General features: G+C 35.9%; 3 protein-coding genes across 4 annotated transcripts; 1 reads left to right on the top strand and 2 right to left on the bottom strand.

Annotated features, from left to right (window-relative positions):
* The first annotated feature begins 8,203 nt into the window (after positions 1 to 8,203).
* Positions 8,204 to 27,238, top strand: LOC129253827 (thymocyte selection-associated high mobility group box protein TOX-like). 2 transcript variants are annotated; one of them, XM_054892253.2, is made up of 7 exons: positions 8,204 to 8,314; positions 11,386 to 12,351; positions 13,044 to 13,274; positions 13,781 to 13,861; positions 20,482 to 20,760; positions 22,105 to 22,235; positions 24,083 to 27,238. In XM_054892253.2, exons 1-7 carry the CDS (start codon positions 8,306 to 8,308, stop codon positions 24,150 to 24,152), a joined length of 1,767 nt encoding a protein of 588 aa, XP_054748228.1. In that variant the 5' UTR covers positions 8,204 to 8,305; the 3' UTR covers positions 24,153 to 27,238. The 2 variants fall into 2 exon arrangements, with proteins under 2 accessions (XP_054748228.1, XP_054748229.1); XM_054892254.2 differs by lacking the exon at positions 22,105 to 22,235 and having other exon boundaries at positions 8,205 to 8,314.
* A 1,447-nt stretch (positions 27,239 to 28,685) lies between these two features.
* On the bottom strand, positions 28,686 to 37,926 carry LOC135153251 (prostatic spermine-binding protein-like). The gene is made up of 3 exons (XM_064095713.1): positions 37,915 to 37,926; positions 37,187 to 37,365; positions 28,686 to 28,959 (listed from the first exon to the last, which is right to left on the bottom strand). Exons 1-3 carry the CDS (start codon positions 37,924 to 37,926, stop codon positions 28,686 to 28,688), a joined length of 465 nt encoding a protein of 154 aa, XP_063951783.1.
* LOC129269934 (uncharacterized) lies at positions 35,161 to 43,432 on the bottom strand. Its single transcript, XM_064095873.1, has 6 exons — positions 42,804 to 43,432; positions 42,590 to 42,617; positions 40,430 to 41,201; positions 38,153 to 38,219; positions 37,187 to 37,365; positions 35,161 to 36,298 (listed from the first exon to the last, which is right to left on the bottom strand). The coding sequence occupies exons 1-3, from the start codon at positions 43,245 to 43,247 to the stop codon at positions 40,585 to 40,587; spliced, it is 1,089 nt and encodes a 362-aa protein (XP_063951943.1). The 5' UTR covers positions 43,248 to 43,432; the 3' UTR covers positions 35,161 to 36,298; positions 37,187 to 37,365; positions 38,153 to 38,219; positions 40,430 to 40,584.
* Positions 43,433 to 72,089: the final 28,657 nt, after the last annotated feature.

Here is a 72,089-nt window from a genome sequence, read left to right on the forward strand (position 1 = left end):
ACGGGGTGGTGATTGTACGCAAACACTCCACCCTAATTTATGCCATATTTTTAACAAACTTTGCCTTTGTGTTTTCTCTTCATTTATTTCTTTTCTCCCTCCTTTTTTTTATTTGAGCTATGAGGAGAGGATAGAGTGAGGTGTCAAAATGTCATCGTTATGTAAATAGAAACTATAGGAAGTAAGATTTTTGTCTGAGGTTATTTCAGAGTGTCTGCATAAGATGAACATGGATTCTCACAGTTAGATTATGTACAGTCTTCTTGGTCCCTCTCCATTTCATCACTGTTTCACTCAATTGTGTTTTTAAATGCTCTTTCACTCTTTAACCCGTTTTTTATTTTCTGTCCTCAATAAATTATTAATTTCTGGTATTATTCTCTTTTTAAGTACATTATTCATTTCATTTTCCTTTTCTTTCTCTCCTCATCCTTTTATTTTTTTTTACTTTGAATATTACAATGGTTACTTGCAGTATGATCTAGCACTGTGGTTAAATTGATTGAACAGACCTACAAAGACCTGACCCCTCCCCATCAACATGACAATGCCCTTTCACCTTTCACTCCATTTCCATTGGGACAATTTATCACCGCTCCCCCTCCCCAGCCATGTTGTCTGGAACCATTTTGAATGGAGGATTATGGGTAATTAATGAGTGTTTACACAGTGATTGAGTCATTGGGACTGACAGAAGGATGAAATGCCATTTCGAGCTAGTGGAGGATCAGATTTCATCCGTTAATTGGGCCATGTGTATTTTTTCACCATTAACAGTCAGTGTTGAGTTGTCGTGGTGACCATTATTATTATTTTTTTGGTTTGGTCAGACCAACTTCCTGTTTTTGATTAATAGAAGTTTGGGATGATTATATTAGCAATGGAAGTGCAAAAAGAATGATTAAAGAAAATCATGCAAAGAAGTTGATAGGTAGGATCACAAGAAAGGAGACAAAAAGTTGTTAGAAATTCTGAACAGTATCATTCCTTTTGGGACATTATCCATTACATTTTTAGTGACATGAAAGTAAACAAAATAATGAAAGGATCAAGAAAAATACAAGATGGCTTTTCGACAGAAACATTTTTTGAATTGGCAGAACTTATGAGATAACATGTATGTAAAAGGTTTAATATGCATCACGGTCCCTGCACTTGTACAACCAATCTCTTCCAATTTGAGTAATTAAACTGCATTAACAAGTTGGTTTATTAAGGTGCAAATCAAACTAGTCTTGTGTCCCCCGATGCCGCCATCGTCGGAAACTCCAAGCCCTCCAACGATCGCTATCCAACGTGGCTCTCAACCAAAACAAGAGGATCATTCCTCGAGGTGAGGAGAAAGGAAAGGGGTTTCCCTCGTTCTTTCTCCTTTCTTGGACCGTAGAAAATGGACAGATGGCATGGGTTTTTGTTGCTAAGTAGGTCCCCAAGTCGTGTCATATCGCCTTGTCACTCACACTGTCGTTAATGCTTGTTTCATTGTTTGCCCACAGTACCCTTTTCACAACATAAGGACAAGGGTGCTCAACAGAAATGCTACAAACTAAAAGGGAAAAAACTCTGAGCTTAATGATTCTAAATAAGTCTTCATCAGACATTTATGAACCTTCAGAATTGCCTATTATATTCTCATCTTTGATGTAATCTCTTGAGATTGACATTGATGCTGTAGAGATTTCTAAGTGCTCCTCTTTCTATTGTTGATTAACCCTATAAATATCAAAAACATAAGCTAGCTCTACAACTTTTAAGTCTATTATTTTAATAATTCTGGCACTGTATACATACATAATCTAGTTCATGATTTACACCAAGAAATATATTATGATTACATACACAAATAATACTTAGAAGATGATCATTAATCTATTTCTGCATTAAAAAAAATAATTCTCTGATCACTTGAAAAACAACTTGATTACTTTTAATTTATACATCCATAAAGAAAATATTGAATATGATTTTCATAATGATTTAGTGTTTACTATTTTTGAGGGGCTGAACCCGGGACATAATATTTGTTTGATTTAGCATTTAAATTCAAGTTTTTAGATATTGTGTCTCTGTTATAAATCTTTTAGTTCACCTATTTAGAAATATATTGTATTCATAATATTTTTTGTGTGTGCACTGTGTAGCCCCTTATAATGATGTATGTGTTACATTTGATGTAGTTTACCATTGATAGCAGCATCCATACAAGCCTTTTTTCTGAACACTTTCCTCCTCTATGACTAAAGTCTTTCTCTCTTTCTCTCTTCCTCTTTCTCTTTATCTCCCCCTCTCTCATCTTATGCCCTGAAGAGATTTGCCACCGAGCCCTTTGCTCCATTACGCTGCCAAAATCCAATTAGCCTGTACTCAGTGCACATATTTAATGTATAATAAATCTTTGAGAAATATCGCACAAAATCAATTCATTGACTCATTACGGTACTTTCTCTTTAGAGCAGGCGATGTGATTTGGTGCGTGAAATGCACCATTAAAATTGAAAATCCAATTACGTTTATGGAGTGTTTCTCCAATGGTTGTGTTGTGATGTTGTGGGGGGGGGGTAGGATTCTTTTCATCTATTTGACAGTTCACGGTATGGTTTTAATTGATGGGCCTTTTAGAAGAGTAAATGTTTAATTCCAAGATTTATTTTTACACTCCATTAGGTGAATGATCACCAGCTTTTGTAATCTCTAGTAATAATTGTGTATTTTCAAGCTATTTGACACAGTTATCATGCTAACAAGCTGAAGTGTGAATTTTTTCAACTGTTTCATCTCTCTCCCTGTGGTGTACAGTTATTTTTTTTTATTCAAATCATTAGTATTTTTGTATTCACATCGGGAAAGATAACATTTGTTATTTTGATCCTAATTTGCACCTGGTTTAGATATGTGTAATGAGCAATTTTTTTTAGAATCATTTCTATTGTGACATCATCTCTTTCATTTCAGTAAGCCATTAGCCTTTACTCAGATGGCCATGTATCACTGGCCTTCTCTTAAAGCCAATCCTTTTAAAAGCAAAATATTATGAAGATTAAACAGTCAAGGAAAATTGAAGGTCTCTTAAATGACTCTATCCATCAACTAATCACAGAAAAGGTCAAATAATTCTTTATTTCCCCCTTTAACAGGATCATTCTTCTCATTAGTATTGGGTAAAACCCATTAAAATTGATTTTTTTTCCCCCTTCCATTTTGAATCAAAACTGTCAAAACAATTATCCTAATTACGGTTCACATCCGCCATTACCTTTTTCCAAAGTGAGTTGATAGCATAGAGGGCATCCCGTTCTAAGTAATTAACAATGTTGTCATGGTAATGGAAGCTTTGCCGATCCACACGGGCTCATCATGTGCGACAACTGTAAATTAAAGTGTATTTCCCTAGAGGGCATATCGAGGGAAAGTTTTGGCCAATAATGATGTCCAGATAGACGAGTAATCTTCCAAAGATTTTTTTTCTCTCATTTTTCAGAGGAACTCCTCCCTAACATAGATTGATGACTTTATTCATCATGATAATGTCAACCATTTTTTTTCCTCTTAAGCCTAAGACCTCAATGTGAGTATACTGCATAACTCTTGGTCTGGTGTTCATGTTTACTTGGTAAGGGGGGGGGGGTAGGGGCCTTTATCTATGGTTTGCTAATGTGAGACCGAGATGAGTTAATGGAATGACAGAACTCAGTAGTTAATGTTGTCGTTGATACTGGCAAGAATTTATTCTTTGAAATTCTAGAGTGCTATATTAATAGCCCTGCTAATGATATTTATGTAGCTTGTTGCCATTCAATTGAAGATTCTTCTAAATAGATTCTAATGTTGTTGAATTATGCCTATATTGTTATATAATTTGCGGGATACATTTGAAACAAATCAGAAAAAATTTATGTCGCAAATCTTGGATTAAATTTAACATTTTGGTCTATATTTATATGGACGCGTTATATATATTTTGCTTTCAATTTGTAGTGTTTTTAAATAGCAGCACATGTGGGCAAGTCATTATGAAATACATGATACCCCAATTAATCAGTTACCCCGGTATCCATATCCCATGATGCCCCTCAAGACGAAACCTAATACAAGCTCCAATAATTGGAAGTCCCAATCAGTGTCCATTGTTCTAGGCTTAGCAGACATAATGAAGATAATTAGAACATTGTAAAATTGGTTGGTTTTTGTAGTGGAGGACCTTGTTACAGGGTGTCTGCTAATGGAAATGGAAACTCACAGGGGAATTGTTTCTTTGCAGAATCATAGATCATCGATTCTTTTTTATTGTTATTATTATTTTAAAACTCTCTCTTTCCTTTTTTCCTCACCATTTAAAAAAATTATTTCTGCTATCTTTCTCTCTCTCTCTCTTGCTCTCTCCGTCTCGCCCGCTCACACTCTCCCTCTCTCTCTCTTTTCCATCTTCCTTTTCCTTTCCTTTTATCCTCCATTCTCTGTCATAATTATTCTCTTATAAGATATGGATAAACAAAAACATTTCCTTGATACATTTACTCTCTGTGGTTTCAAACATTCAGTTGGAAATGAGTGCCAAAGAATAGGATGTAAATGCCTGGGATTATGAAAAGACAATTACCCGACAATATCAAATCTAAGTCCATTATTTCAGGTCATCTAGTGATCATATTCTAAAGATAGCATCAGCCTACATAATGTACATCTCCATACAGAGTGTGTGCTGGAAGGAGAGTGGATATTGTAATTACCACTGCAATATTCTTAATGTTAAATGAAGATTATTATAGAGAAGAAATGGGTCTTGATTGTTGTGGTAGAGGAAAACCTGAATAATTTGATTTTATAAGACATAGTATATAGCTTTTTTTATTATTGAACAGACTCTCATTTCATCAGTAATTTATTGAGCACATTGAAGAGAATAGGATTGCATTTATTTACTTCTTCCATTAACAAAAGAGAAAAAAAGAAATATTACACAGTACTAATTTTGATGTGAAAATTGCAGTGCTGATGAATTATTGTTAGATTATAATTATTATAGTTATGTTATGCAAATATAATAACATATAAAGATAGATGGAATAATATTTGAAGGAGAAACTTGAGATGTGTGAAGAAAGATTCTATCAAAGGAGCAAAATCCTGCTGGGACGGGGCAAGTGATTTCAAATTAGTGAGGGAATATACGCACTATCTTTCCTGATAAATCATACCTATGAACTTTTCATTTACTCTTTCCTTGTTTTTTTTTTCTGTTTCATGAAATCTATCTGCAATACCTTTGCACTTGACACATATTCTAGAAATATATCTGAGAGGACTGAGATTGTTTATTTAAAATCTTTAATTCACTTTTGTTAGATATTCATCCAGTAATCCAATGGCATTGTTTTACCATGGATATCTTTCCCATGTACAATATCAGATTTCTTGATTGCGTATTTGGACATGATTTTATATACTTAGCCTGCCAACAAATGTAATTATCGTTTCACCCAGATCCATTGGCAGCAGTTGAACAAACATGATCCCATAAAATTTTAGTCCTGCGCAGAATATGCATTTCTTTCCATTTTTTTTTCATTTCATCAAGCTGACCCAATCTCGTGTGTCAATCAAGCCTATATACCTCATGCAGCTAAATACACGGAAGAAACAATGTTCAGTCTTGTCCGTTTTAACCTTGGAAAACCAATTACTTGAGGATTGATTTTTCTTCTGTCCCAGTGTAATTTTGTTTACTTGAAAGCCTAGAACAAGACCTTCATCTTTCCTTATTTATTTCTCCCCATATATCCCTCTCTCTCTCTCTCTTTCATGTCACCATACACCACTCTTCCTATTTCCCTCACTTTCCATCCCCCTCCCCCAGCTCTCTCTATCTCTCCATTTCTTTCCTTCTTTCTCTCTCAATCTGTTTATCAATTAATTATTCTTTTTTTTCTTTCATTCTCCCATTTTCATTATTCCCTATATCCTTGTACCCACAGTAGCCTCTTTTCCTCTTTAATTTATTTCTTCTAACATATCTCCCTTTTTACTTTCACTCTCTTCCTATCTTTCTTTTTATAGTCTTTCATCTCCAATCTCACTCTTGCTCCATAAATATCACTTGTCTCTTTTTGCAAGCAGTTTTTCCTCTTTGCCTTTTCAATTTTTTATCTTATTCTTTCCTTCAGCTTGATTTATGAGTATAGGTTGGACACAGCAAAATGAATTTTCATTGAAGATGAATTTTCATTGAAGCTTAGTTATTGGAAACAGTCTTTATTGATCTTGCAATATTAGACTGATGAATTAAGGTATAAATATGAGTGTGCTTATATTAATATCTTGTAATATAATTAATATTATCTGTGGTGATACACTGCAAAAGCAGTGCTGTGTAATTATGCACTATAGAGGACACAAAGTTTATAATCATTTAACACACATGGTTTGGTGTTAGTGCAACACCCATTGGACTTATTGTGACATATTTTAGCACTATTTGGTGTTATGTTGATAACACTGACCAGTGTTTTAATTAGTGTAATTTTCTGTTTTTAGCTTTTACTTTCTATTTTAGGAAGCAGACTTGTTATCATTAACACATAACTTAACTCATAATTTATTTTGGGGAATGATCATTGAAATTCAGTTGAAAGCTCTCGTTAAATTTGTTTTGAAGGTCAATGCTGTTTATAAATATATATATATATACCTTCGGGGTGAGATAAGTGATATAATTAATGAATGTAATTTATAATGCATATATTTGGGGGTTAATAGCTGAGTGTTTATGAACCAAATTTATTTGCCCAAGTGAAAAATAATGAATAGACAAAGTGGAAAAGTAGACCAACTGACAAAATAAAAATTAGACTATATAAGTGGGTATTAGACCAAGTGTTGTGTAGACCAAATGACAATTTTACCAAATTGATGGTAGACCAAATATGTTTGCCGATGTGGTATTAGACTGGACGTAGACCAAGTGGATATAAATATATTTCCTTTTATTACACCATCTAAGTTAGATATGAAGCAACCATATAGATGTATACATGTTTTTACCTAGAGCCAATCAGTGTGGTACTTTCTTATTTGCAATTCATCGAAAACCTTTATGTTACGGAGCCCTGGTTGTGTAACGGGTGGGAGATAACGAATAATCATGATGATAATAATAACAGGCACTCCTATAATACCCTAACTCAGCTAGTCTACCAATGCCGGTGCTCACAGCCTCTCAGCTTTTTGAGGAATTATTACTTTCTGCTGGGACCCTTTTACCTCACCTGGGTTTAGTGCAGCTCAATGTGGATCAATTTCAATTTCAGTCAATGCTTCAACCTATTACTAGTCATAGCAATGTGACCATATCTTACTACTCTCTGTGACATAGCATACCTGCGGTTGGAATGTCTTCTAGAATCATAGCTCATTAGTAATACTAGTCTGAAGAAGTGAAGAAGAATGGAGAAAATTAACCCCTTGAAGGTAGCAGACAGCAACATTCGGGGAGAGTCCCAGAGAATACCGGAAGAAGGGACAAAACTTTGTGGAGATATGAGGGAATTATTTTCACAACTGTATTGCAGCATCGATTGATGCCGAGTGTGTATTTTTGTAGCATTTGGGCATGCAATTGCAGAGCCCTTTGCTCCTCTTGTATTGATTTCTGTTTATTTTGCTAGGATCCAGGTGCATATAGAAGAAAAGTTTGGGTGAGGGGGTGGGATGGGGTAAGGGTGGGAGGTAGGGTATATTTGGGAGGGGGTGAGGGGTGGAGGATTTGGATTAAGAGAGGGGATATACCGGTACCTCATTATTTCATTCTCTTTATAAGCAATTTTCTCTGAAAAGTCATCAGTTAATTCTCCTCCTCTTTGTTTCTCTCTTACACTCTGTCTCTCTATCTCACACACATACTCTCACACTCCTTTCTAACCCTTTCCTTTCCAATGCATGATACATGTACTTCATACTTTTAAAATGGCATTTGTTATCTTCATCCTGCCATACAGTCATCTTTAGGAAGACACAAATGTTATGTAAACATCCAAACCACCATCTATGACAGCCAAAAAATCAACCATATGAAATGTGAGAGAATCAAGAAAGAAACGTGAGATTGGCATCTGTGTATTATCATAGCTCTATAAGCGGTGACATGACATTAATTTTGTATTTTTTCTCTCCTTTTGTCGCCCTCTCTTGTTGTTATACCCTCCAGTCGCACGAGATAACATCAGGCTTTGTGAATAGCTACGATTATTGCAACCCCCGCGAGGTACCACACATTACACGCAACGGCAGGCCGGCCTACAATTCAAGAAACATGTCTGAGGTATGGAAATCTTCTTCAGAATTAACTATTTTTTCATCTTTCAGTCTCCTTTTTAGAAAATTAGGACATTTGAAGACTTTTTGTTAATATAGAGTCATTATTGCTCTACTTGTCTGTGAGAGATAGTAAGATATATTTAGAAAGTTACTTCTTGAAAAGGGAAAGGTGAATTATTGCTTGTTGTAAATAATTTACTTGTTGGAAAATATTGGCAAGAATATTTCTAGGACGAATTACACTGCTTCCCTGTATTATAAAAATACCAGTAAAAATATTAGTGGGCATTGACATAACACTGTCTCATGTTCTATTTAGAGACCCACTATTATTATTGCAATGGCTATGTCACTTCCAGTTTTATCATTTTGATTTATAATTTTCCCAAACTTGTTCAATACTATTAGGAAAAAATCATGTTTCCTTGTTCATGGTGTAATTTTTCATTCAAGTGTCTTTAGATTAGTATTCTGTGAAAACATGGACAAAAGTTCAAACTGACTATTTTGTGACACAATCTATCAAATGAAATATTTGAAGGGGTAAAAACTGTTAACACATTTTCAACTATTAGGGCTTGGAGAGATGGTTTTGCAGTTTTATTCATGTTTCTTCCAGTTACTACTGCATTCGTCTTTGTGTAAATTCAGCTTTATAATTGATTTCTTGTGATACTACTTGTCGTTCTAAAATCTTCCTATTAATAGAAATGAGAGGGATATAGAATGAGTCTTCCATATTCTGACCTTGTTAACGGTATTATTAATCCATCTTAATATCTTTTGGATCTGCCACCTTAATAATCTAGTTTCCATCCCCACACCTGCTCTCTAATTTGTGAAAAGTGCTCTCGAGTTATTGATCATGGGGTCAAGGGGTCACTCATCCAGACGGACAAGCCTTCGAGATATTTCTGTATCTGTCGCATCTCCTTCTAAAGTTTAATAGCATCCTGTTTGATCGTAATCCAGTCTGTCCATACAGTTTGAATATCCCAGATGTCTGATAAAAATAACTATACAAACGAAACAATTGGGTTTAGAAGTCTACAAACCTACTTTTTCATTTTATTGTCCTTATTATTTCTTTCACTGAATATTAGTATTAGTTACCCTGAATTTCTATCTTTTCATCTTTCGAGTTGATCCATGATTCTTATATCATTATCTTTTAAAATTTTAGACAGGTAATGGAGTGAGTAATGGTGCTTTTCCTATTAAAAGATAAAGAGACGTTTCAGTTTATGTGGAGCAAGGCTGTATCATGTCCTAGTTTTTGTCGCTGCATGTTATATTATCCCAACCAGCTTTCTACAAGATTGAGATACACAAATGATAAGGGACATGAATCTGTTGAAATCCCTCTTAATATGAAGTTAGTGTTTATAGGAACAAAACTAGCAAATTTTAGAAATACAAAATGTTAAAAGTTTTTTCTTCTCTCACATCAAGTGTGCTATCAAAAGATAGATAGAATCGATATTTCTATTCAATCCATTCAATTAGTAGTTGAAGTTCTAGAAGAAGTAGAAGTAGCAGTCGTCATCCAGGGTCCCATAACACAAAGGTTAAAGGTGAATACCCAATTATGAAAAATGATGGTTATAAAAGCTATTTAGAACTTACTTCAGGAATCAATCAAAATTTTACATTAATATTAGAAAAAATCCACATCTGACATATTTTTCGCTAATTAAAGTGCAAGCAATGAAGTTGATATCACTATTCTGTAAAAATAACATTGTAAAATCCAATAACTTAATTTTGCACTTGATTTTGATCAAATTTTCAGCATTGAGTTTGTTTAATCTTTTTGTGTTTATTCAAAATCAACTTTTTGTCAGGGTTAAATTAGCTTTAAATTTAATTACATTTCAGAGAGCAGATAGCAACTTTCATACTTTTTTTAAATTTCACTTCACATACAGACACACAGTCCTTCCCCTTTATCCAAAGTGGAAAACAGTATAGTTTCACAGTTTTGTCTGCATTTTCCAGCATTTCGGCTCAAAATATTCAGCTCAGTTCATTTACATAGGGTTTAAGGGGTCCATTGCAAAGCTGTAATCCCCCGTGCCACCGTTTTATCACAGATCGCGACCTTTAGTTTGTATCAATGAAGCGATTATGATCTAAGCTGTCTGCTTTTAAGAATCGTGCAGCGGTATCAGCAGACTTACATTTAAGTGCTCTGAAGCTTACCCAACGTCACATGATATACGGTTTACCATTCATAACTGGGTCCTCTCTCAAAACTGCATCGCGAAGAAATAAAAATTAAGCCGCTATTGTCGTCATGGCAAGGTGTCGCAAGGAGAAAAGGAAAGAACGCTTTTGTTTGTTGACTCTGAAAAATGAGGGAAAAGGGGGAAATGGGAGTGATGTATGAAGTGTTTTAGAGGAAGCCTTGTTTTTTGTACTGTTTATTGAGCACTTTAATACCTGAAGAATTCTCGCAAACTAGGTGATGTTATCTTGCAGATTTGCATGCCATTAGATGGTTATCTCCAGAAAGTATAATGATGGCAGTGTATTAGGTACCCAGGGCCTCTCCCAATAAACTCTCCATTTTTTTACTGGAAAACTTGTTCATTCTCTTTTCTCTTTTATCTCTCTCTATCTCTCTCTCTCTTGCTCTCTTTCTCTATTTTTTATGTATTTTATCCTCATTGACACTCAAATTTCTTTTTTTTTCCACTTCTAAGGTAATTTTAATTGATATATGGCAATATGTCCCCGAATTTGATTACTTTTGAATGTGTTTCTCCATTAGATACCTTTTGATGAATGGTCAATAAAAATTATTTTTTACCCTTTTGATGTGTTTTTTCTGTTCTTTCTTGCCTTTATTACTTGCCAAATATTTGATTCTTTATAATGTACATGTAGGTTTCACTATTGATATATTAGTTACTTTTTTTTACAAGTGGCATTTTGTTATAAATTTCTTGAAGCAGTAAAAGTAGTGTATTAACAAATGATGATTAATTGATCACATTTTTACACATGAGTTTATTCCAAGCAAAATGGATTGATGGAGGAATTTTCTTTCTTTTTTTTAATTATTGTTTCCAGACATTCCACACCCCAAGTTTTGGTGAGGACTTTGAGATTCTACCCATCACTCCTCCCAGGATGCCAGGCGAGGGTGCTACGCCGGGAATGAACCCTGCCTCAGCCGTAGGATACCCTGAACACACCGCTGCTGGTGGTGGAGGAGGAGGGGGTGGTGGGGGTACAGAACCCACCTTTCACACTGCCGGAAGCCCCCAACAGATGTCCTCCTTGACCTCCCCTCTAAACCCTCAACAAGCTACAAACGTTCCCAGTCCACGGACCTCCACGAATTCTCCAGTACTGTCACAAGCCCAATCCCCTGCCCTGAGCCACACCATGAGCCCTGCAGGAACCTACACAACCTCCTTGTCGAATGTCACGCCCAGTTACTCGAGCCAGTCCTCCCCAGTATTTTCAGATCAGCTCTCACACATGACTGAAAGTTTGCCAGTGGCGACATCGGCACAAGCCCCTGTTAACCCTCAGTTCCCCCCTCAGATGTTTGACGTACCGCCCATCACGGATGCGGCTTGCAGTATGGGACACTTTAATAGTGGTATGGACCCCGTCATGGCCGCCTCCCTAGGGAGCTCAATGTCCGGGGCCACCACCCATATGAGCCCCTCCTACCACATGTCACACCCACAGCAACCAGGGCAACACCACCCCCACCCTGGGCAGCAGCAACCGCACCACCCTCACCACCCCCAGCAAGCGCACCACCCTCAGGACAGCAGTAATTTCTTCCATCATGGTCATACAGAGATGGGTCCGCCCCACCCACCAGGTCCGCAGCACCTATCTACCATCAATCACTCACAGCTTGGGCTTGGCTTGCACCATGGAGGACTGCCCCCTATGTCACAGCAACACCATGCACAACTCATGGCAGGACAGACTGCCTCTCCCCCTCACATGGTAGCTGGTAGGGCGGGGCACCTAGAGAGTAGTGAGGACAGCGATGACAACACTCCTCTTGCACAGGTGAATATCCCAAATTATTTTTGGAACAAAATCATCCAAACGATCTTGTCTATAAAGAGTTTTCCTCTTCACTGAATCAATTTAAAGCTAGCTGCTCAAATATGGCATCTATTACTCCGAGTAGTTTTGGTCCACCTTATGGGTTGGTAGAGGTATATTGAGAATTTGCAGGAAAATTGTGTAAAGCTTTTTTGTTAATAAGATTTAGGGCCATAATGTTAAACATTGTTAGATCTGCTTATTAAGTAAATATCGATGGGAATATATATTCATAATTGAATTATTTATAAGAGTAAATAATTATTCATCACTGAGCATAAGCTTGAGTACAACTTATTTGTATCAAGGATAATTTTCAAATCACATCGCACTTGTATCTATCCTGTGTGAAAGGAGGTCATATTTAGTTTTCTTTAGCATGAATTGCTATTAGGCAGCAAACCTTACGGGAAATGAAATTATGTTCCAGATAGTGAAAAAACATGGCTGCCATTACACTCTATCCAATAAGACGAGGCCTACATTTGTCATGGCATCTATGGGTTACGGAGTCATGAAATCAACAACAAAAAAATTTGACCCAAAATTGAGAAGCTAAGCTTTATCATCTAACTTGGCAAAAGTAGTTTTTAGTAGTATTTTAATTATCTGTTTTTATTTATTTCCTTCTTTCACCTCATTCTCTCATCCAGTTTGCTGCTCAGGCCAAGCGGCCAGAGGTCGTCAAAGAAACGAAAAAGAAGCCCCCCAAGCGCAAGCGTAAGAAGGACCCTAATGAACCCCAGAAGCCAGTCTCTGCCTATGCTCTGTTCTTTAGGGATACACAGGCGGCCATCAAGGGTCAGAATCCCAACGCTAGCTTCGGAGAGGTCTCTAAGATCGTTGCATCAATGTGGGACAGCTTGGATGCTGAACAGAAGGCCGTAAGTCACATTTTATACAAAATATAATTTCATCATTTTCAGTATTCCCATGCAGATTTTCATGCATCCATCAAGATGAGAAACTGGTGGAGTTTGTGTTTGTTATGGGATTTTTATGGACACGGTGGTGCCGTGGTCGAGTGGTTTGGGGCACCCGACTCAGCACATGGAAGTCTGGGGTTTGATACCCGGCTGCAGCACTTCGAGCAAGGCTTTCCCATTCACTTCTCATTTATCATACAATAAATAAGTGAAATTATAAGCATTGAAGTCATATTCAAGGATTCCATGGTAGTTACAATAATGGCCAAGTTTTATGAAATGGGCCCCTTCAATCAAGTAAACAAACAAACAAAATGGTTTTAATTGTGTGATTTTGTCTTACATCATGCAAATTTGTTTATATTTACACATTTCCCTATGTATTTTGGGAAGGAATAAAGACGAAATATAGATTATGAGTAGTACGATATTCATTCATCAAAATTGATTGGTCTATTTTACAGGCTTACAAGCAGAGGACGGAAACAGCCAAGAAGGAATACTTGAAGAAGCTTGCAGCATACAGAGCAAGTTTAGTTTCAAAGGTAAAGGTTTCATCTAGCTTCTTAAATGGGAACTAGTTTTAAATTACTTTATTTTTATTCAAAAGCTTCTTAAATTGTAGCATTGATTAGTTGAAAGCAACATTGTTATGAATTATTGATACAAGATTTATGAATCCAGGTTTAGGGGCCCTATAACTTGGAATTTGGAATTCATCATAGAACTGATTTTCACATTTGACTTAATTTGAGACTATTTACACACATGAAAACAAATTGTGCAAGCAATTTTTCCCCCCTATTTTATAACCCACATCCATACCCCATACACTACCATGTACACAATTTAATGCCTCTTCCTATTTTTACTTTATTATCCCCCTTCCCTTCCCCATTCGTTATTTACCTTCCCTCTGTACCCAGTTGTTTTATTCTTTTCTTTGATATCTACCCCCTTCTCCTACCCCTTCCCCAATACCCCTCACCTATTTGCTCTTCACTCCCTTTATGCTTCCCTTCCCCATCCATAATCTACCTCACCCCTTTCTTCTTCCCTCCTTTTTTTCACAACAATTTTCCTTACCCCCATACTCCAACCCATGCTTCCCCACCCCTTTCATTCTCCCTCTCCCCTTTCCATTTTTTTTTCTTCAGCCCCCCCCACTTCCCCTATAAAGGTTCCCCAGCGATCAATCTTACTATCTACAATTAATTGTTTTGACAAGCTGACTGATTATACCAGTGACGCACTCTTTGTCAAAATCTCCTTTTGATGACTCATTTGTTTATCTATCCTTCCTTCTCTCCTTCGTTCTCTCCATCTCGTCCAAGTCCTTTCAAAACACATCCATCACTGCCCTCTATTTGCTTTCCATTCCGAAATCATACATCATGTCATTGTCACTTTGTTGATCCCCACCCTCCCCCTCTGTCTCAATCTTTCTCCCCCTTCCCTCTTCCTCCCTCCCTACCTCCCTCCCCCTTCCTCCTTTTCCCTACCAACATTTTTTTTATTACTTTTTCTTTTATCCCATTTCTTGTGTTATCCCCCAACCCTCTCTCCCTCTGTATTCATTTATCACTGAGTTTATCTCTGGCTTTCATTATTTATAATTCTGTTTCTGTTGGTCCAACTTTGGCATTATCTCCTGTTCTGCCATGCCCCAAACAGATATATAGAGAGAAAATCTTCTTCATTCATGAATGATAAATGGCTCTGAACTTCATTCTTTGTTACGGCAATCCATCTTTCTCTCCCTGCTCTATTAAATCTTGTTCATTCACTTAAGGCTTTACATACATTCCTCATTCATTCATCCAATCTTTACCATGTACTTTTTAACTACTCACACTGTCATGCAAGATTAACACATAAAAAGTGGAATGAATATCAAATTTGTGCTCCCTCTTTCTCAATCTTTCTCTCTTGGCCCCTTCAGCTATCCACGGAACATTCATGACTTCCGAAATCGGCCATTAAACCGCAAACGGGGCCCAATTAGGCTCCGTTTTGCGAGCCTCGGCCTACCAAAACTCATTAGCAATTTTCACATTTTAATTCTGGTAATGGGCAGACATGTTCTTCAGTGGATTCCTCTCCCAAGCGTCTTACAAGCGATCTCATTAAGGTCTTGTAGTCTTGCTTCCCCAGGGCTTTGCTCAATTATTCCTCTGTATAGTTCAACAAGAAAATTGGGATATGGCAATTTGAGGGGGGGGGGGGAGTGAGGGAGAGAGAGAGTATATAAGAGAGAAAGAAAGTAGAAGGGGATGACCTTTGAAATATTGATGACGATCTCTCTTGGGCCATGGAATCAATCAATTAAGCATCAGGAGATAGGATGATTGGATGTAAATCTTGTACGTAGTCGATTGTCAAGAGGAATATTAAAGTATGAAATATTCACGGTTTGCAAGTTATTACAGTAACTCGGCCCACCCCACAGGCATAGATTGACATTGCACAAGGATGCATGCATTACCCTATGTGTGACAGTTTGGCTTAACAATTATTTACTGGTTGATATATTTTAGGATAATAATAATAACAGAGAAGATTGATATAGTGCACTTTCCATCTCTAATTTAGATGTTCAAGGTGCTTCAGAGCAAAGTAGCAACCCAAAAAAAATTTGAGAGAGCAACTTGTTTAGCTAATTGTCAAATTTTGTTAATTCAATGCATCAAATTTAGGAATAGGCTGCTAGATCATCATGTAATAGTTTTATCATGTCATACAATATGACTCTGTCCTCACTTCATTTCTATTGCACTCTAATCACTATCATCACCACAATTTCTCCCAGTATCAGTTTTTGGGGGAAAAATTCTTTGGTAACTCCCGTAATGGTTCCACATGCTGTTTCTCTTGTTCCACTACCACTGCACATCATCCCTCATATCCCATTCTTACAAGTATCCACTTAATTTTTTAATGCAAAAATACTATTGTCATCATTTCTTCACTATTATCCCCGGATAAAGCTCAAACCCGACCCTCTATCCCCACCCCTACTTAAACTATTCCCCAATTGCAGTGTTTTGGACGTTTCAAATCCTATGTTTTCATATGAAGTTGATATAATATAGATGACATGCTCATCACAGCAGCCGTCAAATCTCTTTGTGGTCCTGTAAACTTATCCTGTTTGTAACTTATTTGACCCCCATCCCCACCTTCCCTCCCAACCCCTAAGAAAACCCAGTGTTCAAACGCCTAAACTGCCTTTTCATCATTTCAAAACACATCATCACTACCTGTATAGAAACAGACTCTCACCCCTGATAGACCTGTCCTCATCATCCCCCAACCCCACCCATCCCATCTCTGTGCCCCTACCCCTACTCCAATACCTGATACACCTGTTGTCCTCGCCATCTCCCAACTCCATCCCTCATGTACCCCTCCACCGTCCTCACTACCACCTTGTATACAGAGAAGACACTCAGCCCTGATACATCTGTCCTAACCATCCCCCAACCCCATCCCTCTTGTACCCCCTACCCTACCCCTTCTCCACCAATTTTGTACAAGGAGACTGACTCTTAACCCTAACACACCTATCCTCACTGACCCCCAGCACTACCCTCTCTATACGATAGCACCTCTTTTTCCCTCCACCATTCCCGCTACCACCTCATATACAGGAACAGGCCTTCAGCCCTGATACACCTGTCCTCACCACCCCCCTACCCCACCCTTCTTTGCACCCCTCCCCTCTCCCTCCTCCACCATCCTCCTAGTAATCAGCTATGCTAACATTTACTCTATCTCACTCGCCAATCTCTGGAGTGAAGAATAACACACAGCACAAACAATTCAACTAGGTCAGGACTAGATACTGGCAGGGACTAGTGGAGCAATCAATAATTTGTGCAGGATCTGCGTGCCACTATAACTCAATTTGCACCCCCTAACAAGTCCTCTAAGTGTTGGCAGCTTATTCCTTATGTTTTCAGCATCGTTGCACGGTTATTATTATTATTTCTCCTTCTCCCATTGGGGGAATGATGAGAATAAGGCCGTTTATTTCCTTCCCACCCTACTCTGTGAGATGGGGGAGGTGGATATTGAATACTGAATGGTTATATCAAATCTATCTTGTGATTGTAATGCATGGCGACCGGGTTAGGTGCTGATGACATATGAATACAAATGATGAAACGGCCATGACACGGATGTGGCGTGTCTCTCAGGTGCACTTGTCACGCATAAGATCTGTAATATTCAAATATTTCCGATGATGTATTAGATGGACCAAAAGATGATATTGATAATAGTCATATTGGTATATTGGTAATAAGGATAGTGATAATGATACCAACTGATACCATTGATGAATATTGTCCAGAATTCTCTTGTGAATTTATTTACAATTATCTGTTACAGTTACAATACCACCCTTGCTCCATTCTATACCCCCTCTTACCCTGACCCCTCCCTTACATAAACTCAAACCATCTGAAACCATCTAAGGAAATATTGATTCAAGGCTGACTGGTAGTATAGGAAAAATGATTAAACTGGGTCAATACCTCATACATATATCCTCTTCTGTCCCCCCCCCCCCCCCACCAACCAAAAGAAATATGTAGCCTAACCACCAGGCTCATTCACAGCAATTGTCCATTGTAAAGAGGCCCTCTGTGGTTTAAACAATCCTAGTTTTTGAATGACATTAATCATGAATTTATGATGAATAAATATGTTTCACCCTGTCTTCATACTCTATGTGATTACTATGATCACATGTTTTGTTTTATTGCTACCTCATTTACATTACACCCTCCGAGTGTTTACAGCACATATAATTTTTTTTTCTGTTGCTTTTCTGATGAGATAATAAGGAGCGAGTCCATTCACATTTTCTTTTAAGCTCACCCATTATGCAGAAACATTAGTGTTTAAATAAAACGTGTATGATCAAGAGGTCTTACTTTTTACCTAATCCAATTATTTATCATCAAGCAAGAGTGCCCCCCCCCTCCCTCCATTCTCTACCTTCTACCAATAAAAACAGGTCTCAAGTCTTGAAACCAGTCTAATTCTATTGATTCAAGACTAACTGTTTGTACAGTGATGCAGGTGGGGGAACCTTCGGAGGAAATAAAATGTAAACATATTTGAAATTTAGAAATAGATTGGAACGACATGATGTTTTGATATTTCCATTTCATTACATTTCTGTATGCCGATGCATTTTCAATCAGAGAAGATTTTTGTGTGTATTTCAGTTGTACATGCTTTTTTCAGTTAGCGAAGTAGATGCCAAATCACCGAAATCTTGTCAGGTTTTTTTTATTTTGTATATTAACTCGAAAATCAGCATATTTTTCCTACTTTTGAGATTGGGAATTTGTTTGATTCAATCTAGTTAGGTCATTTGTGCAAGGCCCTTCAATGATAAACTAGTTATCCATCAAATCAATTCTGTGGGCTCTTAAACATGAATCTTAGTAATTGATTGTCAAACAAGTTTTTGTGATTGATTGCTTTAAGGTAATGGACCCAGTGGTCGGAAATTGAATCATGGAAAAAAACTGTCATCATCCTTAAAGGGATGGTCCGGGCTGAAAATATTCATAGCTTAATAAATAGAGTAGAATTCACTGAGCACAATGCCGAAAATTTCATCAAAATCGGATAAAAAATAACAAAGTTATTGAATTTTAAAGTTTAGCAATATTTTGTGAAAACAGTCATGAATATTCATTAGGTGGACTGATGATGTCACATCTCCACTTGTTCTTTTTTATTTTATTATATGAAATTAGGTTTATTCAATTTTTTCCTCCAAGAACTAGAAAAATTGGATTGACAGCTGATTTAGTGCATTAGATATTTATAGCTGCAACTTATTTCATTATAAGGGAGACATATTATTCACACAAGTAGGAAATAATGAAAAAATTATGATTTTATGTAATAACATAAGAAAACGGAAAGTGGAGATGTGACATCATCAGCCCACCTAATGAATATTCATGACGACTGTTTTCACAAAATATTGCTAAAATTTAAACTTCAATAACTTTATTATTTGCCCTTTAATAAGATTTCAGCAATGAAATTATTATATGAAGAAATCTCTTTATAACTCCATATAAGAGCAGTTTCAGTCCCTTTTCTGGAATTTCTTTAGGCTTCCGATGATCATTGAGTCTTTTTTTCTCCAATCTTACAATCCCCAAGGCATCTCCTTGCTGTAGATTTGCGGAGATTGGCACAGACTAACTGTTTGCCTGCTAACTTGCACAAGCACTAAGACAGAGAGACCCTCTTACAAGTGCATTGATCGTAACTTGACTCCTGCTGTGTAAAGATTCCTTCGTTTGCTCGACAAGAATCATACAGTTTCCCTGCGTGATTGACACGCAGTCATTGATGGTGTTGAAGGGGGGAGGGGGAGGAGAGGGGAAAGGAGGATACCCTTGTGGCTCTTGATTTCTATGTCAGTCATGCCAAGTTAATGATGAGTATGCAAGTATCCAAATGATGACTGGGCATTATGGCATGCGCCTGAGATCCATGCTATATGGGAGAAGTTACTAATTGATGCAGAGGTTTGAGGTTCGAGTCCTGTCTTTTGGATTAAGACATTGGAGGACGTTCCCAGCTGGAGGGGGGGGGAGCACTCAAATTATATTTAGATGAGGGTGTGCCACACAAAATCCTGAAACGGGGTCTAAGGAATTGACTTCAAGGGTAAAATACGGTGAAAAACAGGGTCTAAGGAACTGGATTGCAGTACTGTGTGCTGTAGGTATGTTGCACCGTAGCACTGTGCATGTACGGGTCGCCAGCCATACATGGCACTAATGGCGTGGTATTGAGCTATGCTGTGTGTGCAGCTATGCGGTGCTCGCGCTGGACAATTTTGGCAGGGGAACAGAGATGTTTCGTAACAGGGGTCTTGTGAGAGGGGCAGGGTGACTTCTGAACGGAACTTTTGTCATATGGAGTATCTAGATAACTGGAATTGAGGTCTGAAAAGGGGGTCTCCAGAGTGGCACGTCCCTGTACCCCTCCCGCTGGGGTTCCCAGAAATAAATGATTATACCCAATTGATATATATCTTTAAAATTAAACAGGTGGACTGAAACTGGATAATCCTGAGCTCTAATATTTTCTCTAATATATCATCTTTGTTTTTCCTTTCCAGGCCGCTGTAGACCAGATGGACCCTGAGGATCAGTCTCCCAGTAAGCAGCAGAGACTGTCTGGTCCAGTCTCGGTCTCTCCCCCTCATGGTGCTAACGTGGCCGGTGCCGTCGGCCAGCTTCATCCCTCTGTTGCACCCAGGGTTATTGCACCCAAGCCACCGTCATCGTCCAATGCACCGGTGGGCGGTGGCACCATGACGACCGCAGCAAGCCCGTACGGCCAGCCGGCAGCCATGGTACAACCAATGCAGAACGTACAAAGAGTCGTCAAACCAATGGTGAGAAACACTTACCACTCATTTATTTCCAAATTATCTTTTATTTTTTGTTTTAAAAAGGCAATTAAATACCAATTGTGCTGTTTTTTTTTATTCATGTATCATCAACTTAATGAAATCACATTTTCATGATTCATTTTATTTTCAAAGAAATTCAATTTGGCCTATTTTCAATTATTCAGATTAATAATTCAAGCATGCAGAAATCAATATATGCAAAGCTTTTCAAATTAGAAATACAAGGTATATAACACATCAGTTAATATTAAAAAAAAACCTTCAAAGCCATTTGAAACATGACAGTTTTAATGGTCTCATATAAAGAACTTGTTCAAATTATACTGAGTTTACTAAATTGGTTGTGAAATGAGATCCATTTTTTCTTATAATAATATAAGTCAACAAATGTAAAATATTCCCCAAAATTAGTGTTTTTAACCCCCTTTTTATGAGTAATCAATTGAGAAAGGCAAATTAAAAAATAAATAAATAAAAAGAATGTAATACTAGAGGTTTTCTATCTTACTACAAGATTAATTTTTCTCTTTGAATGAATACATTTCTTTCCATCAGAGTAACCAGACTAATGTTGAAATGGATAATAATGATGATAAATGGTTCTTGTATAGTGCATATTACATTATGACGTCTCTATGCGCTTTCAAATGACTTTGATAGCAAGATTAGGTTATTTATATTGTATTTAATGTATTATTTATCATATTCCATCTTTAACATGATTCTTTATCAATTTGTTTGAGTTTGGTTTATGGTTTGGAGGCCTTATTTTGTTGAATTTTAGAAAAACACAAATAATTCTTGTGTAAGGTTGATGATACATGAATAGTGCTTTATTAGCAATGATTTTGATCAATGTGTCAATGTGTAGATTACTTGTCTTGCATGCTATTATGATTTCTTGTATCATTTTGAATTAAATCAGTGATAGTTAACTTCATAAAGTTCTGGAGCCAGTAAGGGCCCTTCAGTATGTGATACTGTATTTTGTTAAATTTTCTTGTACTTGTCACTCCCAAATTAATCATTAAGGAACTCTTTGATAAAAGCCTTTAAATTAAAAGGAATCATGATCTACCAGTTTTGGGTATAAAAATCATAAACATCATTTATTTCTTCATAAATAATTGATATGAATTATATATTATTCCATTCAGTTCTGTGTGAAATATTTTTTTATAGATTCATGATAATAATGTTCAAGGCTAATGTAAATATGGGATGATTATATAAATTTCTCTTTTGTTCTCTTTTCTTTTTTATCCCCCTTTCTCTACCTCCTTTTGCTTACCTCCCCTGTATTGTTTTACCATTTTTTTTTGCCAGTCGCCAACGAAGGCGGTAAGCGAGCCACAGCCAGTGCTGTGTACTCGCAGCGGGTGTAACCGGCCTCCTATAGAAAGCCCCGATTGGGATAATGAATATTGCAGCTCGCAGTGTGTCGTAGAACACTGCAGGTACAATGCCTCTCTCTTTATCAGCCTAGAGAGTGTTAAACTCTACATTCAAAACTAACCTTTTTATATATCACAATATCTGAGTTTGCTGCATACTAACCATGTTGGCTCTCATTATGTGAATAACAGAGTAAAATAAATACATACCGGTAGAATTCAATCCATAATCATTTCGATTTTATTCCCAATCCTAGGTTAATTTTTTTTTCATTCTTTTATTTAGGGGGGGACTATTTTTTAAATGTAGAAGAAATGTTCTAGTAAATGAAATTGCTTTTGAATTTCATTTATTTATGCTAATTTTTATCATAGGTTTATACGCTTTTCATCAGCAAAAACATACAAAAATATTGTAATAATGGTGTTTTAAAACATTGTGTCTCGTTGACAATTGACATTTTAAGTCACCTATTGGGCATTATGTTTTGAATATTTAGTTTCATATTGAGGGCAATGTCATGCAAATCACATCAACTTGCATCCAATTTCACGTTTATCTAATCTCATTTCGTAAACACTCAACTCACTTGCACAATCACTTGGAAAATGGTTTCTTCTAAGCTACAGAGGGCGCTAGTTATGTATTACCATTATTCCCCATTAGATGACTTACTAAACTCCTCATGGAAGTGTTGGTGGGGGTCAAATGAGAATGAAAATATTCCTACTCTTTTTGTAATTTTGGGACCGAGATTCATAATATTACTGTGGCAACAAGAATTATTATTACTAATGCATCTTGGCATCATGGAAACACAAAGTTTGCATTAAATAGCTCCTGATTTCATCTTAAAGAAGAGAAAAGAAAGATTACCTTTTTTTTCTTTATTTTGTGTAGGGTTGCATTATCCTTTCTACTTTTCATCTGTTCTTCATTTAAACCAGATCATTGTTTTTTTTTTACTTTTTCCTCTCTTATAAACATACTTATATTTGGTTCTTTCGGTCCTTCTCTATGCTCGCTTTGTATTTTCACCTTCTTGTTCTTCTCTTCTTCTTCATCTACTTAATATTGATCGTTTCCTCCTCTTCATATTTTTCATTTCTTCAACTTGGTCTTTTTCTCTTATTCTTTTCTGTTCATTTATCTACTCATGACACTCCCCATACTTACCATCTATCTTCATCTCTTAAATCCATTCCACCTTTTAATTCATAATTTATCATTTCCATCCATAGGATTACTTTAAAATATGTAAAACTCAAGCTTTGAATACTTCATGTTGTTTGCATGCCACGTGAATAATTTTCTGTGTAGGTGCAATGTGTTTTATTGTTTGTGCTTTATTGCTTTGCATGTATTTCTTTTGTGTTATTAACCCTGTTTATTGCTATTCAACTATCGCATTGTGATTAAGCTCTTTATTACTCCATTTCATATGTTTGTTCTGGACCATTAAGTTTTTATTCAGATATTGCCATGTGTCAATTTTATACCTGAGGGGAATTTTAATTTTTACAAACATCTTTAGAGAAATAGCGACAATTTCATATTAAAAAATAGTGACAATTTCATGAAAGTAGTTTGTAAAAAAGAGACATTTCAGCATTTTGAAGTCTTGCAGTTCTATTTTCATTGAATATTCAAATTTATGTTAATCCATTTATTAAATCAAGTTTAAATTACTATTTTAGATCAACTTGGTCTTTGGTATTCAAAATTTATGGGTATAAATATTTATTTTTTGATTAATTAGTTTTACTTTGCTCTTTGTTCAATTGTAATCTGTGCAAGAATTGTGCATTTTGGCATGATTTAGGAAATTGAGGTATGCATTTTGTTGATCAGCTAAAATAAAGTATATTCACAATTTGTTAATAATTTCTATTTTTCTCTCTATCTGTAGGGACGTTTTCACTGGGTGGGTGGTGACGAACAATGTAAGCTCCGGAATGGTGCCTCATTCGGTCAAATAGGATGCCCGGACCCCCTGCGTGCATCATACGGTTGGTACCATGGACAGCACCCCCCTGGAAGACAAATGGACATGCCCTATGCTCACATGTAAATGTATTTATGAGCTTGGTCGAAACACTTAGTAAATAGGGGTGGAGAGCACTGGTAAAGAAACAAATTGTTATCAAATCTGGAAGGAAATTAAAGTACTAAAGGAAACCCAAATCAGGAGGGAAAATGGAAAGCTATGATAGAGAGGTAGTTAGAAGAAAGGTTTTATCAAAATCAGTTACAAACTGACATAGTGGATGGATATAAAAAAGTCTCAATTTATTTTTTACGTGGAACTAAAATTGTCAACATTGATTTAGAGTAGCAGACTGCTGTTTAAAAAATCTCTGCTACGATTCTGATATTTTCTCTCTTTACCTTTCATTTTATGTCTATCTGTAAGTTGCAGCTTGTATCTTTGTAAATTCTAAATTTATGAGATAGCTAAGTTGAACTTAAGAGATAATGCTAAAAAAATGACAATGAAGTACAAAAACAAATCACATGTAAAGTTGTCTGCAAAAGCCTGCCCTTCTCAAACATTGCCAATTTGAGAATCACCAGTGAAGGTACTGATAATTTAAGATTTTTTCTTTACTTGTATAACTCTCATTTTTTCACCAATTTTGATAGAATTTTTTCCAATTTGTTTCTCTATATCCTATATTTTCATTAATAGTGATGTTCTCTAGCAGTGTGAGTTCCTTATAAAACCGAACCGATAATTGTTTTGATAAATACCGAGTAGTGGTGTGTCCACCTGATCTACAATGTGGTTACGAATTCCCTTGTCTATATACAAAATCATATTATGCCTACTTACTGTTAAATCGTAATTTGATATTGTGAGTGGTATTCAAATTGTCTGTGATGTAACTTTGATATTATTATAATTTATTATACCTTTGCAAAGAATTATTGGAAATAGCTATGAAACATTTTAAATGTATGGAGGAATACTCATATTGAGTGAAGTCCATGTGTTTACGAATAAGTGTTATTGACAGTTCACAGGCATAGTGGTAAAAAGTTTAAAATTTGAAATAATTGTATTGAACTGAATGTGTACAATAATGATATAGGAAACTAGAACATTTTTAGACTAAGTGAAATATCTTACAAAGCAAAGTAAATTTAGAGAGAATTCCAGCTTTGTTGCCCAGCAAATATCTTGATGTAGGTGAATCCAATATTAAACAGAAAATTGTTGTGATTTCACTATTGAGTCAGATTTCAGTTTGACTCACATTACCAATTCCTCGCAAATGCCTAAATTTCATACTGCAAGCAAGAAAAGTGGTCCCTTAATTGACACCATGTTTATTATACTTAGTGGTATTATAATAATGATAATAATAATGATAATAATAATATTTTCATAGTGCAAAAACAATGTGCATATATACTTCTGCACTGTAAGGACTCCTAAGACTATTGGAAAAAATATGAAAAGAAACAAGTACATAACTAAAAATATAGGTCTTTAGCCTAATTTTGATTGTTTCTCATGAATGTTTCTACTGATGGGGTTATGGCATAGTGGTTGGTACTCCATAGTCATGAACTGTTGATGCCAGGTTCAAATCTCTTGTTAGTAGTCACAAAGTGGTTTGTGTTCTCAAATAACAATGATATTCTGGCTTGAAGCCCTATCTCTTCTTTAAAGACAGGGCATGTTGTGTAAATATATTTGCTCCTATTAAACATGGGTGTAGCTATCATGTACCTTGAGCCATTAATTGTTTGATTATTGAATGATTGTTCTTAAGACTTCTTAATCATTCTTGATACATTCCAGAAACATTGCATTGTCATGTTGATATATTTCTGTCATTTATTTTGCTGACAAATGTTTTTTTTCTTTGCTGGTTGAAATAAAACAGTTATTGCTTTTATCATGTTCTGTAATGTATGTTTATCTAAGCTGCATCATCATGTTTTCTATTTGAGAAGAAGAATTGGAAAGTAACAGTTTTTTTTAATTATTATTAAGGCTCAATATATTTGTTGTGGTATGCCATAGTTATTAATTTCTGAATTGTAAGTAAAATGATTCTTTTTGCCATCTTTTACAATGTAGAGAAAAGATTATTTTAATATATTGTTATGTTGTACATTAGGGCCTCTTGCCCTCAATCCCCTTCCCTTCTTATCTCTGCCACTATTTCTCACTTGCTCCCCTCATTTCATTACCCTGCTCTCTATTCATTTATTCTCCCACACCCTCTCTCAAATTCCTTCCATCATCCATCTTTGTCTGTCTCTCTCTCTCTACCTCTTTTTCTCACATCCTCCATCTCTCCTTTTTCTGAGAATCTTATTTCATGGAATGACAATCATCCACATAAAAAAATAGTATAAATGCCTAGCATGTGTGATTACATAAGAAATGTGTATATTAAGTATTGAAGAATGTCTCTTCTTAGAGAGTAATGATTATTTGCGAAACTCTCCCAATACAGTGGTGCAGGTATTGTAAAGATAACCTGCCCTTATATTACAATGTTTATACAATTGTTGTTCTCTTTTCAAGAAGGGAAACCAGAGGGGGGGGGGGGGAGTACTTGCGATGTAAATTAGTGTGACCCTCAAACCAGTGCCTAAGTATTGCATCAGTGTTCTCCACCCTAAACATGTCTGTAAATAACCATGACAAAAAAAAAGATTAATAAGGATTGTAATTTTATTTGTAATGTAAGATGTGCAAACTTATACAGCTTTTTCTCTTCGAAGTCTTGTAGTTATAAAATTTCATCATGAGCTCTTATTTTTCTCCTTCTGTTCTTGCAATTCTCCTGTATCTATTTATGAATTTATGACTGAGTAGGAGCCAGGTTTGGATCAGGTGCGGGAGGCGATCCAACGACGGTCTTCGTACTCATGTACAGTTGGACTTGAAGAATTATATGTATTTTGTATTAAAACTCAATGCCTAATTAAGTACAAGGAGAAACATGTCTGAATTGATTGATTGAAGAAAAAAAAAAGTTGGAACTTAATAGAAGTGCACTTGTCTATTACTAGCAGGTTAATAAAGTAAAAAGGTGGAATGTAATGTTTGCTCGACTGTATATTTCTATTTTTTTCAAAGGAAGTTGTCAAAGAGTTTAGGGTGTATGTGGTGATCTGAAATCTGGCAAGACTAAGAATGGTGACCATGACACTAGTGGGGATGGCAATCATAATGGAAAATATTGTGATGTAGAGTTTAAATGATCATGATATCACAGATGGTAATGATGATCAGTGTGATGTCAACTTTGCAATCATGTTCGTAAATATTGTGATGGAGTGTTAATCATTAATAGTGATAACGATCATTGTGATGGCAAATTTGCAGTATTGGTAAATATTGTGATAGAGAGTGTAAATGATCATCGTTGATGGTGATGACAATCATTGTGATGGCAAATTGGCAGCATTGGTAAATATTGCGATAGAGAGTGTAAATGATCATGGTATTTTTGATGGTGATGAAGACCATTGCGATGGCAAATTGGCAATCATGTTTGTAAATATTGTGATAGAGAGTGTAAATGATCATCGTTGATGGTGATGACAATCATTGTGATGGCAAATTTGCAGTATTGGTAAATATTGCGATGGAGAGTGTAAATGATCATGGTATTGTTGAAGGTGATGAAGACCATTGCGATGGCAAATTGGCAATCATGTTTGTAAATATTGTGATAGTGTAAATGATCATCGTTGATGGTGATGACAATCATTGTGATGGCAAATTTGCAGTATTGGAAAATATTGCGATGGAGAGTGTAAATGATCATGGTTTTGTTGATGGTGATGAAGACCATTGCGATGGCAAATTGGCAATCATGTTTGTAAATATTGTGAAAGAGAGTGTAAATGATCATCGTTGATGGTGATCACAATCGTTGTGATGGCAAATTGGCAATCATGTTGGTAAATATTGTGATGAAGTCTCAATGATTATATCGGAGATGGTGATGATGATCATTGTGATGGTAAATTGGCAATGATGTTGGTAAATATTGTGATAAAAAGTGTTAATGATCGTGATATCGATGATGGTGAGGACAATCATTGTGATGGCAAATTGGCAATCATGTTGGTAATGTGATGGATAGTGCTAATGATTATATCACAGATGTGATGATGATCATTGTGATGGTAAACTGGCAATGATGTTGGTAAATATTGTGGTTGAATGTTAAAGGGAAAAAAACCTTGGTCATAAAAATGAGAGAACTAAGAGAAACAAATGGTGAAAGTCAGAAGTAAATAGGACTAGAAATAATTCACCATCATCATCAGTATCATCACCACCATATTCATCATCACCATCACATCCATCTTCATCACTTTCATCATTTTCATCACCATCACGAATTGTCATCGCCATCATCAGTGGCAGACCGTGACCCGGAGGAGACAAAGCATTGGAGGGGCACAGCATTGTTCACAAACAATACAGTGCCCCTCCAATGCTTTGTCTCCTCCGGGTCACGGTCTGCCACTGGCCATCAGGAATTGTCATCACCATCATCACCAACATCATCGTTGTCACCATCTTTATCCTCACCATCATCACTGTCACCGTCACTATCATTCTTTAAATCAACATCATTATCATCACCATCATTGCTATTACCATTTTCGTCATTACCATCATTATCGCCATCACCATATATCATCATATCGCAATCATCTCCATCAACATTATCACCATTCATCACAATCATTCTCATCCCATCATCACCATCATTTTCATCTTCATAACCACCATCATCACCACTACTATTGCGATCATTTATCATGAATTATTTTATAATCTCATTTTCCTCCACACACTGAATTATATTTCCTTTTTCTTTAATAAATAAACAATAATAATAAAGCATGCAACTTTTAGGGTTAGCTAGGTAATGTTTTATTATTTCAATATCAAGGCATCACTCTTGAAGATGAAATACAATAAATATTATAATCATTTAATTTGGTGTAAACAAGATGTTTCTCACGGAGTAATGAATGCATGCCTCTTGCGATTATAATTTTCATTTTTTTCTGATGAGTGTTACAAACGCTTACAAATGTTTGCGACATCAAAAACTACCATTATTTACAAATGGTCTTGAAATTGAAAAGACAATGATACGTTCGCTGACATAAGTAGTAGACATACATTTTTCGAGTGGGTCAATTTTATATACAAGTGACAATGGTAAAATGGTAACATTGATAAATTAAAAAGACATGCAACGCAGCTAAGACTGCTGCATCGCAGCAGTCTTACATCATTTGCAAAGGCTTACAAATGTTTAGAGAAAAATGAATTAGAAATTTTGAACTTGTTTGATACTCTCCAACAATTAAAGCTGTCTGTAATTCAGCTATCTAACCTATTATAAACCCTGACAAAATCCCTAAATCTATACATCTGCAAGCATTCATCGCTCAGTGAGATACCCCTTAAACTCTTTGGTAAAGCCAATATGAAATTTACAATTTGATTACATACTTTTGATATACAGTGCGTCACAGAAAAAACGAAACCGAGATTTAGCGATGATTTATCATAACTTAATCAAAAATAAAATAGACAAATGACCTACCAATGTAAAGCTTAGAATCTCATCTTTCATCTGATATTACTTAGATTATTCCTCATTCACGCATGAGTGAGCAAAAACAATTTGAAGGAAGGATACCAAAAACTCATTTGGCGGGGTGTATATGAATTTCAAAAAGAAAATCACATGTCTTAAAAGTTCAATATCTGCTCTTTAATTTGATACCTCAATTACAGAAAATGGTCAAGAAATAACAAAGTTCTAGTTATTTGAAATAAGGCTTGAATTTCCATAATTTCATTAAATAAACTGTTTCACCGGTTTCCCACAGAAGCTATCGCATGGTTAACAAAAGACTTAATGCATGGTCCGGGTTATAATTGAGCAAGGTGCCACAAGAAAAAGGAGAAATTTTCATATAGTGCTTCTAGACCAGTTTTTTACGCTGAATATGAATATATGAGGTAACCAGGCTGTATCCTGAAAATTAACCCGTGAGGGCGCTTTTTTCAAAATGGCCGCCAAATTTTCAGAACATTTGAATTTTCGTACATAGATTTTGACATAAATATTCCATTGCCACAAAATTAGTGTCATATGAAAGACAAATAAATTTTATACAATTTGGTACTATTTATAGGGGATAAGTAGGTCATTTGGCTGAGATTTTAAGTAGAAAACTGCATTTTTTGTCATTTTTTCCCAAAAATTGAAAATTTTGCAAATACATGATTTTACATAATTCTGAGAAAAATGAATGAATTACCTTGAAATGTTCCAGAAAACTTTATTGACATACTATTATCATGTGGATGAAATTCCAACTCTGTATCATTCTTCTTAGCAAATTTATAAGGTATCAAACTTGAATACTTCAATTTCAGAAATGTCGCTTTTTGTATGCATTTCCATAGACTAATACGTATAACATGTACTGTACATGTATAATATGTATAATGAATAGTTTAATAAAATTTAAATGCAATTATCTCCGCTTTTTAACCACTTAGAGAGTTAAGAGTAGGCTTTTCTCTATCAGCTACATAAAACAAAATGTTGGCACATCGAGGCCTAACACTCTCATGGGGTGGGGGTGTCGAAGCCCCCCCCCCCCCACCCCCTTTGGCTATATCATGTTGTTGTATATTGCCTATTTATTGGAAAATCACTATTTTTTGAAGCACCCATTGAGGCAAAAGGCATTTCTGCTATACAGTACAGCCACTTTAATTACTTTGAAACCACTTGGAGAGGAAAAGAGTAAGCTTTGTCATGTTTGTTCTACCAGCTATATCAAAAGAAGTGGCACGTACATCGAAGCCAACCCCTCTCCGGGGGGGGGGGGGGGGGGGGGAGGGCGCTGGGGAAGTCACCCCTCCCCCTTTTGCTTATTGCCAATGTATTTGGAAATTCACCATTTTGGACCCAACATTAAGGCAAAAAAGCGTTTGTGCTTATTAGTATTTTATTAATTTGAGAGAGTAGAGTTTGTTCTACCAGCTACATAAATAAGCGCTAGCACATCGAACCCTAGCCCTCTCAGGGGCTGTCTAAGTCACCCCCTCCTCTATATCATGTATGTTGCCTATTTATTGGAAATTTCACCATTTTGGATCACCCATTGAGGCATAAGGGCGTTTCTATATCATACAGCCAATTTTATTTTCTTGCAATTACTTTGAGAGAAAAGCGTAGGCTTTGCTCTATCAGCTACAAATTATTAAGAAGCGCTGGCACATCGAAAAATATCCCTCTCAGGGGCTGTCTAAGTCAACCCCTCCCCCTCTATATCATGTATATTGCCTATTTATTGGAAATTACACCATTTTGAATCACCCATTGAGGCAAAAGTGCGTTTCTACTATATAGCCAATTTCATTTTCTTGCAATGACTTGGAGAGGAAAGAGTAGGCTTTGCTCTATCAGCTGCATATAAACAAGTGCTGGCAAAGAAAAGCCTACCCCTTCCGGGATGCTGTAGAAATCACCCCATCCCTTTTGCATTATAGCATATTTATTGAAAAATTCACCATTTTGGAGCCCCCATTTAGGCAAAAAGGCGTTTCTGATATAGTTCTGCCACTTTTACTGCCTTGAAACCACTGAGGGAGGAAAGAATAGGATTTGCTTTATCAGCCACATATAAAGAAGTGCTGGCAAATAAAAGCCTACCCCCTCCGGGAGGCTGTTGAAATCACCCCACCCCTTTTGCATTATTGCCTATTTATTGGAAAATTCACCATTTTGGAGCCCCCATTTAGGCAAAAAGGCATTTCTGATATAGTTCTGCCACTATTACTGCCTTGAAACCACTTAGGGAGTAAAGAATAGGTTTTGCTTTATCATGTACATAAAAAGATGTGCTGGCAAATAAAAGCCTACTCCCTTTAGGGGACTGTCGAAATTACCCCCCCCCCTTGAAATTCACCATTTTGGAGCCTCCATTGAGGAAAAAAGGCGTTTCTGATATATAGTTCTGCCACTTTTAAATCCTTGAAACCATTTAGGGAGGAAAGAATAGGTTTTGCTTTATCAGCCACATATAAAGAAGTGCAGGCAAACAGCAGGAGGCTGTTGAAATCACCCATCCCTTTTGCATTATTGCCTATTTATTGAAAAAATCACCACTTTGGAGCCCCCATCGGGACAGATTGTCATTTCTGATTATGTTTCTGCCTTTTTTCACCCTTGAAAACTCTTGGAGAGAAAAAATAGGCTTTGCTTTAACAGCTACATATAAAGACATGCTCGCAAATAAAAGCCTATCCCCATCAGAGGGCTGTTGAAATCACCCCACCCCTTTTTCATTATTGCTTATTTATTGGAAAATTCACCATTTTGGAGCCCCCATTGAGGCAAAAAGGCGGTTCTGATATATAGTTCTACCACTATTACCGCCTTGAAACTACTTGGAGAGGAAAGAGTAGGCTTTCCTCTAACAGCTACATATAAAGAAGTGGCTCTACTATATACATGTACCAGAAACACTTTTTTGCCTCAATGGGGCTCCAAAATGGCGAGTTTTCCAATGAATTGGAAAAAATCGTAAAAAAGGTGGGGTAACATCTATATAGTCCCCTGAAGTGGGTCAGGTTTCGATATGGCAGCAATTCGTTATATATAGCTAAAAGATGGGAACCTACTCTTTCCTCTCCAAGTGGTTTCAAGAATATGAAATTGGGTGTTTTATACAGCAGAAGTGCATATCGCCTCAATGGGGGCTCAAAAATTGTGAATTTTCAAATAATTAGGCAATAATGCAAGAGGGGTGGGGTGATTTGACAGCCGCCAAGATAGGTAAGCTTCAATGTGCCAGCACTTCTTTGTAGAGCAAAGCATATTCTTTCCTCCTTAATTGGTTTCAAGGCAGTAAAAGTGGCAGAACTTTATATCAGAGATGTCTTTTTACCTCAATGGGGGCTCAAAAAAGGTGAATTTCCAATAAATAGGTAATAACGCATAGGGGTGAGGGGGTGATTTCGACAGCCCCCAGAAGGGGGTAGGCTTTTATTTGCCAGCACAAAATTATGTAGCTGATAGAGCAAAGCCTATTCTTTCCTCTCTAAGTGGTTTCAAGGCAATAAAAGTGGCAGAACTATATATCAGAGACGCCTTTTTGCTTCAATGGGGGCTCCAAAATGGTGACTTTTCAACAAATAGCCAAAAACCGAAAATTAGTGGGGTAACTTCTATAGCCGCTTGAAGGAGATACGCTTTGATTTGCCAACACTTCTTTATATGTAGCTGATAGAGCAAAGCCTACTCTTTCCTCTCCAAGTCATTGCTAGAAAAGAAATTTGCTGTACTATATAGTAGAAACGCCCTTTGCCTCAATGGGTGATGCAAATTGTGACTGTCCAATAGATAGTCAATTACCGAAAATTGGTGGGGTAAATTCTACAGCCCCCTAAACATTCTGAAGGGGATAGGCTTTGATTTGCCAACACTTCTTGATATGTAGCTGATAGAGCAAATCCTGATCTTTCCTCTCCAAGTCATTGCAAGAAAATAAAATTGGCTGTACTATATAGTAGGAACGCGCTTTTGCCTGAATGGGTGATCCAAAATGGTGAAATATCCAATAAATTGGCAATATACATGATATAGAGGGGGGGGGGGTGACTTAGACAGCCCATGAGAGGGCTAGGGTTCAATGTGCCAGTGCTTATTTATATGTAGCTGGTAGAACAAACTCTACTCTTTCCTCTCTAAGTGGTTTCGAATCAATAAAATGGGGTGTACAACAAAGCACAAACAAATAGGCAATATACAACAACATGATATAGCAAAGGGCAAGGGGGGGGTGACTTCGACACCCCCACCCCATGAGAGGGTCAGGCCTTGATGTGCCAACATTTTGTTTTATGTAGCTGATAGAGAAAAGCCTACTCTTAACTCTCCAAGTGGTTAAAAAGCGGAGATAATTGCATTTAAATTTTATTAAACTATACATTATACATATTATACATGTACAGTACATGTTATACGTATTAGTCTATGGAAATGCATACAAAAAGCGACATTTCTGAAATTGAAGTATTCAAGTTTGATACCTTATAAATTTGCTAAGAAGAATGATACAGAGTTGGAATTTCATCCACATGATAATAGTATATCAATAAAGTTTTCTGGAACATTTCAAGGTAATTCATTCATTTTTCTCAGAATTATGTAAAATCATGTATTTGCAAAATTTTCAATTTTTGGGAAAAAATGACAAAAAATGCAGTTTTCTACTTAAAATCTCAGCCAAATGACCTACTTATCCCCTATAAATAGTACCAAATTGTATAAAATTTATTTGTCTTTCATATGACACTAATTTTGTGGCAATGGAATATTTATGTCAAAATCTATGTACGAAAATTCAAATGTTCTGAAAATTTGGCGGCCATTTTGAAAAAAGCGCCCTCACAGGTTAATTTTCAGGATACAGCCTGGTTACCTCATATATTCATATTCAGCGTAAAAAACTGGTCTAGAAGCACTATATGAAAATTTCTCCTTTTTCTTGTGGCACCTTGCTCAATTATAACCCGGACTATGGCTGATCGCAAACAAAACGGAGTGTCGAGTGAGTTTGAACGCTAGCCTGTAAAACCTCTTCATTTTATGAAATTATTGAAATTCAAGCCTTATTTCAAATAACCAGAACTTTGTTATTTCTTGACCATTTTCTGTAATTGAGGTATCAAATTAAAGAGCAGATATTGAACTTTTTAAAAATGTGGTTTTCCTTTTGAAAGCTAGATACAACCCGCCAAATGACTTTTTGGTATCCCCTCTTCAAATCGTTTTTGCTCACTCATGCGTGAAGGAAAAATAATCTAATTAATATCAGATGAAAGATGAGATTCTAAGCTTTACATTGGTAGGTCATTTGTCTATTTTATTTGTGATTAAGTTATGATAAATCATCGCTAAATCTCGGTTTCGTTTTTTCTGGGACGCACTGTATAATGGACAAAATATCAATTTTATCAAAGTTCATTGATCTGAAATGACCAGTGACCTGAAATTATATTCATCCAAGTGCTGATACCTGATAACTATTCTATCAAAGTTTTACATAATTCAAAATCTTAATCTTTGGTTTTAACTTTCTATTGATAACGCAAGATGGTAAACTCGAATATTCAGACCAAATGATTAGTGACACATTTTCTAAAATTTTCAGAGATATTACATAATTAACATTTTAAAATCTTAAAAAATCTAATTAACATTTGATGCTGACCACACAGCTGCTCTCTAAAAATCAATGTCTATGTCTTGCTACATGTATGCAGGCAGGGAAAAAAAAGAACAGTCCCCAGGACCAATACCGTCTTATGTACAAATTAAAGGTATATATTCATATGTATCATATAAAAAGAATAAAATAGTCAAGTATATATAATAAATACTCTTAAAAATGTGTCAAATAGAAGGGAAAATGAGAACAAGGGGAAGGAACATAGACAAAAGAGGAACACAACACCACCTCATATTATAAAAACTATTAATCACAGCAAATCACCATCAAACCGAAAGAAAAAATTTCCCCATGGTCTCATTCCCTGAAAGGAAAGAAATATTAGGACAAAAAGAAAGGGTTAAAGAAAAAGAGAGTGGGTAAAAAACTATTTTTCAGACATTTTGAGCAAGGAGAAGAGAAAATTGCAGTCATGTAGTTTTGATAGAGATTTAGCTTGTAATATAAGATATTCTCTTAGAAAGCCATTAAGCTTTCATAATATTAACGGGATCGCTATTGCGGAATAAATAAAATTGAAAACAACTATTCTGTAATATATATATCCTTATAACATGGAACTCTTTCTTTCATCATTTAGATAAATAAATATGTCACAATAACACTGAAGTTCAAAGTAAGTAGATTGTATACTTTATCTATTTATATAAGGCTGCTGGTTCATATGTAAAGATGTATTACAATCCAAAGGCCTGATCATCCTAATAATCTTCACCTGAACTATACACCTCATCACTCTCTTCATACTTCCTTTTTTGGCCTGGATTCTTCTGAACAGGCTCTCCATACTTCACCTTCTTAGAAAATCCTTGCATGGAAATAAAATGAAATGATTTTAGAGTAATAATGACATATCAAATTCTAATAATGACCAATGCTTAAAGAAAAATCCTATTGACACGTTGATCTGGAAGGAAGACAAATAGGAGGAATGCCCTTGGCAGTCTCACCTGCATTATGCAAAAGTGACAAGTAATTGCATATTTTATGTATTATGTATACATTGATGATATTTGGCTTAAAACACAATTGTATTGATATTTCACACAAAACCATGTTTTTGAAGAATTTTTAGTGCAATATGCATGTACAAAATTATGCCTATCTGCGCCAACCATGTACCCGGGTGTCGCAAATTTGGTCTTAAAAGATGTAGGAGACTTGAAGGAAAAAAATAAAAAATGTCACGGTGTAAGCTTCCCCCCCCCCCCTGCCCAAGTTTGGGTTAAACCAAAAACAAACCAGCAGCTTTCATAACAAAATCTCAAATCTGACAAGTTCGTAATACACAATGTAACATTCTGAGTAGAGTATTATTGTAATATAGGCCCACTTGACTGATAGCATTCTAATTCACTTAAACCACAATCTATTCTAAATAATACATGCTTGACATTTAGTCGGCATGGTATCCGGATATTTGGTACTAAAAGATGATAAAATTTATGACTGCTAGACCCTGTCATAAACTTTGTCATATCTTTTGCTTGTTTATTGGGATTATGCGCATTTAGGAGCAACACATTTTGGTGCACGCTAACAGGAAGAGACAAAATTTATGACAAAAGTTATGACATCCAACAGAATACAGATTTTGTCATATCTCTAAGAGAAGACAAAATATAGAGAAAAGACAATGTTCAGACTACCGCCCCTGAGTACTACCATCTGTTGAAAATGAAAAAAACCACTGTACCTTTCTAGCAGGGGGTCATTGTCTTCTTCATCGTTATTATCAGAATCCAACTCATCCTCTACATTATCATCTTCCTCCTCATCTTCTTCATCATTGTCATCCTCGTCTTCATCACTGTCCACTTCATCATCACTTGATGGTCTAGACTCAGTGTTGCTGCTCTTATCAAACCAGTTGTCCTGTGTCAAAGAAAAGGGTCAAAGCTAAAGGTACCACTAGAATTTCAGGAAGCATGAAGGGCTACAATGTGACACATCATTTGATATCCAATTCATGTTACCTGGGCCCCGTCTTACAAAGAGTTGCGATTGATCCAAGCAGTCGTAACTCTATGGAAATCCACCAGTGTCATAATTTTTTCTATAGGAACTTTGCAAAATGTCCTTTGTTAACAAAGAAGAACACACTAAATTGTCAAGAAATCAATGAATTTATGGATATACATTCATATCTAGAAACTTTTTTGAACAAACATACATTTTATATGTTGACTTTGCTGGCTTTCAATAGTTGCGATTGATCAGATCAATCGCAACTCTTTGTTAGACGGGGCCCTGGTGACTTTTTATAAATATAATTTCAAATTATCAGATAACAGTCACAGTTTACTCGCAGCTCATTACATTTAATCACGGTAGGCCTATGGTACAACCTAGTACAACACTATTTGCAGGAACAAAATTATTTTACACAAAAATGGCTCTTTGTTCAAAACCCTCAAACAATACCTGAATAGTCATTCCTGAACCAATACTGTTCAAACAAATGTAACCTGTACTTGAAGTCACTTATCTAGCATCAAAATATGTAATTATTTTCAATTCTAGACGAAAATAGTATATCAGGAGCACCAACTCTCCAACTGAACAATACATTCAACTGGTATATGTAAATTTTGTTCTAATGAGGTATTTCATCTATTTTTTTTTTTACAGTTTAATGCGAAAGTGAAATAATTAAACTTACGAAAGAGTCATTATCTTCACTCCCATCTTCCTCACTCCAAGTATCTTCCTCCTCTGATTCAAAAGGGCTGTTGGGAATTGAGAAGTTATCAATACTGGCATTCACGGAATATTATCAAAATAAAACATTAACATATCCATAGCAGAATAATAACTAAAAAAAAATCATATCAAATTTTCACAAATTATACAATAAGAATTGGGCCTACTGATACAAAGCTGTTCCCCTAATCATATCACCACAATAGCCTATGGCATAACAAAGATAAATAATTTCAATCTATTTCACATGACCTGCTTAACTGTGTCAAAGAAAAGGGCATGAACAAGAGGGTCTCATTTCAGGCTACCAGTTATCGTTGCTGTCTTTTAGCAAAAGGGTTGCTTTATAAGCACCATTCACCAGCGCTGGACACTTGGGGTAACCTTTACTGCTCACTTCTTGCGCTTGCGAGTTTAAATGTGGATTACAACATTTAGGGGTGCAATGATTGATAATCATGAGCCTCTTAGCATGGGTTTTGTTTTGTTTAATTGCACATAGATGTGGACACTTTTAGGAAAGCAAATTAGTTGATTTCCCATATTCACTCAACTTTAGGTATCCAACTTTCATTCCTGTTCTTGGAACCTTTCTCTTTGATTACACCATTTAAGGTCACAAATTGGGTAGGTAGATTCTGCCATTTAGGGTGCATTTCTAACATTTTGAATGTCAGGCCATATGGAGATTTTTGTGTGCAAAATATAGGGAGAGTTATACTACTAAACATATCACTTGGAAGCAAAAAGTTTTTTCATAATTTCCTTACTTATTTTTTTTTTTTTTGGGGGGGGGAATTGGTTCTTAAATTGCTTATCAAAATAAGATTTTTCCCCTGGGTTTCATTCTCTCTTAAAAAAGCTCCCCTCCTGCTATCTTATCATTTTGGCAAGAAGTTTTAAACCCTTAAAGGTCAACTCCACCCCAGAAAAAAGGTTGTTTTGAATCAATAGAGAAAAATCAAACAAGCATGCTGAAAATTTTCATCAAAATCCGATGAAAAATAAGAAAATTGTGACATTTTAAAGTTTTGCTTATTTTTAACAAAACAGTTATATGCACAACTCAGTGACATGCAAATGAGAGTTGCTGATGTCCCTCACTCACTATTCTTTAGCTCTTTATTGTTGAATTATACAATATTTCAATTTTTACAGATATGACGAGAAGGATCAACTTGACTGAACCATAAAATAGTATAAAAATGGTAATTCTACATATTCCAGGGAGGAATAAAAATATGTTTCACAGGACAATGAGAAAACTTGAATATTCCATATTCCATATTATAAAATACAAAAGAACTAGTAAGTGATGCCATCAGTCCCCTCGTTTGCACACCAACCAGGATGTGCATGTAACTTTTGTGAAATTCAGTGAAACTTTAAAATGTCTTAACTTTCTTAAAATGTCATAATTTTACATCTGGTTTGATTTTGATGAAATTTTCAGTGTTATGCTTGTTGATTTTTTTTTCTTTTTTTTTCAATTTCAAATCAACTTTTTGTTGGGTGGACTTGTCCTTTAGAGGTCAAGTCCACCCCAGAAAAATGTTGATTTGAATAAATAGAGAAAAATTAAACTAGCAAAACGCTAAAATTTCATCAAAATTGGATTGGATGTAAAATAAGAAAGTTATGACATTTTTAAGTTTTTATTTTTCACAAAATAGTGATATGCACAACTCAAATGAGACAGTCAGTGATGTCCCTCACTATTTCTTTTGTTTTTATTGTTTGAATTATACAATACTTCATTTTTTTTTATAGATTTGACAATAAAGATCAACTTGACTGAATCATATTGTATTAAACAATGCTCATTCCACATGTTCAGGGAGGAATTAATCACTGTTTCACTTGACAATGAGGAGAAAAAATAGAATATTCCATAATTCATATAATAAAATCCAAAATAAATAGTGAATGGATGACATCATCAGTCTCCTCATTTGCATACCCACCAGGATGTGCATACAATTGTTTTGTGAAATTAAGCAAAACTTTAAAATGTGATAACTTTCTTATTTTACAACCAATTTTGATGAAAGTTTCAGTGTTAGGCTTGTTAAATTTTTCTCTTTTTATTCCAATAAACTTTTTGTTGGGTTGGACTTGTCCTATAATAGAAACATTGTATTAAGTGCTACATAAATGTTGCATACTATTATTATGTTATTATTATTATCAACTAATCTGGTATAAGAATAAACCAATTTGAACAATGATCACCAACCTTGTTTTCTCAAAATCAGACTCGGATGAAGAAGAATGCTCTTGATAGGTAATGGTATCACTGCTTGATGGATTCTCCAGATGTTCATCTGGCCTGGATGAATTCAGACTGGTTGGTGCCGGATTACTCAGCTGGCTAGAATGTGAACCATTATTCTACTTCGGGGCCGAGGACGAGGTCAGACGCTTCATCTTAAAGTTGCGGCCATCAGGCATAACCTTGATCTTGCTCCCGTCTGGCATTGTTTTAATCATGGTGCCATCACTGAGTAATATGACTTTGACGGCCCTTACTTTAGACTTGGAACTGGGCTTGGCATTTGGGTTAATTTTCTTCGAGCTTGAGGTGCTACGAGTCTCAGCTGGTCTTCTGCTAGAGAGTCCACCTGTGTTGTTCTGGAGGGCTCTTTGTACTGGCTCACCAACGCTAGTACCTGAGGTTGATGGTTGGTGAAGACGTTCATCTTGCCTGGATGCATTTGATGAGGGATCTGGTGGCACAGTGGATCCACTATTCAGTCGGCTGGAACTCGAACGAGCATCCGCAGTTCGGGCCGTGGATGAAGTCAGACTCTTCATCTTAAACTTGCGGCCATCAGGCATAACCTTGATCTTGCTCCCGTCTGGCATTGTTTTAATCTTGGTGCCATCATCAAGCACTATCATCTTGATGGCCACTTGTCTCAAAGTGGAACTGGACGTGGCATTTGGGTCATTGTGTGTTGAGCTGGAGGGGTTATGAGTCTCAGCTGGTCTTCTGCTAGGGTGTTCATCTATAGATAGATAATAAAAAAAATTAAAAAAATCAGTAAACTGAACCAATGGAGACTGTCTAATTGAAAAAAAAAAGAAAATCACTCACTGCTTTCCAAATGATATAGATAGGGACAAGATTGAACTGAACTTATGTTCACGTGTTAGCCCAAGTTGCAGTATGGAAAAAAATGTGCAGAATTAGTCTTGTTCTGAAATAATGTTAAATTGTATAAAGATTGTAAAAATAAGCATGGCAACCCGACCGGGTGTCTGGTCTTTATCAAAGCAATATTACATTGTCCAACTGTGTTTATTTGTATTGTGGTCTTTGTGTGATAATTTTTCAGCTTAGAATTCAGGATTACACAGCCACAGAGATTATAAAATGTGAATGAACCAGATCTACAATCAAGATCTACAAGGATATAGGCCTATTGACAATTCAAATAAATTTCAAAAAGAATTTTCATAAAATAATTGTTATATACTGAAACTGCAGCAGCACAACAAACAATATTTCAAAATCAAATTTATATTTTCCAAAAAAAAAAATTACAACAGATATGTGGTGGGATCATCAACAGTTCAACCAAAAACAAGGGGAGCGCCTCTGGCAGTCTCGCCTGCATTACGCGATTCAATATAGCAGCAGTGCTGACATTGAAAACAACTAAAGAATAATCATTCACAAAAAACACCATTCATATGATGATGAAATTCTATGTTCATTGGCCCTAAAAAAAATGACATTTTACCTTGATCGTGTGACCGAAGACTTGTGCAAGACGATCAGTGATACTTGATTTTACCCTTATGTCCACATTTCATGAACTAGATCCATAAACTTTCAAAGATATGGCAATTCAACAAATACCCCCAAACACGGCCAAAGTTCATTGACCTTGGTCATGTGACCTGAAACACATGCAAGATGTTCACTGATGCTTGAATGCTCTTACGTCCAAGTTTCAGAGTTATGATATTTAAAAAACTTAACCTTGGTTAAGATTTTGTTTTGATTCCCCAAACATAATCAAATGTCATTGACCCTTAGTAACCTTTGACCTTGGTCATGTGACCTGAAACTCACAAAGGATGTTCAGTGATACTTGATTACTCTTATGTCCAAGTTTCATGAACCAGATCCATAAACTTTGAAAGTTATGATGGAAATCAACAAATACCCCCAACATGGCCAAAGTTCATTGATCCTAATGACCTTCAGAATAAAAAAAAAGAAAAGATACAGTCTATTTTAGTCTTAAATTAAACAATGTTATTAGAATACCACCCAAAATTACAATTTTGATATAAAAATCAATCCATTACGCTGTACATGTATTATCCAATTTAATCATTCAAAAGAAACAAATACCTGTTTTTGACATATTCTCTCTTTACTTACCTGTGCCAGACTTTCTTTTTTTCACTTCCTGTAATGAGATATTTAAAAATCAACATTAATGAAGTACAAGAATAAAGATAATATTTGGTTCCAGAATAAAGATCTAGATTATCTTCGAGTGTGCTTAGAAATGCCCAAAGTAAGCACCCTATAAATGGTTTGTATAATATTAATTTCAAAATGTTGTATCTACGAGCGAGCAATTTTCACTGACCTTTCCTTTTCTGACATCCTCCAATGAGATAATCTCATGACCTTCAAATAAGTTATACATGTTCCGATGACTCGTCAGGCAGTCCTTACACAAGTAACAGTCACAGGTTTTACAGAACGAAACGGCCTCCCCTTGTAGTCTGCAGGCAGTGCATTTTAGATTCTTCTTCTCAAGGACATCTTTCACATCATCTACCAGGCCTTTGACCAACAGGTTAGGGCAGAAAACATCAACACGGTTGGTAGATTTAAACTCTGTGATCCCCCTGCAGATGGGACACACCATGTAATTGAGATCGCCTTCCTCACGGGATCGGGACTTGTCATAATTCTTCAGACATTTCCGACAAAAAGTGTGTCCACACGAAGTCAGGATGGTCGGCTCATCAAAGGTTTCAAAACAAAGTGGGCATGACAAGTTCTGTTCTACAGCCTTCTTAGCCATTTGGAGGCCAGGGTTGAAAGACTCAAAATGAATTTAATGGTCTCAGAGTTACAAGCTGTAACAGGGGGTTCTTGACTTGAGTACATGTAGACACGGCACGTAGATTAGCCGAGTTTAAGGACTGTCTAAGGTAGACAGGAATGATGCATGATGCAAGACATCTATTCAAGCTAACTTTGTTAGATTTAAGACTTAGTTTAGATGTAAAATTAGATATAAAATTAGATCTAAGTTCCAATCTCCTTCAAATAGTCATAGTCAGAGGAAAGATTTTTTTTTCGGGAAAAGTGAATCAGTGGCCGGGGTTAGGTGAATCACTGGGGGTAAGTGAATCAGTGGAGGGCGTGTGTGTGTTGGTTATGTACGTGTGCGCGCGGCCGGGGTACGGTCCGATATAGGGTTTGCCCCAAAGGTTTGCCCCTTTGGTTTGCCCAATCAATAAAAATCGTCCAGGACGTGGACTAAGGAAAAGGTAGGGAAGGAAACTAAATCATCTAAAGTCAAGCAGCCAACATCAGATCTGCAGGTCAGCGGAAAAGCCGATGCAACGGCGCCAGGCTGTGCCGTGGGGTTCCGGGTGGAGTGGTTCCCAGTTGGTACGGAGATCAGAACTGAAGTGAAGGCCATGCAAGGCAGCTAATAAGTTTTGCCGTCCGTATATATAGCTCTATATATATAAAACGTACGTAACAGGGGCCGCGGAACGGTTTTCAAAGTGGGGGGGGGGGGGGGGGGGGGGCTGAGCCAAAAGTGGGGGGGGGGCTGACCATGCTAAAAATCACAATCATATGGTAATTTTTACGTTTTTGTACACGGTTTTGGAAAAAAGTGGGGGGGGGGGGGGCTGAAGCCCCCCGCTTCCGCGGCCCCTGCGTAACTTGATTTTTGACAGATTAGCATGAAAACGACAATATGGTTAAGCTTTAGAACTTTTTCTTAATTATAGTCAACAGAGATAACACTGCACCATGTTTTTGTAGAAATCCGCTGCCACATTTGACATGGTTGAAAATTCAAAGCTTTAAAATAGGAGTCTCGATATGCACCGCACTAATTCGCAGCCATAGAGTTAAATACGTACTATAACTCTATGTTCGCAGCCCGAATTGATCTTGGCGCACTTTCTTCGGGAATTCCCCCCATGGAAGTAGTCTATAGGCCAGACATGCACAGACCCTAATTGAAAACTTAACGGTCTTGACTTAGTCTGCAGGCACAGACTCTGAGTGAAACACATGAGTCCTTGCGTAAGATGAGCAAATATAAAACTTGTTGTGAGCAAGAGAGGCCTTCTATACATAATTGTACACTGTGGATTCAGATCCCGGATTCATAACTCGAGTGAAGAGTTTGCAGCACAGCAGACTATACTAGTATTGAGACCGAGACCATGGAGATGTGGACGCTATAACACCATTCGGACCTATAGGTCCATGATGGTAACAATAACAAAAACAAGAACTACATCGATTTCTGTTTCTAACTTTTTTTTTTTTTTTTTTTTTTTGGGGGGGTTCCTTTTGTCTATATCGTTTTGCACTATTACTGGCGTACAGATTGTAGTCGGGCCATGCCCCCACCACCCCCATGTACATGTAGATAATGAAAATAGGGCCTATAATGAGTATCTAAAACAGTCAGGATTTAAATTTCAATATTATTAGGGCGAGATCATGCATTCTTTAATATTACAGTGCTAAAAACACGGAAATAAAAATGGGCGCAACAAACCACGCTCATATTGAAATTGATATCAACTCATTAAAAAGAGAGAATATTTTCGCTTTTGCTGATTATCGTATTCTATAAACATGTTTTAGCTAATAGCAAGCAAAGCAACAACAAAAATGTTATCCAGTCGGTACAGTAATAAATTATGACTTTGCCATTTTTGTCATCTTTTAATTTATTTCCCATCATGCTATTGCATAACATAGGCCTATTTCGGAATGATTTGTTCTTTCTTTTCACTTTTCCCTTTCCTTCCCCTTTCCCTTTCTTTCTTTTCGCCTCTCTTTTCTTTTTTCCCCCCGTTTTTTTTTTATTTTCCCGGTGATGATCCGCCAGGGGGGCCGCTTGCCCCCCCTGTTACGCCACTGTCCCTGATATGTTAAATAGAGCTATCTAGGAAAAGGTCTTTCTGTCCGAAATGTATAAAATCTGACCATTTTTTATTCTTAATTACCGATTTAAAACCAATTTAAATAATCGTGAGCGATATTGCTCTGGGCCGTTTTTAATTCCCGGTTTAATTCCCATGTTTGCAGTTGTACGTACTGCCTATAGTATTGTGCTCATGTAGTGGAAGTGGCGCCGGGTGTAGCGGCGGATTTGGTTCCACCGGCGGATACCGTATCCGCCGGCAGATATGGTTCTAAATGGCCGATATCGTTTTCAATCGGAACCATATCCGCCGGGTTTGACGCGGCTTGATGTTTGCAGATTTGGTTCCTCGGCGGATTTGGTTCTATTGACTATACGTTTAATATTGATTTGGACAGACAACCTCGGCAGCGCGCGCATGCGCGGCTCTGCAGGCAATGTCGATCGCAATGGGGGGGGGGGGGGGTTCGTCCGCCTTTAGTGAATTCTTATTCAGGGGCGGATCCATACAGCTTTTGACAAAGGGCTCGATGGGGATGATGAATAATAGGAGAAATGATGTCTCGATATTTCATGTATTACATAGACCTGGCACATACGCCAAAACTATGCTATTTATATAAGATTTTGATGAAATTTTCATCATTCTATTTTGTGAATTTTTATACTTTTTTCAGTCCGCAGTATGCATCGACCTCTTTAACTGTGCTTTTTCACACCATGTTTAGTGTCAGTTTGCCAGACTGTTTGGCGAAAATTTGCACCCCATATAGGCCTATAGATTTTTTAAACTACAAATGTTTAGAAAAATTTCAACAAGTTAAAACTTCATATTTCAAAATAAATGATGCAAATTATGTATGAAAATAATTATGTTTTGCTGTTCGCTCATAATATTGTTGCTTGTAGAATGCTAATTTTTGGTAAAAACATAAATTTGATATTTCTAACAAACATCAAAAAAGAATGTCAAAACGTGATCAACTTCTTATGTAGTTAATTGTAAGCCTATTTTTAATTTTTCATGTATTTAATAAAAATATATATTTTTTTTTTTTTCAATGTTAAGGAATCTTAATCAATTAAAGGGGACCGGAAGTTCACCCGGACAAAAGTTAGATACGCCACGTACCGTTTGGTGCTCCCTAATTTACCTCTCAGTCATCTAATTTTAAGATCAATATGGGATCTTTAGTGAAATATAATTTCTCCTTTATATCTTTTGTTTCTCACTATACCCCTCCTGGTTTTCATTTCTTTATTTGTTTTGCCTTTCTTTCTATCCCTGCTCATTTCGCCCCTTTTGCCTCTTTTCCAGTTTCGTAACCTTTCTGGCACATTATGAATAATATACCTGGGGCGTATACGCGTGGGTAATATAGCACCAAAAAGAAGAAACAGAAAGAGGAAGGGGAGGGAGAGAAAATAAAAAAAAATATACGAGAAAATGTGGAGGAAATAATAGTAATACATTGGAATTTCGTAAATCAAGAATTTCATTTGCAGTGATCATTATTTATACTTCCCTTTAGAAAGCTTAAAGGGATGGTCCGGGCTGAAAGTATTTATAGCTTAACAAATAGAGTAGAATTCACTATAAGCAAAATGCCGAAAATTTCATCAAAATCGGATAACAAATAACAAAGTTATTGAATGTTAAAGTTTAGCAATATTTTGTGAAAACAGTCGTCATGAATATTCATTAGGTGGGCTGATGATGTCACATCTCCACTTGTTCTTTTGTATTTTATTATATGAAATTAGGTTTATTCAAATTTTTTCCTCCAAGAACTAGAAAAATTGAATTGACAATTGATTTAGTGCATTAGATATTTATTGCTGCAACTTATTTCATTATAAAAGAGACATATTATTCACACAAGTATGAAATAATGAAAAAAATATGATTTTATGTAATAACATAAGAAAACGGAAAGTGGAGATGTGACATCATCAGCCCATCTAATGAATATTCATGACGACTGTTTTCACAAAATATTGCTAAACTTTAAACTTCAATAACTTTATTATTTGTTATCCGATTTTGATGAAATTTTCAGCATTTTGCTCAGTGAATTCTACTCTATGTATTAAGATATGAATATTTTCAGCCCGGACCATCCCTTTGATACAAACTACTGATTTTAATGATCGAAACTGCCATTGTTTGCCTTCATTTAATACTCTGTATTAATCGATGCATATTGTGCCCAATTTATCCCTAAAATTGTGATAAGAAGGATTTTTCATACTGCAATAAATTAATAGGTATGAAATAAATTAACAAATGCATGTTATTTGAATACAAGCATTATCTTGGGGGAAAATTCTTTGTATACTAGTAGTGCAGCAGACATTGACAGTTGAATGAAGACTAAGTGTGGACTATTTAAAGACCCAGACCAGACCCCAAAATTTAATTGACAAATCAGACAAATCAAAAGCTATTAATTTAAACTAAAAACAGAAATGCAAGTTTCATGCAGTCATCGCTTACAGCTGAATATATCGGGTTTCGAAAATGCTTTCACCGGCCTCGCAATGTTAGAAGTGGTGTAATTCCATAGAGTTGTAACAAGAAAATGCGTTATTTTCCCCTTTCAGATTACGCATTTTATTTTTTCACTCATATCACATAGAGATAACATAAATATCTTTTTCTGCAAGCTTTAATTGATGAAATCTACCGCTTTTGACTAGTTTTCTCGTATCACGTGACGTATGTGAATGAAGGATATCGCGATAGCGCAAGAACGATATCTTCCGAAGAGAGTGGTACTGAATCCGCCAGAGTAGAACACGATCCGCCGGCGGATTTGGTGCCTAGAACAGTATCTGCCAGGCGCAGGATCCGCCGGTACACCGGCCTCGCCCGAGCTATACAACAAGCCTATGAATTTATTGAAATTTAATGTGTGGGACAAAAAAGTGTTATGTGTATGTCACTGACACACACATAACACTTTTTTGTCCCACACATTTTTAAAGGTTTAATAGTACAACGGGCCTTAATTTTTTGTCAGTGCTGAGGGGGTGGCCGGGGAGCTGATGAAGCCAACTTTGGTTGAAATTAAAACCCCGAGTCCCCCGGTTCCGCGGCCCCTGCATACCCCCGGGCCTGCATAAACTTATGACCATGGCGTAACAGGCGGGGGACAGGCTGCCCCCTGGCAAATTTCACCGGGAAAATAAAAAAAAAAGGAAAAAGAGAAAAGGGAGGGGGAAAGGGGAAGGAAAGGGGAAAAGGAAAGGAGGAAAGGGAAAGGAGGAAAAGGAAAGGGAAAAGTGACAAGAAAATGAAGATAAAAAAATATTTTTTTGAATGAAAAAGGAAGGAATTAAGCGGAAAAAGGAACGAAAGAAGAACATTTGAGAAAGAACAAATCATTCCGAAATAGGCCTATGTAATGCAATAGCATGATGGGAAATAAATCAAAAGGTGACAAAGTGGCAAACAATAGCGGGAAACGAAGGTAGAATGGAATAAGTCAAAAGCTAAATGAGGAAACAAAGAAATTGGACAAGAAAAAAAAAATTATTAACACGACCGGGCTGCCGAGGATTAAAAGTAAATAGCGGGAAAAGAGATGGACAGTATACAACAATGTGCTATAAGCTTCCTAAATTTTATGCAAATAAGCTACCGGGGCTTTGCCCCACGCAGTAGGGGCTCTTCATCTATAACTTTCAAATGGCTCTATAACGCCCCCTGTACACAGTAAAAACGCTGTTTAAGATTTTATACAACGCTGTTTACTATATGAACCTTACAGTATTTGTTTAACCGTTTAAACAATCATGTTTAATTTATTGAAGATTAGATATTGAAAATTAAACTTTGTTGCTTAAGATTTAAACACTTGTTTAAACTGTTTAAACAATTACTGTAAGGTTCATATAGTAAACAGCGTTGTATAATTCTTATTTTACTGTGTAGGGACCCTTCCTACATTAAGCTTTACGTTCAATCACTCTTGGTTCCACACCCAAGAAAGAAATTATAGGAGACAATGTATAATGAAATGAATGGAAATAATGAAATGTGTTATTTGCTGAATATAATGGAAAAAATCTATCACATAATTAGATTAATTTAAATAGGCAATATTTTCCAGCTCGCTGGCAACTTTTTACAAATTATCCCACAATGCTATGTTTTGCCCCCTCAAAATATTTGGTTCAACTGGGTTGAATATAAAATTATGTGTTGTGTAAAAGCTATATTCTGTATATACCCGCGATTTGATTAAAGATAGCAGCAATCAGCGAGGTTTAAATGGCTTTGATATCACTAAGTTCCGGGGGCTCCGCCCCGGACCCTAACCGCATAGCACTGCCGTATGGAATGGTTGGGCCATGCATGGTCCCCAAAAGTTCTACAACCAAGATAAAAAGGAGGAAAGAAAAGCAAAGAAAAAGAGTAGGGTATGATTTTATTTACTGAATATAATGTCTAAAAATATTTCAAAGTTAGATTCTCATGAAAAGGTGATTTCTTTTATCGCTCGCGACTTATATTAAGCAGCTTTTATAGCACATGCGCCATACTGCGCCCCTCGTTTTTTTTTTTTTTTTTTTTTTACTCTTCATGCTACTGCCGCAAAGAATCCTGTTCACAGTGGCGTACAGACCACAAAAAAAAGGAATGGAAAGAGAGAAGAGGGAAATATCATTCTCTGGATATCATGTCAAAATCTATCACAAAATTTGATTTTTGTATTGAAAATGTAAAGTTTGTATTGAAAATGTAAAAGTTTGCTCGCTCGCTTCGCTTGCAACTTTTTTTTATAAAGATAAATTCTACCTGATACGCAATGTCTGGCCCTCTTAAAATCGTCGCCTCATTACACCATTACGCCTGATCATACCATGATAATTATGACCGGAAAATTTTGGGCTCTTGCCCCCCCCCCCCCCGGCCACCGACCCCTGTAGACTGTTACGCAAAAGTTACAGCATTTTTATTTAGGGGGGGGACGTACTGTTTTTGTTGTGTATATAACAGACATACAGGGACCTGTTTTATGCATTTATAACATGCCATCTCAAATATTATGATCTTTTATCTGTATACTATTGTAGCATATCTTGCCTTTAATCAACATGATTATATTTTATACATTGTGTTCTACATTTCTATTAAAAAAGACATAATCTAACATACACGTATCAATATTGTTATTTACTTGAATGAAATTAATCTTGTATTCTAATCAGTGAAGATGCCCATATAACTTTTAAAAGACACAAGAATTCCATGAGATATACATATACAGTGTACTTTCTAAGATTTTTGTCAATTATTTCAATGCATAACTATTTGACCCACCAAAAAAAAAGATATCTATAAAACCTTTGAAAAAATAACATTTCAAAAGCCAATGGAAGCCATACAAATATTATCTTTTTATCACAAATTAACATCTAAAACCTTTTCTCTCTCTCTCTCGCTCTTTTGTATTCTTTATAGTTTCTCTATCTCTCTCTTCATCCCTCTCTGATTTTCCCACTGTCTCTCACATTCGGTCTCATTTTTCCCACCACTGTTTCTGTCTAACTAATTTTATCCCACCCCCTTTCTCTCACTCTCACTTCTTTTCGACATCCCGCTGTACTTATATAATTATGATTGGACAACCTTTAATGTAAAAAGTACAAACAACCGCAGTCTAATGTAAATTGTAAGGTACATGTGCAATGTACTTACATGTTTATTAGTCCAGGATAGGCCCCATAGAAAACTGACCAAACCTTGTTTTTTCATATATATACAATATTTTTTTATGGTTTCTTGTCAATTCAATTCAATTCAATTCAAGGTGTTTTATTCAGATATTGCAGCCTAGAAGGCTGAATTGCATATGAATTTACAATTAAAAACATACAAATTGTTGCATATAATACAAAAGATCAATTTGAAGATAAACCAAGAATTACATGTTTGAAGCAAAGAAAAGTAGATTACAAGTAATATAAATGATTTTAAATAATAAATAATCAATTTGAGTTAGGCCTATGTTGCAAGTGAAGAAAATATAAATCTGAATTGTATTATAAATTAAACTAACAATACTCATTTAAGGCAAGAATTGTGTTTAAACTATTGCAATTTTATAAGACAATAAGGAACACATGTTTTAGTTACAAAATATTAATGGTCATGATCATGATAATTTAGAATTTAATCATATTACAAGTGAAGATAATGTGAATTTAAATTTGAACTGTACAGACAAGTTAGATTTATAATTCACTTTTCTGGTGACAATTGGGATTCAATTGTGCAAATAATATCTTATATTACAATGAGAATTAAGACATTAAAATTTATAACTATGTGGTTTTTTTAAAATACATTACCAATAAATAAATTGATGAATCCATAATAAGTTTTATGCTGTACAATATACACATTTAAAGAAATGTACATAAGTCAATAAGGAATTACTGTAAGGAATGGGTGGTGGAAAAAAAAAAAAAACCAACTGAAATATTAAAACGATAAATCAAAACCTCATAACAAGAAATAAAGCTATGGTGTTTACAGAAACAAAAGGTAGGAATGGCTAATTTTCAAAATAAGTTGTAAAGTAAAGAGCTGAAGGTGGAAATGTAATCATAATTCAAACGGGTACATTATTAAAAGATACTATACAGATCAGGGTGAGTTTACGAACTAGTACATGAACTTGAACTGGTTGCATGGTGTTGAAATAACCTGTAATTTAAAAAGGGGGAACAAGGGAAACTAGGGGGGGGGGGTTAAGAGAGGCCGTAATTCTGAAATATGGTATGTGTTGGGGGGATATTTTCACCTTTGGTTCAGTAGCCTAATAAGGAAGGGTATTGTGCTTTTCTTGTAGCGTTCTGTACGGCATCTTGGATTTCTGTACTTCTCGCTATTCCTGAGGGCTCTTAGTGATGACTGTTTTGTTGGTAGCCAATCGGGAAAGAATTTTTCGATAGATAGGGCAAACTTAAAACAAAGGTGGACACGTCTGTCGTACAAGGTTGTCAGGCCGGAGAGTGACAGTGCATTATCGTATGAAACGTATTGCTGACCAAGTATAATGCGCAATGCTCTTTTCTGGATGGATTCAATTTGTCTGGATTCATTCACCGTTAGGGAGGAGTGCCACACAGGTGCGCAGTATTCAAGTATTGGTCGCAGGTATGATGTGTAAATAGTAAGGAGGTCGCTTCTAGGGAGGTTAAATTTTTTCAAATTTCGAATCATGTAGAGTTTCCTACTTGATCTGGACACGATGTCATTCACATGAAGATTCCACTTCAGGTCTGTTTGGATTATGACCCCCAACAGCTTTACATGGTTACATTTGTCAATGACATGACCAGAAATAGTGATTGGATCTGGCAAAGGTGGGTTTCTGCTAAAGCACACTTGAAAAGTTTGACATTTAGTGGGGTTTAGTTTCATATTGGATTCTCTACACCATGCTTCCAGCTCAAGTACATCATTTGGTAAATTACTGGGGGATGTATGTGGTTGACTATCTGCTAGTGTGAGGTCGTCCACATACTTCCACCTGGGCACTAGTGAATCTAGGAGGGCATCATTGACGAGCGCAAGGAAGAGGAGAGGACCCAAACGTGTTCCCTGGGGGACACCAGCATGTGTCTGTCGTTGGTCCGATAATTCATTTCTGTATCTAACCCTCTGTGTTCTTTCAGTTAAAAAACTTGTCAACCATGGGATGAGATCGGGTGTCGCTCCAAGGGAAAACAATTTACAAATCACAATGTTGTGATCTACGAGATCGAAAGCTTTTGTAAAGTCTGTCATTACCACTGTTGAGCTATAACCTAATTTGTCAGCATGGGAATGGATATAGTCAAGAAAGTTCACAAGGTAGTGAGTGGTGGATGTATTACTCCTGTTTCCATATTGATGGGGATCCAAATTATTCTCTATATCTTTTAGGAGCCACTTATACACAAATTTTTCAGCAAGCTTTGCGAAATGGCTTGTCAAGGCAATCGGTCTTAACTTATCAATGGTTGGAGGGGAAGACTTAGGGATGGGCACTATTGTAGACTCTTTCCACTGCCTTGGTACAACACCTTGAACTAGAGATGTATTAATTATTTCGGATATGGGTGTGGAAAACTCAAGTGCGTATTCTCTTATCAGACGAGTGGATATACCATCGGGACCAGAACTTTTACCAACTTGGAGTTTCCGAAGCTGCCTATAGACATCCCATGGTTGAACCTGGAACGGGAATTGTTCTCGGCTTGGGAGAAAAACTGGGAGGTTGGATGATGATAAAGATGGAGTGTTTTCTGCAATTTTCAAGAAGTTATCATTTATTCTATTTGCAATTTCTCTATCAGTTACATCTTGGTTGTCATTCGGGATATTCAAATTCAGTTCAATTCTTCTGTTAGATGTCATTAGCTTAATAAATTTGTACCAAGCTCGTGGGTTGTCCCGTTTTAGCCGTTGGACCCTATTACAGTAGAATTCCTGCTTGGCTAAGACGCACTCTCTTATAATCTGGTTGCGGACCTTTTTCCAAGCAGGTAAACCAAGTTCAAACAAATATTGACGACGTGAAATCAAAGATTTGATACGCGGTGTGATCCAGGGTTTATCATCTTGATGCATCTTTACTCTTTTAAGAGGGAAATGGATATCTATAGCCCTATCCAACTCACTATAAAATTTATCACATTTAACATTTACATCGTTATCAGTAAGGGTGGTGGACCAATCATGGGATGTTATCCAGTTACCAAAACTACGAATATTTGAATCCTTCATTGGTCTGACTAATCTTTTACTTGTTTTGTTTGAACGTAAGGGCAAAGATTTAGGCTTCAGGTGGATACCAAAATGGTCACTACGTCCAACGGGTGCCACCAAGTCTACAGGAAGGTAATATTGTTTGAGATTAGTAATTATCTTATCCAGTATGGTATCATTCCGCGTTGGTCTATCTACCAGTTGCTTGAGATCGTGCGCTGTAAGTAGGGGTGATATATTACTGCGATTCATATCACCATTAATGAGCACACCAGCACCTGGGTGGTTGTTGAAGATGTCATCTAAGGCTTCAGTAAGGTAGGTTGCCAAAGTATTATCGTTGTTCATATTTGGGGGGCTGTAAACGGTTGCGACAAATATGGACGAAACTGCTCTTGGAAGACGTTTAGGTCGAATTTGGGCCCATATCACTTCTAGGTCTGATGGGGATTCCAAACCAGAGACTGGTCTGGGTTGCATTGAATGCTTTATATATGTCGCTACTCCTCCACCTCGCCTCCCGTCTCGTGACCTCAAATAAACTTCATACTCTGGAATACGATAAGCATTAGCCGGATCTGAGGACTGGAACCAAGTTTCACTAACCGATACAATATCAGGTTGTAATGCATGTATCACTGTGTAGAACTCATCTAGTTTGTTGCTTAAGGATTGGGGATTCACAACATACAAAGATGGGAGCATTACATCATTCTTTAGTGATGGTTGCATATTAGATTTTTCGACTCGAGTCAGGTTGGATCTGATACTGCGCCCATCTGATCTCATCGTGAACGATGGGTGATCTTGTCTTCTTCCAATCATAACTGGTATTGTATATTGTCTCCTTCTTCCACCTCGTTTCCCACGATGGCTCAGCCGATAAGTAGGAGAAACAATACCTAGTTCTTTTATAACAACCCATGTTTCTTTGGGCAATTTATTATTGGGGTTAATAGCATGTCTTAAGTTATAAATTTCAGAAACTCTATATCGAATAATCTGTGGTGAAAGGGAAGGTGGTCCAGGGTTTAGTTCAATGTCGCCACATACATAAAGTTGGATTGTGAAGGAGGCCACAGAATTAGGGTAATATCTTATAGGATGATGTAGATATTTTAGAGCATGTAGAGAGTTCCAGAGTTCCGAAACAGTGTTCTGGGGCTGGGTTATTGCATGCTCATGGGCATACAGCATTGAAAGTACACTGATGAGTGCAAACACTAACATGATGAAAAGAATAATCCCAGGTACTGGGCACTTACTATTGTTGGTATCAAAAGATAATCAAGGTTGAGTGAATCCGGTAAAAGGGCTGTATAGCACTAGTAGGTGTTAATGGTAAGTAGTTGTACACTGAAATGGTGGTCTGGTTATCACAGCACAGTTTTACACAAAATGTTGATAGCTCCGAAATCCAGAAACAGGAGGCTAAAAAGTCATGTAAACTGTCCAGCTGAGTCCAGGGATGATATCATAACACACAACAATAATAAAAACATCAACTGCCCGTCACAACCCGCAAAAATGTCAAATAAAACGAGAGCTAAATCAAGGGTTGGTCTGCGTGTTAGGCGATCACATTTGCGCATTGAGGCGATCACATGGGTGCTGATTGCGAATCTGAATGATGCCACTCGTGTAAACTTGAGCATTTTCCGCAAATTGGCAAAATCTAATATGGCCGCCGAAATAGGCAAATTACCCATGAAAATCATAAAACTGCCAGCAGATTGGCTATAAAATGTATGTAATTGTGTAGCAGGGGTGAAATACTCTGTGAAGAAACGATTTTTTAAAAAATATTTATTTTCTTGATATTTAAAATGGCCGCCATAGACCGCTGTATTCATCTTTATGTACAATATGAATGGGAAAAAATAATTTTCACAAAAGTGGGCACTAAATGCAAGTAAATGTGATTTTTTTTGTGAACTAATGGATGAAAACAAGATTGCTAACGAAACTTATCATTTGTTATGTCATATATGTAATAAATGAAGCATTTTAGTATTCAAAAAGCCACCAAACGCCCTGACAGTATTATGTATAATGTTCATGGGGACAAAAGAAAATCACAAGACTTCGTACTAAAATGCATATTATTAAGATAAGTGAGTGGAATACTGGCTAAAAATTCAATTTTAACGGAATATAATATTTAAGATGCAATTTATGTGATAAAAGCTGTTTTTTGAAATTCAAAATGGCCGCCATAGGCCCATTATACATTATGTACAATGCGAATGGAGAAACTAATTTTCACAAGAATAAGTACGTGAAATGCATGTAATTGTGATATACGAGTAAAATATTGTCTGAAAACATGTTTTCTAGCTAAACATATCATTTCCCTTCCTGTATTGTTAAATTCAAAATGGCCCCTATAGGCCCGAACAGTATTGTCTACAATGTAAATGAGGACATGTAATTTTGTAAGAATTTGGATTTGCTTGACTATCAAATCCATATAATCCTTTTGTATGAGTAAAATATTATTTGAAAGCATGATTTTTATGAAATATAGCATTTCTTCTGCCATGTAAGTGATAAATACTGTATTTTGACATTCAAAATAGCCGCTGCAAGCCTTAACTAAATTATGTTTACATGCGTTTAGGGAAACTTATTTTCAGTGGGAATCATAAAATATGCATGTTGCTGTGATGTACGAGTAAAAATATTGTCTTAAATATGATTTCTAAATAAATACATTACATGTTGGTGATGGAGGTAATAAATGCTGTACTTTGACATTCAAAATGGCTGCCATAAGCCCTAAAAGTATTATGTACATTGTAATTTGGTGCATATAATTTTGACAGAATTTGGCTTTGCTTGACTATAAGTATTGCATATAGTGAAATATTGTCTAAAACCATGGTTTCTAACGAGATATATCATAATCTGGTGTAATTAAGGTGACAAATGCTGCATTCTGAAATTGAAAATGGCCCTTACTGTATTATGTACAATTTGAATGAGGACAGATAATTTTCACAAAAGGGCATGTGGCGGCCATTTTGAATTTTGAAATATAACATTAATCACCTAAATTTTACATAATATGATATATTTCGATAGTTATCATGTTTTCAGACAATATTTTACTCATACACCACCATTTAGTCAAGCAAAGCGAAAATCTGCTAAAATAATTTGTCCCCATTCAGATTGTACATAATAATGTTAGGGCCTGTAGCGGCCATTTTGACTTTCAAAATCCAGTATTTTCACCTACCTGGCAGGAGAACTGATATATCTTGTTATAAATTATGCTTTCAGAAAATATTTTACTCATAGATCAGAATTACGTTGCATTTATGGTGCTCACTCCTGTGAAAACTGATTTCCCAGTTCGCATTGTACATAATACAATATATGTCTATGGGCGGTCATTTTGAAAGTCAAAACTTTAAACCTAAGTGATATATTTCGTTAAAAATGATGTTTTTTAGACAGTATCCATTTATTTATCACAAATAAATGCATTTCAGTGCTCACTCTTGTGATTTGTTTTTGCCCCCTTTGCTATAGTACATAATACTATTTGGGCCAGTGGTGGCTATACAACAATTTTCCCATACATGACATAATAAATGATATATCTTGTTAGCATTGATGATTTTCATACATTACTTCGTCCATAGATCACAATTACTTGCAGTTTAGGGATCATTTTTGTGAAAAATAGTTAGAGAGAATTAAGATTTATTTTCCCTTTACCTAATTATTGTTTATTTACATATATATATACATGAACGTGTTTTCAAAAAGAAAGTGTTAACATAAATATTTTATTTTTTAAACTTATCCATTATAATGCTGCAAAATTTTGATAAATTTATTAATGTTGACATTTTGGAAGAATTGAAAAGCTTAAACATTTTTAATGCATTTAGACGGCTTGTATCCATCAATATATTTCTTTCTTGCTGTAAGAAATGCAGGGCACTCGAACAAATAATGAAATTTATCACCCAGCTTTGTTGTATATTATAGTGCATATTCTCTGTGATCGCTCAATATTTGCAAATCTACCAGATGCTACTGGCAGACGGTGGTTTCCACACCGGAATCTTGTTAAACTAATTCTGTATTTGAAAGGCAATTTTAGAAGAGATAATTCACAACTGCAATTTTCTTTGAAAATGCGATAGTTTAAGCACAGTGAATTAGAAAACATTTCAGCATGCCAATTTTGAAAATATATATCGTCTAATCGTGTTTTAATTGTTGCTTTGAACCACCGTGGATTTATTAGCTGATTATCAAACCAAAGGTAAGATAAGCCTAATTTATCCAATGTATTTTTGATTTTTACTAGCCACGGGTTTTGATATATACACAACAAAAAAGTAAGTCCCCCCTAAATCAAATTGCTGTAACTTTTGGGAACGGAATTATTTTGAGATATGATATTTCGTAGGTGGTTTTCTACACTCATTAAGCAACTCCTAGAAAAAAAATGAGATTGATCGGTTGAGTCATGCATGAGTAATTAAAGATTGAATTAAAAATGACAATTTTTGAAAGTCACAAGAGTCGTTTTTCAGATTGTGCAAATACAAAGTTGGGCAAAAGTTGTTGTAAGGTGAATTTTATGGTGTTAATGCTGTTTTACTATCCATCATTTAGCCACTCCACAAACAATTTTGATATCGTATGTTCATGGTTGGGTGAGCACAAATTGCAGGGGCCGCAGAAGCGGGGTGGGGGGGGGGGGGCTGGGGGCCCCCACTTTTTTTCCAAAAGCATGTACAAAAATGTAAAAATGACCATACGATTGTGATTTTTTTCATGGTCAGCCCACCCCCCACTTTTGGCTTAGCCCCTCCCCCACACTTTGAAAACCGTTTCGCGGCCCCTGCATTGTAACGTATCATCGTATGGTTTTTTGGTAGTATCCTCTACAACTTGTTAGGTCATATTAAAATTAGAAAATGTTGGTGGCTCCCCCGATTATAGGCCCCTCCCCCATTTTTTAATTCTGGATCCACCCCTGATTTGTCCTTAAATTAAACTGATCATGAGAAATTGTTAGGAAAAGAATACATTTATGCAGTATAAAGAGTATTCATTCCTAAGTTTTCGAATGTGCTCGCTCAACCATGAAAATGTTAAAAGTTCGGAAAGTGTGTGGTGATAGAAATGATGGATGATAAAAACAACAGCAATTAAAGTAACATTTGAAACCGAATTTGCCCCCAATATTCACCTTATTACCCTTTAAAACGAGTCTGTGACATTGAAAATACCCATTTTCCCACTTTGATGCGTGCTCACTCATCCATAAATAAACAAATCGATTTCATTTTTGCACAGAATTCTGCCCATAGGTTGATAAACATTACTGCCAAATCACATTGCTAAAGACAGCCTTGAAAAAAAGTTCCACCATATTGAATAAGGGGTTACTTCTTATTAAACATACGCACCCATAATGTACACAAGTCTATGAGAGAGGAAGTCAAAATTTTAACGAATATGAAATAAGGGTTTGTTTCATGGACGGTTTTTGTTACTTCTGCCAACAGTTATTTCATGAAACTTCGCACATGGCTTTGGAGTAACACTATCCAAAAGGCGCGCACACCAAAATAACAATTCGATACGGCACAGAGTGGGGCCAAGGCCTTGAACTTTCTTTCTAATATTGTGTGCTCACAATATCGGGATTTTCATAAAAATCAAATCAAATGAACCATGCAAGGAGGTTTGTGACAGATATCCATCGTTACAAATTGCATTTTTTCCAATAACGTAAAAAAGAGCTAATCACATTCCACATGTTCATTCAAGCGTGAATGTTTAATTAAACGCCTTTGAATCATTGAAGAATGTTAATTGGTCATGAGCATAACGAAAAAAATGATAAAAGATCAGTTTAAGTTACCAAAAGAAACAATACTTGCCTATGATATTTGAAAATCGTATTTTTTTTTCAATAAATGTTCATTGAACCGTGAAACGATGAATATTGTTGAAGATACTCTTCGCAAAAATAACTGTCATCATATTCTATCATTTTTATTGATAAAAATGTGTAAAATTCCAATTATAGCAAATTTGGACTTGTGTTTATTCAACCGTGAAATTTAGCCAAAAAAGTTGTATCGTCTTTTAGAAAGTACCTTTCACAAGCCTTCTGACTATTTTTCATGATGAGAATGTGGAATCAGTTCCAATAAAATGGAATCAAAGTCATAATATTTGGTTTGTGACTTTTGAAAAGTGACATTTTTGCCTTCGACGGTGCTCACTGAAGCATGACGTAAAATACGTCCATAACATTTACTCAGATGGTAGCTTATAAAATTACCTAAACGCTCATGTAAAAATATGTCAAAAACTCGCATTGGTTCGGAAATTATTGATGTTTGTTCAAGGGGGGACTTACTTTTTTTGTTGTGTATATATTCAGATCAAACATTATTTTCAGAATATCGTAAACAGTATGGGACAATTTGATGTTTTGCTCACGATTATTTTAATCCAAAAGTTTAACATTCTGCACTCAATTAGTTTCTTGATACTGTGTTTGCCGACTTCTCCATAGATCATGCAGTTTGCAGTAAATTTACTCACATGAAGTAGACGTTTATAATAACGACATTTCAACATCTTGAAGATTACTTTCAAGACCCCACAACTCACTTCCATACAACAAAGTCGGAAGTACCAATTTTTCAAACAATTCTAATTCCATATGACCATATCAACTGGTAAACTCAACTTTATTGATTTAGAACGTAAACTGAACAATGCTTTTTGTGCTTGGCTTATTTGTTTTTTCCGAGCTTTCGAAAAGCGGTTATTATAATTCAAAACTGTTCCAAGATGTATACTCATCTACAACCTCTAGCTGTGGATTATTGGAAGTAATGATGGGTATATTGCGGATCTTACCACGAGAGAATACGACAATTTTTGTTTTCTGTATATTTACATTTAACGACCAGTCTTCACAGTATTTGTGGACAACATTTAATGCTTCTTGAAGATCATTTTCAGATTCTGCTAATACAATGGTGTCATCAGGGTATACATATATTTCTCTCGAGGAGTTTTTCTTTCAGGTCACTCGTAAGTAAATTAACACCGTTGCAATTTTCTCTCAATGTACTGTCAAAATCATTGATAAAGATTGCAAATAATAATGGGGATAGATTATCTCCTTGCCTTACTCCTATATTACATTCAAAGAGCTCATACCGTTGTCCATTGCTCATCATAACATAAGATTTTGCGTTTTCATACATATTTTGGATCACTTTGAGAATTTTGCCATTAATGTTATACTTAAGTATTTTTACCACAATTAATGTCTTTATACAGAATCGAATGTTATAATAATCAATGAATGCGCAATAAATTATTTTCTTTTGAGATGGATAAATATCTATCAGACTGTAAAGAGTACATATTAAGATAATCCTCACGAAATCCTGCCTGTTCTTCACCCATCAGGTTGCAAATATCAAAATATAAAGAAATTCGGTTATTCAAAATAGATGTGAACAGTTTACCTAAGCAACTAAACAATGTAATTGGACGATAGTTATCTGGTTCTTTCACTGAACCCTTCTTTTTGTATATTGGGCAAAGGATACCTATTGTCCAGTCTGTGGGAACTTTGCCACAGTCCAGTATTAAGTATTAACAGCTTTGTGAGCAGTTTCATCATCGGTTTGCTACTGTACTTTATCATTTCATTTAATACTAAATCATCACCGGATGATTTGTTATTTGCTTCTTTAATTGATTTTCTATTTCCTCTTCCAAAATTGGATAATTCAGTTCAAGGCTGAAACAATTTGCTTCATTAGGTGGTGATTCCTCATCTTTATAGTGCGCTTGTCTTCAACATCGTCTCCTTTATTCAGTAATTAAAAAAAATCTTTGAAAGAATCAATTGAAACATTTGCGCAATTCTTGGGCTTAGAATTCGCCTTGTTAAGTTATTTCCAAAGGTCGCCAATGTTATCATTTTTTACTTTCCTCAAATTTTCCTGAAGCTCAGAAACATATTTTGACTTTTTCTTCTTTAAAACTGTTTTGTATTGTTTGCGTAAGGTATTCAAAACTAATTCCATTTTCATATTTTCATCTTTACATTTTTTAATTCTATTTCTTAAATTTAAGAAATTCTTTCTCAAGTTCTTACTTTTTTTTATCAAACCAAGGCTTCATTTTCGGAGATGCAGTGGTAATAGTCGTGCCATTTTTTTCTGCCGTGACATACCACATACAGTTGCAGACTTAAAATATACTTGTTTTATTTGATTTACTATATCATTGACAGATTGACTACTAGTTTGGGGCTTATTTCAAATAACCTCTATCATTTCTAATATTTTGTTTATTTCATCTTCATCTAAGGTTAGGAGTGTGCAAATGTGTGAGTTATTTCTGAATTCTATTTATAATATTTCTTTTTCAAGTGAGAATCATAATCGTTATTGGTGTAATGACTCTTCTCTTCTGAAAATATTCTTTTCTTAACATATTTCATGGAAACAAATATTGGACTGTGTTTATCTGACAGACATTTCCCAAAGTTGTCAACAGTAAAGTCTTCAATATGATCAATGAAATTTGCAGAGACAATACAATAGTCAACTGTGCTTTCGTCGGCGCAGGTTAATGCACCCTTACCAAAATCTTGTCCAAATCGACCATTTACAATGTGCATGTCAGTAGCTTGACATAGATTAATCAGTTTGCGACCGTTAGCATTTACAAACTTGTCTTCGTTAGATCTGGGTGGATAAGAACAAGTTGAGGGCATGTCTGCATTTTCTGCCGACAAAATGACATTAACAGAAAAGGTAGAGTCATCATCTTCAATATAATCTATTAGTGAACCTGATCTTATTTATTTATTTATTTTGTTTTATTTATTTTATACTGCAGGGTAGGCCTGTTCAGTTCTTAAAACTGCTTTACAAAGGCGCCCTGCAGTTTAAAATACATGTCAAGATAACTATGAACAACAACAACAAACAACATCAAAAATACAAAATACAAAATATCTAACATCAGAAACAATTAACAACAAAATATAGAGTGGGAAGTGACAATTTAAACATACATAGCATTGTAAATCAAAGGAATATCATTTCGCTCTTTATCAATTCGTATGAAAGGCTTTGCATAATTTTTTAAAAACTAACAAGGAGGTACAAACTTGTAAATTTGAAGAAAGTGCATTAAATAATTTGGGTCCGACATATGCGAAAGATTTTCTTTTATGTTCAATTCTAGCTTTGGGAAGCTGAAGGGGGCATCGTAAAGAATACCGTGTCCTGTATTTCACGGGCCGTTTACATACTAAAGGTTTTAAATAATTTGGAACTAAATCATTCATTATTTTATATACAAGAACACAATACTGATATTTTATACGCTGATCTACTGATTGCCACTTCAGTGACTGCAACAAAGAAATTTGTGATGTATTATAATCTTTTTTCAAAAGCATTCTGGCATATTCATTTTGAAGTTTTTGTATCTTATCTAAATGTATTTTTGCACTGCTTCCCCAAGATGTAATACAGTAATCAATGTAAGGTAAAACCATAGAAAAGTACAGCTTCTTCATAATATCAAAGGACAGTAAGTGCTTAATCCGCCTTACACAACCTATTGCCCGAGATATTTTACAAACGATATTAGTAATATGTTCGCACCAAGTCAAGCCCGGATCGAGCATGACACCTAAGTATTTAATCTTTTTTACATTTTCTAATTGTATGTTCCTGAATTTCACTGACAAATGAGCACCCCTCAACTTTTTCTTTTGACCAAATACCATGGCTTTTGTTTTTTGCGGGTGTAAATGCATATTATTTAAGTCTAGCCATTTACTTATTGAATCAAAATCATCTTGCAAATACTTTTGTACCTCCTTAATTGATTCACCGTGATTAAAAATGGCGGTATCATCAGCATAAAGAGACATTTTAGAATGTACATGCAATTTCAAATTACACATGTCATTAATAAAAATACAAAATATCAATGGACCCAGTATAGATCCTTGTGGGACACCTGATTTTATCTTCAAAAATTCACTGCGACAATTGTTAATCATTACAAATTGCCTTCTGTCTGTTAAATACGATTCCATCCAGTTGTATTCATTGCCAGTAATACCATAGTACTTAAGTTTTGCAAGTATAAAATTGTGAGGAATAACATCAAAAGCTTTGCGTAAGTCCAAGAAAATACCACCAGTAACATGTTTTCGGTCCATTTTATCATACAAAAAGTCTGTAATCTCAGTTAGACAAGTGGCAGTAGAATAAGACGGTCTGAAGCCAGACTGACAATTTGCAAGTAGATCATTTACATTTAAGTACTTATACAATTGATCATGTATTGCTCTCTCTAGTATTTTGGACAGAACTGGAAGCACAGAAATTGGTCTATAATTGTCAATATCAAATGATCCTCCCTTATGTACAGGAGTAATTCTTGCTGTTTTAAAATCTTCTGGAATAACACTAGTTTGTAAAGTTGCATTAAATAAATGGGTTAAAGGGCCAGCTATACTCTCTGCTGCCAGCTTAAGAAACTTGCATTGAAATCTCCTATCAAACAAACTGGCAATCCCAAGGTACCATTAATTTTCATTAAATCATATATAATATCTTCAAATAAATCATCATCATAGTATTTAGAATTTTCATGTGGCATATATACCGCACCAATTATAAAATCAAAGCCATAAGCACCTTTATTCACTTTGAGCCAAAGGACAGATTCACTTTTGAAAACATTTACATCTAGTTGTTCAACATAATTTCTCAAACATTGTTTGAAAATGATACATATAAGCCATGGTGTCCACCAAAGCGTGGGGAAGATTTGTCATTATTCTCTTTACAAATCATCGTATAGTCAATCAGTGGCAGGTCAATGTATTGAGATTTAGTTTCAGATAAACATATAAAATCAAAATCTTTTATATAGCACTCTAGTCCCGGGGGGGGGGGGTACTCGACCAAAAATTTGGTAGGTGTGTGCCGCGGGTGAGACAAAAACCGGGGGCCATGGAGCGGACTTATTGTAAAAAGGAGGGTCCTCGGAACGGGCTTTGGAACTACAAATGTTTGTGAAAAAACGGGGGTCCTTGGAACGGGTCGCTTGCGTGTGCATCCCTATGGAACGGGCATAAGTGTATGTAGCCTCTTGTCGAGGCCCTGGCGGCTGCTTCCCGAGCGAAGCGAGGGATTTCCTAATTTGCGAAGCGAATTAGGCCCGGCGGCGAATATTTTTTCTGTACATGGAAACGCTATGATACATGAATTATTCATAAGTTGAGCTAAAAAACTGAAGTGCGCAGGCGCCGATAGTTCTATAGCTTCATCAATTTGTACATAAACGAATGGACGAGCACACTTGGTCTCCATCCCAATCTCCCCGCTTTCTGAAGTTTCGATTTCTCTCTTCCCCTCTCTCTCTTGCATCTCTCTCCCTTCCTCTCTCTTAGCACTCTCTCTGCTTTATGAATCATGAATGAATTGACTCGCATAATGTTCTCGCACCCCCCCCATCTAAATCTCTGTTCCTTACTGAACATGTCAGCCAAGTTCCCCCTCTCTCTCACCCCCTCTCTCCATTGATTAGGCCTATAACTTTTAGAAATGCATTAATGCCTATACCTTTGGAAATAAAAAAATAATGTTGAATTTAAATGTTGATCAGGATTCATGAAGACTTGAAATCGAGAGCTTCAAGCTAGTAATTGAGTGATTTATGATTTAGTTATACTTTCCCCCAACCCCCACGTCACATTTCAATGTCAAATATTCCTTGCAGACACATAATGAATCATTGTGTGTGTGTGGGGGGGGGGGGGGGTTGACCGAGGTCATTTAATAGTTATTTTTTTACAAAATCATAGTATACTGTATAACGAGTACATTAAGGGAATGATTGTCCGAATGGTGCTGTATACAGAAATATGTCTACACTCTGAAAATAGTTGGGCAAAAATTTCCATCTTTTAACCAACCCTGGGCAACATACTGTCCACACAACTATTGGTTAAAATCTGTCCAAATTGAGTAATAAATTTGTTCAGTTGGATATAATAATTGCCCAGAATATATATATTTTTATTACCCAACACAGTGGACAGTATATGTTGCCCAACATTTTAAGTGTGTATGGTGAGACAGGAGAGACAAAATTGCTAGGGCGTTAACTCAGAACCTATCAGTTAACGAAACTTGATAATCTGTCTTATTTCGTCCATGCCTGTAGAAATTAAGTAATTTGTTGGACCAAAACAAGAATAAAAAACAATCAGAATTTATTCATTTATTTTTTATTCTTTTTTAATATCTTTATACAGGATAACAAGCTCAAAATGACTGTTTTTCAGCATGGTCCTGTTAACATGAAATAACAATATACATAATGTGTATAATTATTGCAAAACCATCCATTACACAAATTGAATGCTTAAGATATTGCATACAAAAATTTCAGAGCTCTCCGATATATAATGCTAGTGCAAAGTGCTAGCTTAAAAAAACATCCTGATGTGATAACTTGACGTTATTTAAGCACTTTCTTGTAAAATGATGAACAGGATGGGTATCTCACTAATTTATGTACAAGAGTGTGCTCGTCCATTCGTTCATGTACAAATTGATGAAGCTATAGAACTATCGGCGAAGTCCATGCGCCTGCGCACTTCAGTTTTTTAGCTCAACTTATGAATAATATTCATGTATCATAGCGTTTCCATGTACTGAAAATATATTCGCGGCCGGTGTACCGGCGGATCCTGCGCCTGGCAGATACTGTTCTAGGCACAAAATCCGCCGGCGGATCGTGTTCTACTCCGGCGGATTCAGTACCAAGAAAGGCCACTCTCTTCGGAAGATATTGTTCCTGCGCTATCGCGATATCCTTCATTCACAAACGTCACGTGGTACGAGAAAACTAGTCAAAAGCGGTAGATTTCATCAATTAAAGCTTGCAGAAAAAGATATTTATGATATCTCTATGTGATAGAAGTGAAGAAATAAAATGCGTAATCTGAAAGGGGAAAATAACCCAATTTCTTGTTACAACTCTACGGGAATTACACCACTTCTAACACTACATGACGTCACGGTCTCGGTGCGAGGCCGGTGAAAGCATATTTACAAGAAAGTATATTTTCGAAACCCGATAATTGGAGTTATTCTTAAGCAAAATATTCAGCTGTATATATCAGTCTGGCAAACTGACACTAAACATGGTGTGAAAAAGCACAGTTAAAGAGGTCGATGCATACTGCGGACTGAAAAAAGTTTAAAAATTCACAAAATAGAATGATGAAAATTTCATCAAAATCTTATAATAAATAGCATAGTTTTGGCGTATGTGCCAGGTCTATGTAATACATGAAATATCGAGACATCATTTCTCCTATTAATCCTCATCCCCATCGAGCCCTTTGTCAAAAGCTGCATGGATCCGCCCCGGCCTGAATAAGAATTCACTAAAGGCGGACGAACCCCCCCCCCCCCATTGCGATCGACATTGCCTGCAGAGCCGCGCATGCGCGCGCTGCCGAGGTTGTCTGTCCAAATCAATATCAAACGTATAGTCAATAGAACCAAATCCGCCGAGGAACCAAATCTGCAAACATCAAGCCGCGTCAAACCCGGCGGATATGGTTCCGATTCATAAAAACGATATCGGCCATTTAGAACCATATCTGCCGGCGGATACGGTATCCGCCGGTGGAACCAAATCCGCCGCTACACCGGCCCGGCGGCATTTGCCCAGGCCTGCATGTAATAATTGACCCCAAATTATCACTTTTTAAAGATCTATTGTTAAAAGGATTGTTTAAAAAAAATACATTCAGGGATCAATCCTGAAGATTCTTCACCAAGTTCTGCAAGAATCTTCAGGATTGAAGGAAGCAGACTACACAGAAGAAGAAGAAGAAGAAGAAGAAGAAGAAGCGGATGAATTAATTCATCATTATGAGCTGCCAAAGGAATTACTACATCAAGTCCGGGTATCAAGTATCAGGGGGGGGGGGTATCTATGAAAATGTGAGAATATAAAAAGCAAGCAAGTAAAAATTTCAAATTATTAGGCCTATGTAAAAATTTTAACATTTTCGTCGATCAGGACATACTAGAGGAAGGCTACTTATTGATAAAAAGTTAAAATTAAAAAGAAAGCACATCTTGAATGTGCATAAAACTGTGATCGAGCAGACCCGTAGTACGTATGATAGCTTAGGCCTACTGTAGAATGTCAAAATGAGATCAATAGAATTGCATGGGAATGACAGAAAATTTTAGAAAGGACCAGATGAGTCACACTCATGGCCGTACACACTTTTTCGCTGGGGGTGGGGCAGCATGCGTAAATTTTTTTCGAAAGGAAAAACCCGAAAGCGAGTGAGCAAAGTGACTGAGATTATTTTGGGGCGTTTCTGCATTTTGTCTTGTGAAATTGAAGGATTTGGTGAGTTTTCAGTAAAAAAATGTAAGCTTTCAAAATTTCTGGGGGGGGGGAGGGGCAACTGCCCCCCCCCCCCGATGCGTATGGCCATGATGCTCTCACTCTCATGCAGTGAGAGATGGCAATGCAGTCCTGCCAAAATAAAGCAGAGCTAGGACCTGCGAAATCCTCTGGGAGAGCCAAGGGGGAGAGGTAATTTGCAAAGGAAAAAAAATACTGGGAGAGGGAAGGGAATCATGACTTTTTGTGTCCAATATAGAAGTAGATAATTTTTCGAACTTGAAGGTGACATTTTTTCCTTGCTTGCAAAAACTAGGGCAATATCAAAATGTATACCATATAGATTTGCTCCAATCACTCTTTTTATCATCATCATTTCTTTCTTTTTTTCCATTATGTATTTTTTCTTCGCATATTTAAAAAAACCTTCCCCCACTCACCTGATTGATGTTTTAAAAAAGAATTAAAAAGGGGCATTATGAAAAAAAATAGAAGATAATTAAACAAAGTGGAATTTTTCATTATTTTTTTAAAGGTTGGGTTAATGTACCTTTATAAAAATACTTAAAGATTTAAATATTAAAACGATTAAAATATTTACCTTCCAAAATAAGTGGGAATCAGATATTTCTGTTTAAATTCAAAGTTCAAGCACATGCATCCTTAAAATCAAATAGGTATCTTTGTTCCCCAATTTTAAATGTTAGGTTTGTCTATATTTCATCCCATGCCCCCCCCCCCACCCCCACTCTCTTATAAAGGAAAAAAAATACATAGGCAAGATGACCCATGTGACTAACATTGACAGGACATCTATACAAGAAATGGAATATGAAAATAGAATAGAATGAGTATACATCTATATCATTAGAGATTGGCAAATTGTTAATCTTACCCCCCCCCCAAAAAAAAAAAAATAATAATAATAATAATAATAATGAAAATAAGATAAAAACAAAAATGAATAAATAAAAAATATATAAAGAATGATTTTGTTAAGAGAAAACTAAACAAGAATAGTGTTGAAAACCTTCATCAAATTGAATTTTCCTTCAATAAAAAAAAATTGCATTACATGCACCTGACCTTTATGCGAATTGTTGAACTGCATAGCATGATGTCATCAAGCACTTGCATTGTATTTTGGTCGGGAGAATGAAATATATTAAACTTTCGTTGATATAAGTTGGCCTAATTCTGCATTCTAAAAATTTCTCGCGTGGTCGCCCCGCTCCCGCGCTCAATCTATTCTTACAAGAATTTGGCCGTGACAAATCCCTATACGTTTAGCTTATTGCAAAGGTTATATCCATTGCATCATGGGAGTTTGGTTGTATTAAGTCTATTTATGAATATGATTGTGATTCCAATGGCTTTTAAAATATGATTATTCTTTTTGTCATAAAATCATAAAAACATCCTTCAAATACACTTTCGTGAATACCGGGAGGTCATCTGGTATCTTTGTAGAAGCGGGGGATAAAAAAAAAATATTCATATAGACCTCTATATATAAACATATATATATATAAATATATATATCGGTATATATACATAATATATATATATATATATATATATATATATGTATATATATATATATATATGTATATATATATATATATATATATATATATATATATATATATATATATATATATATATTTGGCCTACCTTATTCTTGAAATTAAGTTTCAAGTTATTACGAAGAGTTACTGATGACATTGATTTTGGATACTAACTGTAAACTAGTATTACGCACAACATATCCAAATACAATATAGCCATCGAAAAAAAAATCATCGTGATAGTCCTTCAAGTGAAAGTTGCAGTTATATGAAGAGCTTGATTCCAAAGGAGCTAAATCCACTTTTGACCAAAATTGATTTTTGACACAAATGTGTGTATCTTTGACGTGGGAATCAAAATAATGCAACATATCGCATTTGAATTTTTTTGGGAAAGATTGGTAAAAATTGATTGCAAATTTGAGTTTTGTTCCTAAAGGAGCTAAATCCAAAACAGTTTTGTTCCAAAAGGAGCTAAATCCACTATACGATTATTCAAAATCGTTTATTTTACCAATTTTACATAAAGTTATGCATTCATATTTTTAGGTACATGTTGTGGATACAAGTTTACACCATCAGTGCAAATTTTGCTGAAAATAACAGACTTTTACAGTTTTTTATTGAGCTCCTTTTGGAATTAGATAAAAAAAAAGTCGCCATCCTTAGAAAAGATGACAAAATATCATTTCTTTTTCTTTTTGTAATTTTCAATGGATAAATATTTAAAAAAAGATGTAAAATGTATCCTGCTAGTCATATTTATGTGTTTCGTGTTCAAGTTCCAATGTCAAACAGTCATGTTTAAATTGGCAAAAATTGACTTTTTAATGAGTTTTTTTCCAAAAGGAGCTAAATCCATGAAAAATAAAATTTCAAAAATTCTTTAAAATTGATAATGAATGCTTGACTTTTGAAATCATGATTTAAATCTAAAACGATAGTAATCATATTTATCAAAATAAAAAAGCGGTAGCTAAGGGAAAGTGGTGAATTAAAAAACCTTGATTTACAGAAAAATACCAAAAGTAGATTTAGCTCCTTTTGGAACAAAACTCTTCATATACAGCCCATGATGTGATAATACATACTACTTGATAGAGGTTTGGGGCAACATTCTTTTTTCCACCTACTGAAAATTAGCTCGCTCGCTGTGCTCACTCTCTGCATTATCCAATAATCATGCCTCATGAAAGACGATTTTGGGTCATTGTCTTCCATCTACTGACTACTGAAAATTTGTTCACTCGCATTTGGATATTATCTGTAGTTCAGTAGTTTATAATAGAACAAAGTCATTACAATTATAATCATTGACAAAAAAATCGTGAGAGGCGTTTAACCGAAAAATAAAAGGCGGATTATACCCCCGTAGGGCCTATGCATAGCCCGAGGTGTGGGGGTGGGGTCTCCCCCAAAACTTTCAATTATCAGGTATGTTCTTTCATCCCCCACCCCACCAGTCTCGCTGATAGCCAAATGGTATAGATAAAGTTGATTTGTGATCGAAGATTACCCGAAATAACAATACACTATAACACCACAATTTACCTAAGTGAAATAATTTTTAAAATATTTAATATTTATGTAATCATAATTGTTTCAAAAACACATTTGATTACGTATACATTTGGAGAAACAGTAAATACATGTAGAGCTAAAAAAGAACCGGATCATATCGCTATAGAGAACTCCTCCGGGCTCAGCGCTTCTCGCTGGCATAGCGGTAAGGATCTTAACTACAGATAAAACAGGTGAATTCGAGTCCCAACTAAGGTAACTAAAAATCGATACAGAAAGTGAATGGACCGGAAGTCTCTACAATCTTTTTGTTATTTTAGGTAAGGTACATTATGCAAGGGGTAGACGTGTATCCTCTAAAGCCCCTTTCACAATTGACGTACGACCATTTGCGAC

The sequence above is a fragment of the Lytechinus pictus genome, chromosome 2 (assembly GCF_037042905.1).
Source record: "Lytechinus pictus isolate F3 Inbred chromosome 2, Lp3.0, whole genome shotgun sequence".
Taxonomy (NCBI): Eukaryota; Metazoa; Echinodermata; class Echinoidea; order Temnopleuroida; family Toxopneustidae; genus Lytechinus; species Lytechinus pictus.

Bases quoted from the DNA above. Each gene is read 5' to 3' on its own strand.
- LOC129253827 (XM_054892253.2), top strand. The intron at 13,275-13,780 runs GTAAGTCACATT...TCTATTTTACAG, and splicing joins TGGATGCTGAACAGAAGGCC to GCTTACAAGCAGAGGACGGA. The intron at 13,862-20,481 runs GTAAAGGTTTCA...TTTCCTTTCCAG, and splicing joins GAGCAAGTTTAGTTTCAAAG to GCCGCTGTAGACCAGATGGA.
- LOC135153251 (XM_064095713.1), bottom strand. The intron at 28,960-37,186 runs GTACAGTGGTTT...TGATCGCAATAG, and splicing joins AATGACCCCCTGCTAGAAAG to TAGTGGTGATGATGGTGGTT.
- LOC129269934 (XM_064095873.1), bottom strand. From the start codon at position 43,247: ATGGCTAAGAAGGCTGTAGAACAGAACTTGTCATGCCCACTTTGTTTT. The intron at 42,618-42,803 runs GTCAGTGAAAAT...ATCTCATTACAG, and splicing joins AGGATGTCAGAAAAGGAAAG to GAAGTGAAAAAAAGAAAGTC. The intron at 41,202-42,589 runs GTAAGTAAAGAG...ATCTATCTATAG, and splicing joins AAAAAGAAAGTCTGGCACAG to ATGAACACCCTAGCAGAAGA.